Consider the following 72,089-nt stretch of genomic DNA (forward strand, 5'->3'; position numbering starts at 1 on the left):
TGCTGTCTAGCTGCAGTGTATGTGTGGGTGTGTGCATTTGTGTATAATCCTTCTGTGCCGTGTGTATATGTGCGTCTGTAATCTGGCTGTGTGTGCATGTGCGTAGGTGCAGTGTAGTTTAATCCTCCTCTGAATGTGGGCATCTGTGCACGGGAGGGTGTGTGCATGCATGTGCGACATGTGCACTGCATTTCAGTATGTGTAAACCACAGCAGTAGTGAGGTGAAATGAGGCCTCGATCATGGGATACTTGGCTTGATCTCTTAATTGGGGAGTTGGGGGCATAGTGAGAGGCAGGACTCTGTCGAACAAAGGGGACGGGAAAGGAGTCTGATTCACATAATCCCCTGCCCATCACTCCCAAAATCCCTTGGAGCTATAGCTAACCCAATGACTGGTGGGTGAAGTAGGGTGGGGTTGAGTGAGGGTACACCGGTTTAGTCGTTTACTCCACAAGTGTTTAGCGTTCTAGTGCTACAGAGTACCACACAGGCAAAGACTGAGCCACTGCCACGCAGCAGCCCCTGGACGGATATGCATGCCTATTTATAGCTAATCCTGTTTCTGTGAGGTCGTGCTCTCTACTGTCCCTGAGACGGAGCAATCGGAGTTAAGCGCCGCTGGCGTGCTGTCGTCGAGAGGGCTGGCAAAGGATGCAGCTAGGCAGCAGACCGGGCTCCATTCGTGTGTGTGACCGTTGATGGGCAGATAGACAGGGCTCTTCTGGATGTTTCTGACATGGCGGATTCCCTTCACCTCGGCACACGAGCCTTGCCCCACCGGCGGGCCCCCTCTTTGGCTCACCTGTAAGTTACTCCGCCTTATCATGAACTGTCATATCAAGCCAACATAAACAATCATGTGTGGGCTCTTGGGCGATTTCTTGGATCTCATTGGATTTGCAGATCATTTTATTAGAATGACTTGTTTTTCAGTAGAATTCTGAAATGCTTCACTTTTTGTTGGTCAAAATAAGACATTTGCTTTTTAGAGTTAGAATAGAATTTTAACAGCTTTACCAATTGTTTATTTATCCTTTTGTTGTATGTTATTTGCTCTGTCACGCTAACAACCCACACACATGCTCACACTGTGTCATAGCAACACATGAAACGTTATTAATATATTCTCTGTCAGAATGCATTTACGGGGGGATAGGTAGGTACCACCATAATAAGATTAGGCATCTATGTAGCTGGAAGCAACATGACATGGCTTAAAATGTTGCCATGTCACCAGCTGTTTGAATCGACGTGTTTCCGTGAACCTTAACACTGTTTTTTACGGAATTTAAAAACATTTCCATTTGATGACGTATCGACGTGGGAATTGTCTTTTTTTTTTTTTTTTTTTTTTTTTTACAAATGTATTGTAGTGAAGTCATCAAATAAAGAAGAGAGATACAGATAGAGGGGCATGCAGACAGAAAGGGCTCTAGTGAGAATTTAACCCCAAAGGGGGGGGGGTGTGATCGGAGGTCATTAGCGGTGCCATTAGACCCGACTCAGGACTATCATTTCAAATAGTCTTCAGGATTATGCCTGTTGTTGTATTGATGGCCTCATTAGACCCGACTCAGGACTATCATTTCAAATAGTCTTCAGGATTATGCCTGTTGTTGTATTGATGGCCTCATTAGACCCGACTCAGGACTATCATTTCAAATAGTCTTCAGGATTATGTTGTTGTAGTATTGATGGCCTCATTAGACCCGACTCAGGACTATCATTTCAAATAGTCTTCAGGATTATGTTGTTGTTGTATTGATGGCCTCATTAGACCCGACTCAGGACTATCATTTCAAATAGTCTTCAGGATTATGTTGTTGTTGTATTGATGGCCTCATTAGACCCGACTCAGGACTATCATTTCAAATAGTCTTCAGGATTATGTTGTTGTTGATTGATGGCCTCATTAGACCCGACTCAGGACTATCATTTCAAATAGTCTTCAGGATTATGTTGTTGTAGTATTGATGGCCTCATTAGACCCGACTCAGGACTATCATTTCAAATAGATAGAATACTACATTGAGTGGCTACTGCCAACACACTGTCAATGACACTGACTCTACTCCAGCCACTTTAATCATGGGAATTGATGGGAAATGATGTAAATATATCACTAGCCACTTTAAACAATGCTACCTTATATAATGTTACTTACCCTACATTGTTCATCTCATATGCATACGTTGATACTGTACTCTATATCATCGACTGCATCCTTATGTAATACATGTATCACTAGCCACTTTAACTATGCCACTTGGTTTACATACTTATCTCATATGTATATACTGTACTCGATATCATCTACTGTATCTTGCCTATGCTGCTCTGTACCATCACTCATTCATATATCCTTATGTACATATTCTTTATCCCCTTACACTGTGTATAAGACAGTAGTTTTTTTGGAATTGTTAGTTAGATTACTTGCTCGTTATTACTGCATTGTCGGAACTAGAAGCACAAGCATTTCGCTACACTCGCATTAACATCTGCTAACCATGTGTATGTGACAAATAAAATTTGATTTGATTTGATTTGATTTGAAATAGTCTTCAGGATTATGTTGTTGTAGTATTGATGGCCTCATTAGACCCGACTCAGGACTATCATTTCAAATAGTCTTCAGGATTATGTTGTTGTAGTATTGATGGCCGAGAAGGAAAGCTGTCCAAGTGAATTACTTCCCCAACTTTGACCTTTACAGCAGAAATCCATTGACTCATTTTCTCCTCTTGTCTTTGTTGTTATGGAGCGCTTTACTTCTTCATCCCTTTTCCCTTTGAAGTGTCATCGATTCATCATACTTTAATGCACACACACACACACACACACACACACACACACACACACACACACACACACACACACACACACAGACACACACACACACCGAGAGCACACACTACAAATGCACATCGCACACATTGCATCCAGGCACGCACATCGCACACACACAAACACACACACACCCGAGAGCACACACTACAATTGCACATCGCACACATTGCATCCAGGCACGCACATCGCACACACACAAACACACACACATTTGTGTTTCTCCAGCCTCCATTCAGCATTAAGACAACAGAAACATATAATTGACGAGAGAGTTGTTGTTTTTTTGTGCTTGCCTTTACAAGGTCTTTCAATCATTTTCATAGTAACTGAGATTCACAAAGACAAATGTGTAATGGGTGGAAGAGAAAAACATGCATGCTCATCAGCGGGGTCATGAGGCTACTTTCGTTCTGTTGAAATGCAACTAACATCCGCACATGTTTATGGCTGAATTCTTTCTGCGGGCAGTGTATGAATTCAAAGGCTCAGAACGCCAAAGACAGAGATCCTGGGGGAAGGTCCAAACTGATATAAAAGGTCCTGACCTTAAAGAGCAGAATGCTTCCAGACGAATATATCTTAAGGTCAATGCTCTGTATCCTGTGAGTCATTTTTATAGAAATATTATATTATATTTTATATTGTTCACATTATTGCCTAGATTCGACACACATTTTCTAATGACTTGCTCCCTGAAGTTGTAGTGTGTCCCGAAGTTGATGAATATAACTTAATCAGCTTCGGTCCGCGATTTGGCATCATTACACTTGCAGTGTCACTAGATGAAGTGGAAGGGGGTCTCATCCCGCAGGACTACATTGCAGACGGATGCCAGATAGGTATTTAACACATACGTTTACCACATCTTATCATATATCTGATGCCAAACTGCACAGTCGATGACGTGGCACACAACGATTGGTTGCATCTAGACGGGCAGGAACTAATCCATCACTGTATGTTACAGGTGACCCTGTGACGTTATGTTTGTTGTTGTATTGTGGCCCAATTAATCTAGGCTATTTAGGCTAGAATGTGCTCAAACCATTTGGTTATAACTCCGCGGCTCTAGTTTGTCTTGTAGTGAGATCTACATAATCAAAACCTTTCACCAAAAACAAACCTTTCACCGGACGAGGCGGTGACAGAGTATTTAGTGCAGCAATTTCCTTAATTAAATAGAAAGCGCTCACCTGTTTGTGCTTGAGGGCATAAAGTAGACCTCAGAATATAATCAAAATTGTCAAGAGAAGATTGTGTTCCATGGCCATTCGGTGTCAAACAGAAGTGAATAAAAACATCTGGTGGCCTGTGTTATCTATCCAGTGTACCTCCCTTGAGTAGGAAGTTCAGTCTAACTGTAAAGGTTTCAACCAAGGACGGGTACATTCCAGAACACGGTACATTCCAGAACACGGTACATTCCAGAACACGGTACATTCCCTGGTTGTGATTGTAAGATATTCATCCTAATTCAGTGCTTTTTAATTGTTCTCTAGTCTGCATTTTAACAGATGTAATTCACCACAGGCAAAGTAGAGCTGAATGGACAGTGGTAGTGAAAACGCTCGTGAAAAATATGGGGTGGCTGTGTCTTCACTTTTCCACAGTGTCTCCCCATCACAGTGTTAGTGGCTCTCTCGGGGAAGGCAAGCAGTGACTGTAGAGCGCACCGATGCCACAGATTGTCTAATTAGATTAAGGAAGAAGCTTTCCTGAGATAATCATTGAGCGAGCCTTTTTCCCTCTAATGAAGCCTGCGCCGGTCGAGCGTGTGCACTGAAGGTCAAACCTTGATTTTCAAAGGAAGAGTTGCAATTTGGACGTAACCCTGAGAAGGGTAACTATCTGGATACCCTCTGAGTAGTGCTGGTAGATGCTCCTAGGGGATTATGGGGATGTTTCTGGAGTTCTGTGAAAGACACTGCCTTCCCTAATCGGACCTGTGGTCTTACCGTCATATACCTCCTGTTGCTATGACGATAGGAAAAGGGTGGATTTCTAGTAAGTACACTCAATCTTTTGGTCAACGCAGAGGCAATCTCTAAAATCAATAGTGAGTGTCAGTATTAATTGTTGTACGGAAAATGTGTCATGTCTCTTTAATAATGCTCAAACTGGTTCCATCTGCCACCGTTGTAAGGCGTCGTCCAGTGTCACTTGTTAGCCGTGCTTTGCACGGTGTCATTCCTCTAAGGGGTTATACTTCTTATTGCTCCGTGTGGATACAAATAAGAGAGGCCTGATGTCTGGTGTTTGAGTCTGGGCCTGCTAGTCTGGTTTCCCTCCGGCACAGACACTGTCTGATCAGCTGTAAATTACAAGACTTTCTCGACCACCGAATCGACTCCAAGGATTGATGTTTTCAGGCGTCACAGTTTTCATTGCAAGGCACACCCCATCGTGCTGACAAGTAGTTGCACCCTGTGTGTTATTATTAGCCCCACTAGGCTTAGATGTGTCAGTAAGGATGAGCAGATAGGTCCTCAACATCATTGGGTCCTTTTTCCAGCGTTTCTCTCCAAATTTCAAGTACACAAAATCAAGTACACTTTGCCCAAAGCTGATCATTTCAGGGCCAACGTGTCAGTTTTTTTAATGTAACTGAACTAATTTGTGCCTTTCCGGTCTTAAATAGACTTCGCAGGGCCTTGTGTTTAAAGCCAGCTGTCACTTTGTGTACTGGCCAGTGGGCGTGAGTGTCAGACAGGCTCACCCCTAACAGAACTCTCACTTTGTGTACTGGCCAGTGGGCGTGAGTGTCAGACAGGCTCACCCCTAACAGAACTCTCACTTCAAGTTGATTGAGTCAAAAAAAATGATTGATTGATTGATTGACTGAGATGGGATGTCTAGAGCTATACCAGAGACCATCAAAATGTCCTCATCATTTCAGGAGAAGGGGAATTGATTTGATGGTCATGTCATCGTAGAATTCTGGGTGAATTCTTCCTCAAATAGCTTTTCTATACAGAGGCTGTGCAGAAGCTTGGCATAAACATTGCTTTAACAGACGTGTTTTTCAAATCTTAGATTCCATATGTGGCTGGGAGATCCTGTGTGGCTCAGTTGCTAGAGCATGGCACTTGCAAAGGCAGTGTTGTGGGTTTGATTCCCACGGGGGATCAGTATAAAACAAATATGAAAATGTCTGCACTCACTACTGTAAGTTGCTCTGGATAAGAGCATCTGCTAAATGACTGACATGAAAATGCAATGTAAAATGTTTACTGCAAATGTATTGATCAGTAGTATGTTGACGGGAGTATCAGTGTACCTAAATGATTTGGGGTTCAATGTTATTCTTTATTAATGTGACATTACTAGATAGCATTTCAGCCATATGCGGGATCAGGTTCCTCATGTCAACATGAATGACTTCAGAGATAAACGGAAAAACCTTTACTCAATTTTGTTTTTTTGTCTTTTCAGATGTAGCCTTGTGAGGACTTAAGCCAACATCAACAGCCAAGATGAGAGAGTGGGCTTACAGGAATCAAATTAAAATGGCTTTCTACATGTCCAAGTCTAAGGAGTCAAGCGACATACACCCCTGAGAAATAACAGCAGTTTATGGGAAATACCGTATTTTGCCTCTGAGGATTTTACTTGCCTTTTTGGGAAAGCCTCTCACCACCACCCTTGAGTGGTGCGCTGTAGAGGAGACATGGCCAGCAACTCATTCCGTGGGTCAAAGCGTGGTCGACATGCACAGGCCAATCATGATGTCGGAGACTTCAACTGCTCTCTCAAGGAGCTGCGGTCTCTCATGGAACTCAGGGGACCTGAGGGAATAGCTAGAATCCAGGAATGTTACGGAGATGTCGAAGGACTATGTACCAGACTAAGAACATCACCTATTCATGGTAAATATGCTGCTGGGCATCTTGCTTTGTATTTTTGTTCTTTTTTTCAGGTCTTGTGCTTCAGACACCAATTCTCCTATTACTCATTGGGGATAGGCTTAACTCCAATCAGCCTTTTGGGGGCCATATGCCTTTTGGGGGCCCTAAGTGAGATTTGGTTGGGCCCCCCTGCAGCGAATTGTTATCATTTACAAATTGAAAACCCCTAATTGAAGTAATGGACGTATTCAATTTATGAGTTGATTGCCAATTCATCTGGTGGCTAAAATTAAATTGACATCAACCCGACCCCCCCAAAAATGGTTACATTTTGAATAGAATATCAATACAAAATAGCATCTACAACTGCCATGCAGAATGATTCTAGATACTGCATTGATTCCATTGGAGTTGCTCCTCCTACGCCAATCTCAAGCCTTTTAGCACAATGTCTTGTTGAGTTTATTGAGGGGAACTGGTGTGGGCTACGGTTTGGGCTCTGAGTGGAAGGCACTCTGCAGGGCCCGGCTGTCACTTCTCTACACATGGGGATAACTCACACTTTTCACGCAGCACCGATGACAGCTGTGAGTCTCTCTGGGTAAGGTTCTAACAGATTTCCCCACCTGGTTTGTGCAACATTTGCCCATTTTATTATTTTCAACATTTTTCAAGCGCTTTCAAATTGGTCGTTGCTCATTGTTAGACATATTTTCAGGTCTTGCCATAGACTTTCAAGTAGATTCGCTGTCTTCTTGGTAAGAAACTCCAGTCTAGATTTGGCCTTGTGTTTGGCCTAGGTTATTGTCCTTCTGAAAGGTGAATTCATCTCCAAGTGTCTGGTGGAAAGCAGACTGAACCGGGTTCTCCTCTAGGATTTTGCCTGTGCTTAGCTGCATTCCGTTTTCTTTTTTATCCTGAAAGACCTTCCAGCCCTTAATGATTACAAGCATACCCATTACATGATGCAGCCACCACTATGCTTGAAAATATGGAGAGTTGTACTCAGTAATGTGTTGTATTGAATTTGCCCTAAACACAACACTTTGTATTCAGGACAAAAAGTGAATTGCTTTGCAGAATATATTTTTTTCTGCACAAGCTTCCTTCTTTTCACTCTGTCAATTAAGTTAGTATTGTGGAGTAACTACAATGTTGTTGATCCATCATCAGTTTCTCACAGCCATTAAACTGTTTTAAAATCACTATTGACCTCATGGTGAAATCCCTAAGTGGTTTCCTTCCTTTCCGGCAATTGAGTTAGGAAGGAAGCCTGTATCTTTGTAGTGACTGGGTGTATTGCTACACCATCCAAAGTGTAATTAATAACTTCACCATGATCAAAGGTATTATTTTTACCCACCTACCAATAGGTGCCCTTCTTTGTGAGGTATTGAAAACCTCCCTGGTCTTTGAGGTTGAATCTGTGCTTGATATTCAATGATCGACTGAGGGACCTTTCAGATAATTGTATGTGTGGGGTACAGAGATGAAGAAGTAATTTCGCTTTGACATTATGGGGTATTGTGTGTTAGCCAGTGACCAAAAATCTCAAATGCATCCATTTTAAATTCCGGTGCTAATACTTTCTGTTGCACATACAATTAATACATTAATTTGTAAACATGTATAAGCATTAAAAGCATTACAACTAAAATCCTTTTTTATCATTCAGAAATATGCATTGATACACATTTACTAGCAATTATAATGGCTTTTTCATGTATGTTTTTGCCAGTTGTAGGCTGTTGGGAAACAGGAACCAGCTTTACACAGACCAAGCCGTTTTATAAATCCCTATGTGGATGGAATGATGTTAGATGTTGTTTGGCTAACATGTTGGCCATGAACCTTTTCCCATGTCAATACTGCTATGCTTGGGATGATGCCCTGTTCTGCTCCAATCTATACCTGCATTTGTCAGTCAAGAGCACACATAGCGTACACAGGCCAAATTGTGACAAGCCTTTCAGTGCTGCTTCTCCATTGTCCTTCTGCATAATCCCGTTGGTGACCTTTTGGTGAACTCTTAGGGAATGGGATTTGAATGGGATTCTCAGATTACAAAAAACATTTCTAATCCTGCCGTATACATGATTCCCAATTTAAGACTGTAAAAGAAAAGGAGTACAGTTAAACATCCATGTGGCACACACACATACATTTTGCACTATAAAATGCAAATGGCAGGTGCTCGTATAAAGGCACCCACATACTAGGTTCGGTTTGCTCCTGGCAGAACTCGGCTAGGCGAAGGGAACGTCTGTGCCTCGCATTCTCCCTTAAATGAGAAAAGAGTGGCAATATAACCGTTTGTCTTTCTTGAGACGCCAACAAGTGCACCTCCTCAAAATAGTCCAAATGAATCGAAGATAACTCCAGAAATCTGTAATTCGGTGAAGAATCACGGCAGGGTTTTTTTCTCCCTGAGTTGGAATCTAACCTTAAAGCGTCAGAAGAAGCAGCATTGCTTAGAGGGATTTAGAGGGAATAAGCATACTAACCCAACTCAGGTCAGAGAAGGCCAATGCTGTGCTGCATGGAGTCACAAAAGCAGCCATTTGACCCCTACTACAGTGATAACAATGTCGTCATCAGCTCTCCAGGGGGAACGCAAGATAGGTCATGTCTCATGATATTAGTTCAAAGAGCTGCACCCTTACTCTTTGATTACAATTAAAGTTCAGTCTAATTTAGTTACATCTACCAGTCTCCTGGAGCATAAACAACAACATATAATATATACTCCTTTTCTCCTCAATTTCATGGTATCCAATTGGTAGTTACTTTGAATTGTTTTGTGCAGACCCGTTTTTGTGCGGCTCATATGATCAATTGTAGACCATCTCTCCTCACTCTATGAACTTTCCTGGTTTGTTACTCTTCATTCCTTGATTGACGTTTTGTGCAAACAGCAATGCTTGTCATCTGGAACCGCTAAATGTTACATGGCATGATTTTTTTTTCAATCCAGATGTTCCCCACAACAGAGAGCAACGTCTCTGTTTCGCACACCATCGTTGGTGGCTCTGACCATTTACTCTTTAGGTACGTTAAATACATACACACTCAGGGCAGAGTTGTGACTTCTATGTTCATGTGTAACTCACATGATCGCAAGGCTTTCTTCTCTTGTCTCTCTGATGTGTTGTTATCGTAGAGCCACTAGTCATCTCTGTTAGATGGAATGAGAATATACGAGGAACACACGTTGCTCGTGGTGGGACGCCTTTTGCCGGGTTGCCTGTCCACATAGCTCAGAGATTCATTTGGCTTGCTTTCTGAATTAGAGCTGCAGAGGCTGAGTCACATAATGGAAATGTAGCTGTTTGTTATTTATAACTTTGTCAATGATTAAATGTAAAGAGAAGTAAAGTGTCACACAGTGAGGAATTCATCGATGAAATCCTTTCAGCGAGAATACATGTCCAACAAAAAGGTTTTGGTGTGGTTTGGGGTGGGGTGGTTTGGGGTGGTTTGGTGTGGTTTGGGGTGGGGTGGTTTGGGGTGGTTTTGGTGTGGTTTGGGGTGGTTTTGGTGTGGTTTGGGGTGGGGTGGTTTGGGGTGGTTTGGTGTGGTTTGGTGTGGTTTGGGGTGGTTTTGGGGTGGTTTGGGGTGGTTTGGTGTGGTTTGGGGTGGTTTGGTGTCGTTTTGGTGTGGTTTGGGGTGGTTTGGTGTGGTTTGGGGTGGTTTGGTGTGGTTTGGGGTGGTTTGGTGGGGTGGTTTGGTGTGGTTTTAGTTTTGGTGTGGTTTTGGGGTGGTTTGGGGTGGTTTGGGGTGGTTTGGTGTGGTTTTGGTTTGGGGTGGTTTTGGGGTGGTTTGGGGTGGTTTGGGGTGGTTTGGGTGGTTTGGGTGGTTTGGGTGGTTTGGGGTGGTTTGGTGTGGTTTGGGGTGGTTTGGGGTGGTTTTGGTGTGGTTTGGGTGGGGTGGTTTGGGTGGTTTGGGGGGTTTGGGGTGGTTTGGTGTGGTTTTGGGTGGTTTTGGGGTGGTTTGGGGTGGTTTGGTGTGGTTTGGGGTGGTTTGGGTGGTTTTCTTATGACACATGCTATTTAACGGACTGTCGAGTCTGTTGACTGAGGGAAGATGAGGGCGTTTTGAAAGTCATTGATTCCCTGCTGTTGACCTCGAATGCCTGTGCTGACGACACTCGTGGCAACGCGGCACGGGCTATATTCACGGCCCTCTTTTGTCATGAACACAGCCTCATGCAGAGCCACCTCAAAGGTCTGAAGCGTCAAGTTCGAAAGCCTCCGAAAACAAGCCAAGCTTACCATTCTCGACAGGTTCTGTGTCTGTGAACGTAGAACAAATCTAAACACAGGTCTGCACAACATTGCTCTAAAAAGGGAGCTCAGCCAGGAGAGAGTCATGCATGCATTTGCTAATGTTTGAATTCTAGACAATGCAAATGCCTTAGTTATTCATTATCCCTTTCCCTCTTTTGTCTCTAGGTTTAGGAGGCCATGCCGACGACATTGCCAGGAGGAAAGAGGAGTTTGGACAAAACGTTATACCTCCAAAAAAGCCAAAAACATTTCTCCAGTTAGTGTGGGAAGCGTTGCAAGATGTGACACTAATCATCCTCGAAGTGGCAGCCATCATTTCATTAGGCCTTTCTTTTTATAGACCTCCAGATGCCGAAAGGGAAAGTAAGTATCTCCTCTCATTTGAAATGCCATGTATTCTAATTGATTCATCACCAGATCATGAATATTTACTCAGTCAAATACCAAATGATCAGATTGTTGCTACTTTGCACCTGTAAACTTCATGCATGCAGTCATACAATTTCCACGTGTCTGGTTCGTGCACTTCACTTTCTGACGATTGTTTATTGGACAGATACTTTGCAATTCATCGGAGGCCAAAACAAGTAGCCTAGATCTAATTTCAGATGTTTTGCTGCGTCTTCCCGAGGATGTTCACAAAGTTTTGTTTGATCTCATGTCTCTGACTTTATTGGCACAAAGAGATATCAATTGGTACAAAATGTGAGTAGCCTGCCCATTGAATAATCATACAGGGATTTAGTCTGATACTCTTGATACACTTCAATCAATCCCTAATCCCATTCTTCAAATGACTCTTTGGAGTCATAGTGGGTAGCCAGTTTTACTTCCTGCGATCAAGACAGTGATACTTCCTGTCTTATAATCATTGTAGGTTACTTTTGTAGGCTACTTTCTGTGGGACTCACTGTAGCTGTCCCTTTGGGTAATCACTAGATGGCCATGCTACCAACGACAACATTGCCAATGTCGTCAGAATGAATTAGCCATTTGTCCTCGATTTAGGGTTAAGGCCTAGGCTTAAAAACACAATTCTGGAGGGATTGCATTGTACTCCTGTTCTTTGTAGCATGTCCAGATAGTGACAACTGTCCCTCTTTTTTCAGATTGTGGAAAGGCAGCGGGAGGGGTGGAGGATGAGGGGGAGGCAGACGCGGGCTGGATTGAGGGTGCAGCCATCCTCCTGTCCGTCGTCTGTGTGGTCCTGGTGACAGCGTTCAATGACTGGAGCAAAGAGAAGCAGTTCCGCGGGCTACAGAGCCGCATCGAACAGGAGCAGAAGTTCACGGTGGTCCGCGGAGGCCAAGTCGTCCAGGTCCACGTGGCTGAGATCGTAGTCGGCGACGTTGCACAAGTGAAATACGGTATTGGTCCTGAAGAAAGAGTGACCTGCGTGTGTGTGTGTGTGTGTGTGTGTGTGTGTGTGTGTGTGTGTGTGTGTGTGTGTGTGTGTGTGTGTGTGTGTGTGTGTGTGTGTGTGTGTCCATGAGAGCTTGCCTTAAAACCAAAGAGCATCTACCATCCTACGTTTGATAGAACTTTCTACCCGTCTTTTTCCACTACTCTGAATCTGGGTTAAATGAGCTAACTCACCCAGCTGGGCTGTCTGATGTTCATGTATGGTGTGTACGTTTTCTCCCAGGTGACCTTCTTCCTGCTGATGGTGTGCTGATCCAGGGAAATGATTTGAAAATCGATGAAAGCTCTCTCACCGGTGAATCCGACCATGTCAAGAAGACTTTGGACAACGATCCAATGCTGCTGTCAGGTAATGATGATGAGCCTTCCTCTCTTCATATAACATGGCTGATGCAGATCCAGTTTGGATCAAGCTGGGAATCGCCCAGAGGCATCGCCCAGAGGCATCGCCCAGAGCCCAGAGGCATCGCCCAGAGCCCAGAGGCATCGCCCAGAGGCATCGCCCAGAGGCCCAGAGGCATCGCCCAGAGGCATCGCCCAGAGGCATCGCCCAGAGGCATCGCTTCGTTTGTTCTTTCCACTATGAATTAAGGTGGTGGTAGTGGTGTAAAAAGTACCCACTTGTCATACTATGAATTAAGGTGGTGGTAGTGGTGTAAAAAGTACCCACTTGTCATACTATGAATTAAGGTGGTGGTAGTGGTGGAAAAAGTACCCACTTGTCATACTATGAATTAAGGTGGTGGTAGTGGTGGAAAAAGTACCCACTTGTCATACTATGAATTAAGGTGGTGGTAGTGGTGGAAAAAGTACCCACTTGTCATACTTGAGTGAAAGTAAAAAAATACCTTAATAGAAAATGACTCAGGTAAAATACTACTTCAGTAAAAGTCTAAAGTATCAACAGTAAATTGAATTGCTAAAATATACTTAAGTATCAAAGTAAAAGTATGAATAATTTCAAATTCCTTATATTAAGCAAACCAGTCTGCACAATTTTCTTGTTTTTTAAATTACAGATAGCCAGGGGCACTCTCCAAAACTCCGACATAATTTACAAACAAAGCATTTGTGTTTAGTGATTCCGTCAGATCAGAGGCAATACGGATGACCAGAGATGTTCTCTTGATACGTGCGTGAATTGGACTATTTTCCTGCCCTGCTAAGCATTCAAAATGTAATGAGTACTTTTGGGTGTCATGGAAAATGTAAGGAGTAAAGAGTACATTATGTTCTTTAGGAATGTAGTGAAGTAAAAGTAAAATATGTCAAAATATAAATAGTGAAGTGAAGTACAGATTCCCCCCAAAACTACTTAAGTAAAAAATACTTTAAAGTACTATTGAAGTACTGTACACCACTGGGTCCCTTTTCTTTTCCATTGTGGTTTTCATTTGCTGTTTAGCCTAGCATCTTATCACTGTCAATCAATCTTCATAAGAGCGCCTTGGAGTTAACAACTACTTGAAACAGCATGATCTTGCTATTCCTGCATAAATACTGTTAGGCCATACTCATGTAATTAAATATTTAACGCTACCCTTCTTCACGTTTCACAAAAATATCATCACATTTTATTTGCTTGCTCCCCTCACAAAAACATCATCACATTTTATTCGCTTGCTCCCCTCACAAAAATATCATCACATTTTATTTGCTTGCTCCCCTCACAAAAATATCATCACATTTTATTTGCTTGCTCCCCTCACAAAAACATCATCACTTGCTCCCCTCACAAAAACATCATCACATTTTATTCGCTTGCTCCCCTCACAAAAAACATCATCACATTTTTTTATTTGCTTGCTCCCCTCACAAAAACATCATCACATTTTATTCGCTTGCTCCCCTCACAAAAATATCATCACATTTTATTTGCTTGCTCCCCTCACAAAAATATCATCACATTTTATTCGCTTGCTCCCCTCACAAAAACATCATCACATTTTATTTGCTTGCTCCCCTCACAAAAATTGAACCGTTAAACATTTAAATGCATTTGTATGGCCTAAAGAAATATCTTTTACTATGCCATTTTAGTTGGAGATATTATATTTGTCAGGTTCCTATGACCATGTCTCAATGGCTGTCCATGTTTGTCTCCTGCCAGGTACCCACGTCATGGAGGGTTCTGGGAAGATATTGATCACAGCAGTAGGTGTCAACTCCCAGACAGGCATCATTTTCACCCTGCTCGGAGCCGGCGAAGACGAAGACGACGATGAGGAGGAGAAAGCAGAGAAGGAAAGGAAAAAAAGGGAAAGGGAGGAGAAGAAGAAGGAGAAAGAGAGGAGAAAGAAAGAGAAGAAAGAAAAGAAGGACAAGAAGGACAAACTGGACAAGAAAAGTATGTGGAACTAGATTCAACTTTTATAGTCATCTGTTACACAACATTTGTAAAAACTCACCTCATCTCTATTGTATTTGGTTGAGACTCACCATCGTAGGAGTAAACATAGAATATAATTGTTTTGAAAAACCCTGTCCAACAATATGTGTTATGAGATATTCCATGATGCTATCCTATAGAGTCTACAGATGCTATTACGTTACATTTTGCCAGTGGCATGACATAAAGCTATTTGCCACCATAGCAGGTGTCAGACAAGGTTATTCAAATGAAATAAAATGTTATTTGTCACATGCTTTCGTAAACAACAGGTGTAGACTAACAGTGAAATGCTTACTTACGGGTCCTTCAATGCAGAGTTAAAGATAAAGATACAAAATACACAGGGAATAACGAATAACAATAACAAGTAAAAATAACAGGGCTATATACAGGGAGTAGAAAATAACAGGGCTATATACAGGAAGTAGAAAATAACAGGGCTATATACAGGAAGTAGAAAATAACATGGCTATATACAGGGAGTAGAAAATAACATGGCTATATACAGGAAGTAGAAAATAACATGGCTATATACAGGAAGTAGAAAATAACAGGGCTATATACAGGAAGTAGAAAATAACAGGGCTATATACAGGAAGTAGAAAATAACAGGGCTATATACAGGAAATAGAAAATAACAGGGCTATATACAGGAAGTAGAAAATAACATGGCTATATACAGGGAGTAGAAAATAACATGGCTATATACAGGAGTAGAAAATAACATGGCTATATACAGGAAGTAGAAAATAACATGGCTATATACAGGAAGTAGAAAATAACATGGCTATATACAGGAAGTAGAAAATAACATGGCTATATACAGGAAGTAGAAAATAACATGGCTATATACAGGAAGTAGAAAATAACATGGCTATATACAGGGAGTAGAAAATAACATGGCTATATACAGGAAGTAGAAAATAACAGGGCTATATACAGGAAGTAGAAAATAACAGGGCTATATACAGGAAGTAGAAAATAACAGGGCTATATACAGGAAGTAGAAAATAACAGGGCTATATACAGGAAGTAGAAAATAACATGGCTATATACAGGAAGTAGAAAATAACATGGCTATATACAGGGAGTAGAAAATAACATGGCTATATACAGGAAGTAGAAAATAACATGGCTATATACAGGAAGTAGAAAATAACATGGCTATATACAGGAAGTAGAAAATAACATGGCTATATACAGGAAGTAGAAAATAACATGGCTATATACAGGAAGTAGAAAATAACAGTGCTATATACAGGGAGTAGAAAATAACATGGTAGAAAATAACATGTCTATATACAGGGAGTAGACAATGACATGGCTATATACAGGAAGTAGAAAATAACAGGGCTATATACAGGAAGTAGAAAATAACATGGCTATATACAGGAAGTAGAAAATAACATGGCTATATACAGGGAGTAGAAAATAACATGGCTATAAAGGGAGAAAATAACATAACAGGGCTATATACAGGAAGTAGAAAATAACATGGCTATATACAGGAAGTAGAAAATAACATGGCTATATACAGGGAGTAGAAAATAACATGGCTATATACAGGGAGTAGAAAATAACAGGGCTATATACAGGGAGTACCAGTACCCAGTCGATGTGCCGGGGTACGAGGTAATTGAGATAACTATGTACATATACGTAGGTAGGGGTAAAGTGACTAGGCAACAGGATAGATAATAGACAATAACAGCAGCAATTGTGTTGTGTAAGTATGCATATGTTATGTGTGGGTGTATGTTGGGGTGTCAGTGTAAGTATGTACATTTAAGTGTGTGTGCTGAGCAATTAGTGCTTTTTGAGGTCGTTTTGGTTCAATATTTTTTATCATAATCACAGTTTTCTATTTCCATATTTTTTTTAAACATTAAATGCACACGTTTTTTTAACCGTTATTTAACTAGGCAAGTCAGTTAAGAACAAATTCTTATTTTCAATGACAGCCTAGGAACAGTGGATTAACTACCTATTCAGGGGCAGATTGATAGATTTGTATCTTATCAGCTCGGGATTTGAACTTGCAACCTTTCAGTTACTAGTCCAACGCTCTAACCACTAGGCTACCCTGCCGCCCCACTATGCATTATGTGGGTTGAAATCTGTAACAACATAGAATAAAACAATTAATAAAAGTCCCATAATGGTAGTGACTGCCCATTACTATCACGTTTCAGGTAAGACCTAAATGCAGACTGTGTTGAAGTAACAATGTTTATTACAGCAACAAGGGCAGACAAACAACAGGTCAAGACAAGTAGAGGTCGATAATCCAGAGTAGTGGGGCAAGGGTACCAGACGGCAGGCAGATTCAGGGTCAAGGTCAGGTCAGGCAGAGGTCGGTAATCCAGAGTAGAGGCAAAGGCACAGGACGGCAGGCAGACTCAGGGTCAGAGGCAGGCAGAGGGGTCAGGCAGGCGGGCTCAGAGTCAGGACAGGCAATGGTCAAAATCAGGAGGGAAAAAGAGACTGGGGAAAACCAGGAGCTGAGACAAAACGCTGGTTGGCTTGACAAACAATACAAACTGGTAACAGACAAACAGAGAACACAGGTATAGGTACCCAGGGGATAATGGGGAAGATAATGGGGAAGATGAGCGACACCTGGTGGGGGGTAGAGACAAGTACAAGGACAGGTGAAACAGATCAGGGCGTGACAATTACTGCTTACTAACAGTAATTTATTCACATTACTTTACTTTAATAAAATATTTCAGTTGTTGTGTATATTACATTTGTTTTATTTGGTGACTTTATTATTTAATTCCAAGTCAAGATCTCATCTCCATTGAGCTGCTGTTCTTGAAAGTAAATAAGGCATACTTTTATGAATGCTGAATACCAACTATCAATCACTTAGATCATGCATTTTCAGGTAGAGATACCTCGTGAAGGAACTGCTCTCTATCCCTCTCGATCGCGCATTCTTTTGGTTCTTCTCTCTCTCTTTCCATGTCTGCCCCCACACTAACCTAATTTAGCAGGTAATAAAGAAACACACAAAACGGACAAGTACGAATGCAATGGATTGTGGTCATTGTAGTTAATTAGCACGTTTTCTGCGCTAAACTAATTTATCTCTACAGAAACTGCGCACTGAGCAGTTGATGTTGGTCAATCAGTTGTTTAACTGAAATGTTCTTTTTTTATTTTTTATTTTTTCATCGCTCAGCACTAGTTAGTGCAAAAAGGATCAATGCAGATAGTCTGGGTAGCCATTTCATTAGCTATTTAGCAGTCTTGTTTGTCAGTCTTATGGCTTGGGGGTAGAAGCTGTTCGGGGTCCTGTTGGTTCCAGATTTGGTGCACTGGTACCGCTTGCTATGTGGTAGCAGTGAGAACAGTCTATAGCTCAGGTGGCTGTAGTCTGACATTGTTTGGGGCCTTCCTCTGACACCGCCTGGTATAGCGGTCGTGTATGAGAGGGAGCTCACCACCCTCTTGCAGTTACCATACCAAGCAGTGATGCAGCCAGTTAAGATGCTCTCAATGGTGTAGCTGTAGAACTTTGAGGATCTGAGGATCCATGCCAAATCTTTTCAGCGTCCTGAGGGGAAAGAGTGCCTTCTTCAAAACTATGTGGGTGTGTGTGGACCATGTTAATTCCTTAGTGGTGTGGACACTGAGGAACTTGAAGCTCTCAACCCACTCCACTACAGCCCTATTGATTTGGATGGGGAGCGTGCTCACCCCTCCGTTTCCTGTAGTCCACGATCAGCTCCTTTGTCTTGCTGACATTGAGGGAGTGGTTGTTGTCCTGGCGCCACACTGATCTCCTCCCTATAGGCTGCCTCATTGTTGTTAGTGATCAGTCATACCATCATCGTGTCGTCAGTAAACATGATGATGGTGTTTGTCAAACTTGCTGAGCTGTACTCAATGAAAAGCATTCTTACATAAGTATTCCTTTTGTCCAGGTGGGCGAGTGCAGTTGGAGTGCAATAGAGATTGCGTTATCTGTGGATCTGTTGGGGCGGTATGGAATTTGGAGTGGGTACAGGGTGTCTGGAATGATGGTGTTGATGTGCTACGGAGGACTGTTGCTTGGTTCAGTGTTGCTTGCCTTGGAGTCATCGAAGGCATTTAGCTCGTCAATTAGGCAGCGGTGGGCGTTTCGCGGCTGGGTTTCCCTTTTGTAATCTGTGACAGCTTGAAAGCCCTGCAACATTAGCTCTGTATTAACTGAAGGGGTCAAAGAATAATTCCTGAAAGTAGTCAAATGAAATTATGCTTTTTGTTCAACGATCTTGAGTTATATGGTGTGTCTGCCAGTGGCATGAGAGTGACATGCACATTCAACATTCCCACTCAGATGCTGTGCCAAATACAGGAAGTTCCCACCTTACACCACAATACACAGACAGAGTATCTGAGTTATATGGTGTGTCTGCCAGTGGCATGAGAGTGACATGCACATTCAACATTCCCACTCAGATGCTGTGCCAAATACAGGAAGTTCCCACCTCAACATTCCCACTCAGATGCTGTGCCAAATACAGGAAGTTCCCACCTTACACCACAATACACAGACAGAGTATCTGAGTTATATGGTGTGTCTGCCAGTGGCATGAGAGTGACATGCACATTCAACATTCCCACTCAGATGCTGTGCCAAATACAGGAAGTTCCCACCTTACACCACAATACACAGACAGAGTATCTGCAGCTGAATCTTGGTGCAGGTTAATTACGGCATGTGAGAGCGCTATAGAGGATGCTGACTTATAGACACAGTTGGTTAACATCTCAGTTAGTTAACTGACTGCAGATGAGTCAGTTGAGCTAAGGACGTTACCTCTCCTGCCATACCAGGGCTACAAAAAAAGTTACCACCTGTGAATGAACCAACCTGTTGCATAGCTGCTAATTGTGTTAGGGGAGTGTTTTGTTTATGTTTGTCGTCGCAGTATCATGGATCAGGGTGAGGACTGTATTAGGGAGTTAAGACAGAAATGTCCACTTCAGTGTCTAAGGGCCAGCCGTCAAGGGAACTCACATCCAAGGGAACATATTAGAACTAAAAGTGTTTTGCCACTCTGCAATAGTGAGATGCTCTTTGCTGATGTGTAAATGGACAAATGATTAACTGCGGTCGTTTATTTTTTTTCCACAGATAAAAGAGATGAGAAAAACAAGAAAGGTAAGTTTGTCAATGAGTGCGTTTAAATCCACAATAATAATTTGATATTAAACAGATTATGACAGTAGGCAGATATATTATAGTCATGTAAATGCCTTACTTTGCTGATCTTAGATCGGCCAAAGGTCAAAATCGCAATAATGATACGCCGATTTAAAACACCTGGTTTTCCAAGTTATCTTTCAAATTATTATGACATGAAAACAGCTTAATTGGCGTTCCAGCGGTGTGTTTGATCTGAAAAAACACATGCTTTGCGATTTTTAAATAAAGTTTTTGAAAACATGCTTTGCAAAAATAACGATAGACATATTAGACATATTAGACATATTAGACATATTAGACATATTAGACATATTAGACATATTTGTACGTGTGGGGTACAGAGATGGGGTAGTCATTCAAAAATCATGTTGAACACTATTGTTGCACACAGAGTGAGTCCATGCAACTTATTGTGTGACTTGTCAGGCACATTTGTACTCCTGAACGTATTTAGGCTTGCCATAACAAAGGGGATGAATACTTATTGACTCAAGACATTTCAGCTTTTCATGTTTATTTCATTGGTAAATATTTCTAAAAACATAATTCCACTTTGACATTATAAAGGTTTCGTGTGGAGGCCAGTGACAAAAAAAATCTTAAATTGAATCCATTATAAAGGACAAAATGTAGAAAAAGTCAAGGGTTGTGAATACATTCTGAAAGCCCTGTACCTCACTAAGTCCTCAAACTAGATTCTGAAAGCCCTGTACCTCACTAAGTCCTCAAACTAGATTCTGAAAGCCCTGTACCTCACTAAGTCCTCAAACTAGATTTTGTACCTCACTAAGTCCTCAAACTAGATTCTGAAAGGTACCTCACTAAGTCCTTAGATTCTGAAAGTACCTCACTAAGTCCTCAAACTAGATTCTGAAAGCCCTACCTCACTAAGTCCTCATAGAAATGGACCTTGCTCAAAGTTCGTTGGCATAGAAATGGACCTTGCTTAAAGGTGAGCCACTTTCGTGGTATTGGTTATCCCAAGTCGAACTCAGAGTTGACCAAACTAAATTCAGAGTATAGGGCTCCGGTTTGTGCATAAGGTGTGTATAGTCTGAGTGTGGCCCTGTGTGTCCCTGACGCCATATGGTCATGTGTGTGTTCCTGTGGTCCGAGCAGCAGGTGCTCTTGACTCCGTTCATGGTGATTAGGACCAAGGAGATTACAGCTCTTAAGCTCAGCAGCTGATTTTTCCCCGTGCCTTTCTTCCCTTAGCTAACAACCTTTATGTACTGTTTTTGGATCAACACACTTACAGACACACATACTGTACACACTTACAGACACACATACTGTACACACTTACAGACACACATACTGTACACACTTACAGACACACATACTGTACACACTTACAGACACACATACTGTACACACTTACAGACACACATACTGTACACACTTTACACGCACACATACTGTACACACTTACAGACACACATACTGTACACACTTACAGACACACATACTGTACACACTTACAGACACACATACTGTACACACTTACAGACACACATACTGTACACACTTTACACGCACACATACTGTACACACTTACAGACACACATACTGTACACACTTTACACGCACACATACTGTACACACTTACAGACACACATACTGTACACACTTACAGACACACATACTGTACACACTTACAGACACACACACACACACTCACTCACACATTTGCCTGGATGAACAATGTCCCTTTACTTCACTTACAAAAGTTTTGAGTATATAGGGTTCTGGTGCGTGTGTGTTTGTGCTATTACAGAACATGGGCATGTTTTGGGATGACGGTGGAAGAATTTGTTTGTAAAGAATCTCAGCCTTGAAGGAGCAATAATCCCCAGGCTCGGATTAAGGACTGTGAACCAAACACCATAGCGTCTGGCGGTGTATCACACAGAACAGCGCCCCCTATCTGTTTCCAAGCAGTAGCAGTGCCATCTCACGATAAACCCTTACACACCAATGTACTATTTTTCCCATTGCATGCTTTTTTTATTGGGCTGCTTCAAAAATCCTTGTTTAAATGTCTTTGGACTCGTCCTCTCCTCTCCCTCAGGTAAGTCTCAGGATGGTGCAGGCGTGGAGATGCAGGCCCTCAACAGTGACGATGAAGGAGAGGAGAAGAAGAAAGCCCACCCGAAGAAGGAGAAGTCTGTGCTCCAGGGGAAATTGACCAAATTAGCGGTGCAGATCGGCAAAGCGGGTAAGACCATCACAAGGGAATTCTGAATGTTGAAAAGATTTCCGCAGCAGCTTGTCCCAGCTTGTCATTATTGCAAATATTTGATTATCTCATTGTGTACAGTGCACTACTATCTTTTCCTCTGTCCAGGCCTGTTCATGTCAGGGTTGACAGTCATCATCCTGATAACTCTGTTTATGGTGGACACCTTCTGGATCCAGGGCCTACCATGGATCGCGGACTGCACGCCCATCTACATTCAGTTCTGCGTCAAGTTCTTCATCATTGGTGTTACCGTGCTTGTGGTGGCCGTCCCCGAAGGCCTCCCCCTGGCCGTCACCATCTCACTTGCGTATTCTGTCAAAGTAGGTATCACTACTTTGTCATTACAATATTACTATAGTATATTAATATATATATATATATATATATTACAGACAGGAGCAATTAGGAAAGTCATTGCCAGATCCCAAATCATAGCCTCCTCTCTTCCTCAGAAAATGATGAAAGACAACAACCTGGTGAGGCACCTGGATGCCTGTGAAACCATGGGCAACGCCACAGCCATCTGCTCTGACAAAACGGGGACGTTAACCATGAACAGGATGACCGTGGTCCAGGCTTATCTGGGAGACAGGCACTACAGGGTGGTTCCTGAGTCTGACCTCATCCCAGGCAAAGTCTTGGACCTGCTCATTACGGGCATCGGAGTCAACTGTGCTTACACTTCCAAGATCATGGTTAGTGAACATACTTCACTTGAGACTCCGAGGTTTTCACCTCTGTCAAACAGAACACAAAGAGATGTGCAATACAGCTCTTTTCATAGCAATCGTTCATTGACATCTGAGCAAATACGTTGAGTGCCAGGTCAGGGATTTCAAGCCAGGGACAAATCCTCTTGAAATCTGAGAACTCAGACTTTCATTTAAATCATGCATTGATATAATGGGACATTTTCGTACAAAGTGTAAGTTATGTTAGTTGATTTGAAGTTTGGAACTGACCTTAACGTGTAAATGGTTTGTCTCAGTCTCCTGAGAAGGAGGGCGGGCTGCCACGCCAGGTGGGCAACAAGACCGAATGTGCCTTGCTGGGCTTTGTCTTGGAACTGAGACGTGACTATATGACCATCCGCAACGAGATCCCAGAGGAGAAGCTCTTCAAGGTCTACACCTTCAACTCAGTCAGGAAGTCCATGAGCACAGTGCTGAAGAACGCAGACGGGAGCTACAGGATGTTCAGCAAAGGAGCCTCCGAGATTCTCCTAAAGAAGTATTGCTGGCACTTTCCGTTTCTTGCTTTCCTGCAAATGAACTCTGTGAACTCTCCCAGTATTATTTGTCCCGAAACCTAATACAGATTTCCTCTTTGACTCATCGCAGGTGTTGTAAGATCATGACAGCAAGTGGGGAGGCTAAGGTCTTCAAGCCCAGGGACAGAGACTATGTGGTGAAGAATGTGATCGAGCCCATGGCCTCCGAGGGCCTGAGGACCATATGCCTGGCCTACAGGGACTTCCCCCCGGTCGACGGCGAGCCTGACTGGGAAAACGAAACTGACATCCTCACCGGCCTCACCTGTTTGTGTGTGGTGGGCATCGAGGACCCTGTGCGGCCAGAGGTAAAAGGGCAAGCGGGATATGCCCAATCAAGGTCCTTGTTGCAAAAGTCCAATTAATTCAAGGAGGTAGATGTTTGTGGTGGTATAACCCTCAACAATGTACATGTATAATTCCCCTGAAGGGGAGAGCAGGTCTTTCTGAGTGTGTCTTGGGGTGTTAGATTATAAACAAAACACACATTTCCATAATCGGAAAAATAAAGTATTTTTCTTCCACCCTAGGTTCCTGACGCCATTAAGAGGTGTCAGCGCGCTGGCATCACGGTGCGCATGGTCACAGGGGACAACATCGACACGGCTCGAGCCATTGCCAGTAAGTGTGGCATAGTGCACCCCGGAGATGACTTCCTCTGTATAGACGGCAAAGAGTTCAACCGACGGATAAGAAACCAACTGGGAGAGGTAATATTCCTCTCTTTCTCTCACAAAATGAATCTGTTTCTGTGAAAAAAAATGGTGATGATCGAGTGACCCAAAAAACAATCTACTTCCAGATTGAGCAAGAACGCATTGATAAGATTTGGCCTAAACTCCGTGTGCTTGCAAGATCCTCACCCACTGACAAACATACTTTAGTAAAAGGTATGTTTGGGGGGTATTTTTTCATTTATCATTACAGATACATTTTTAGGTCTTACATATTATTATTATCTATCTAGATGATGCTTGCCTCTGTTCACAGGTATAATGGATAGCACTGTACTAGAACCAAGACAAGTTGTTGCTGTAACAGGAGATGGCACTAATGACGGCCCTGCCTTGAAGAAAGCGGATGTTGGATTTGCCATGGTATGGTGTTTTTATACTTCAAGATCTGGCGTATGTTATACCCCATCAATATTTCATGAGTATGTTGTCTCTCTGATTTGACCGGACGGGTACTTTTGTTCCTGCGACTAATGCGCTGTGACATGCTGTGCCCACAGGGCATTGCGGGCACGGACGTAGCCAAAGAGGCCTCAGACATCATCCTGACAGACGACAACTTCAGCAGCATCGTCAAGGCGGTGATGTGGGGGCGGAACGTCTACGACAGCATCTCCAAGTTCCTCCAGTTCCAGTTGACAGTCAACGTGGTGGCCGTCATCGTGGCCTTCACAGGAGCCTGCATCACACAGGTGAGACACTGTATTGCTGTCATGTCCATTCTTCCCATCTTGGGCGTTTTTCTAATCAACTCTACAAGTTACAATGGTCTTTGAAAAGTGGGGGGCTATACATAAACCAAACTACATCTCCCCCCAGGACTCTCCTCTCAAAGCTGTCCAGATGCTGTGGGTGAACCTGATCATGGACACCTTTGCCTCCCTGGCCCTGGCCACTGAGCCCCCCACCGAGTCTCTGCTGCTGAGGAAACCGTATGGCCGGAACAAGCCCCTCATCTCCCGCACCATGATGAAGAACATCCTGGGCCATGCTGTCTACCAGCTTACTGTCATCTTCACCCTGCTCTTCACCGGTGAGTAGTGTTGCAAAGGGAGGGTATATTACTGGAAACTTTCAAAGTGGCCCTTTTGGGTAATTCAGATTACCACAGGTGTCTGTAATTATGTCTGGCCCTATCTGTGGCCTAATATATAAAATAATACAATTAATGAAAACATTATCCTAAGAATAAATAGTGAATACAATTGGTGTTTAAAATGAATCCTTCAGCAAGCCTGTTCCTGGAGAGCTACCGTCCTGTAGGTTTTCACTCCAACCGTAATTTTGCACACCTGATTCTAATAATTAGCTGGTTGATAAGGTGAATCAGGTTAGTTACAGCTGGGGTTTGAACGAAAACCTACAGAAGAGCAGCTCTCCATGAACAAGGTTGGAAAGACCTGGGCTATAGGCTAGTCCTGGAGCAAGAGTTCTTGGCCTAGGCCTAATAAATAAGTAAAATATTCGGAAGAAGCCTTTGACTCTCCTCCTGAACTGCCACTTTAGGCCTACACAGCACCGCCATTGGTTAGGCAGCACACAAAAATGTTTTTGATCAGCAAGAACAGAGCAGGCCCGGGCTTAGGGAGTAATGGGCGTAATGCAGCCTAGTTGTATTTGTACCATCCCAGCAGCTATCTTAGAAATATAACTTTGCTCTGTGCCTCTCAGAGGATGCACTTCGTAGCCTATAGCCTATTGATATTGCCCGCCCAGCAGAGAATCAGAGATAAGGGGCAGCATCAAGCACACAAAGATAAACAGCTCAAACACTGAGAAATATTGAGATTTCATCAATGACAAATTACATGACCCTCCCCTGGACTAGATAAAAAATAATAATAATTGAATTTCCTTGATTGAAATTCAAAAAGCATGACCCTCCCCCATTTTCCTCCAGGTAACCTTTCTCTAAATTTCGATCCATCTCTAGACAGTGGTGTAAAGTACTTAATTAAATATGGTGGACTCACTAAACACAAATGCTTTGTTTGAAAATTATGTGTGTGAGTAGGCCCCTGGCTATCCGTTAAAACATTTTTTTAAAATATTGTGCTGTCTGGTTTGCAGCTAAGCTCAGCAAAAAAAGTAACGTCCCTTTTTCAGGACCCTGTCTTTCAAAGATAATTAGGTAAAACACAAATAACTCCATAGATCTTCATTGTAAAGGATTTAAACACTGTTTCCCATGCTTGTTCAATGAACCATAAACAATGTATCAACATGCATCTGTGGAACGGTCATTAAGACACCAACAGCTTACAGACGGTAGGCAATTAAGGTCAGAGTTATGAAAACTTAGGACACTAAAGAGACCTTTCTACTGACTCTGGAAGACACCAAAATAAAGATGCCCAGGGTCCCTGCTCATCTGCGTGAACGTGCCTTATGCATGCTGAAAGGAGGCATGAGGACTGCAGATGTGGCCAGGGCAATAAATTGCAATGTCCGTACTTTGAGACGCCTAAGACAGCACTACAGGGAGACAGGGCGGACAGCTGATTGTACATGCAGTGGCAGACCACGTTGTAACAACACCTGCACAGGATCGGTACATCCGAACATCACACCTGTGCGGGACAGGTACTGGATGGCAACAACAACTGCCCAAGTTACACCAGGAACGCACAATCCCTCCTTCAGTGCTGAGACTGTCTGCAATAGGCTGAGAGAGGCTGGACTGAGGGCTTGTAAGCCTATTGTAAGGCAGGTCCTCAATAGACATCACCAGCAACAACATCGCCTTTGGGCACACACCCACTGTCGCTAGACCAGACAGGACTGGCAAAAAGTGCTCTTCACTGACGATTGAAGGAATGAGCTTTACACCGAGGCCTGTACTCTGGAGTGGGATCGATTTGGAGGTGGAGGGTCCGTCATGGTCTGGGGTGGTGTGTCACAGCATCATCGGACTGAGCTTGTTGTCATTGCAGGCAATCTCAACGCTGTGCGTTACAGGGAAGACATCCTCCTCCCTCATGTGGTACCCTTCCTGCAGGTGCATCCTGACATGACCCTCCAGCATGACAATGCCACCAGCCATACTGTTCGTCTGTGTGTGATTTCCTGCAAGACAGGAATGTCACTGTTCTGCCGTCACCAGCGAAGAGCCCAGATCTCAATCCCATTGAGCACGTCTGGGACCTGTTGGATCGGAGGGTGAGGGCTAGAGCCATTCCCCCAAGAAATGTCCGGGAACTTGCAGGTGCCAAGGTGGAAGAGTGGAGTAACATCTCAGAGCAAGAACTGGCACATCTGGTGCAGTCCATGAGGAGGAGATGCACTGCAGTACTTAATGCAGCTGGTGGCCACACCAGATACTGACTGTTACTTTTGATTTTGACCCCCCTTTTTTCAGGGACACATTATTCAATTTCTGTTAGTCACATGTCTGAGGAACTTGTTCAGTTTATGTCTCAGTTGTTGAATCTTATGTTCATACAAATATTTACACATGTTAAGTTTGCTGAAAATAAACGCAGTTGACAGTGAGTGGACGTTTCTTTTTTTGCTGAGTTTATAAGGAATTTATACTTTTACTTTTGATACTGAAGTACATTTTAGCAATTCCATTTACTTTTGATACTTAAGTATATTTAAAACCAAATACTTTTAGACTTTTACTCAAGTAGTATTTTACTGGGTGACTCACTTTTAAAAATTTACTGTACTTTTTCCCCCACTGCCCATTTGATATAAAAAGTGTATACTATATATGTATAAATTACCATAGTTACCATAGATTTCCATAGATTGCCAAAGATTCTGGTAACTTTGGTAAATTACCAGTAGCTTTGCAACCCTACCAGGTGAGTATCGCATGGGTTCAAATTAGTTAGTCGTGCCAATTGGACATCTAACTTTGTCCTTTATGAAGATATGAAAGCAAATGTATTGATCTCATAATGACTTGATCCGTATTGCTTGTCTCCAGTGGGCCTTGTTATTATGTACCTGTATGTTGCCACCACAGGAGAGCAGATTTTCGACATTGACAGTGGGAGGTATGCGCCTCTCCATGCCCCTCCCTCGGAACATTACACCATTGTTTTCAACACCTTCGTCATGATGCAGCTCTTCAATGAAATCAACGCTCGCAAGATCCACGGCGAGCGCAACGTCTTTGACGGCATCTTCAAAAACATGATCTTCTGCTCCATTGTGTTCGGAACGTTCGTCATCCAGGTGAGCTAGCCTTCGGATCCATACAGGACATCCACACAGAGGAGATGTCATATTGGACAGAAAATAACATTGCTCTCGAATCACCCTGTGTGTTGTTGTCCAGATCGTGATCGTTCAGTTTGGAGGGAAACCTTTCAGCTGTGTGGGCCTCAGCATCGACCAGTGGCTCTGGTGTGTGTTCTTGGGCTTTGGATGTCTTCTATGGGGCCAGGTGAGGTTCTCACAGGTTTCGAATGTCTTCCAATGATCTCCTTGGCTGTTATGAAGCTTTGGAACAAATGTTTTGTCACAAATTAGTGACAGCATTTGAGTTCCTGTCTGTTCATTTCTAGGTGGTCACCACTGTCCCCACCAGTCGGCTGAAGTTCCTGAAGTCTGCAGGTCATGGTACGCAGCAGGAGGAGATCCCTGAGGATGAGCTGGAGGAGATGGAGGACCTGGACGAGATCGACCATGGTGAGATGGAGATGAGAAGGGGGCAGGTGCTCTGGTGCAGAGGCCTAGGCAGGATCCAGACTCAGGTTTGTTTGATCAACTCTAAGTTACATCTCAGCTTACAATCATCCCTCAGCTTTACACCAAACCAAGGATTCAAACTCAGGATTGTGCTTTAACTTTCGATGGGGACTCAATACTAAAATGTTGACTGTCTTCATCCCCAAACCATCCAGATCCGTGTAGTGAATGCCTTCCAAGACACGTTGTCCCCCTACGAAGGCCTGGAGACCCCTGAGTCCCGCAACTCGATCCACAACTTCATGACCACCCCGGAGTTCCGGATAGAAGACTCGGAGCCGCAGATCCCCCTCATCGACGACACAGAGGGGGAGGACGATGCTCCCACCAAGCGCAACGCTGCACAGACCCTGCCCCCACCCTCGACGCTGGCAACCCTTCCGTCCACGCCCAACCAGAACAACAATGCTGTGGACAGGATCATCCCCTTATACAAAGAGAGCCCAAAGACTGGCGGGATCCACCAGAGCGCTGCGCTGCCGCCGCGCCCTGGGAGCCCGCTGCACAGCCTGGAGACCTCCCTCTGAGCTGGGCTCGAATACCAGTAATTACCCACTCACCTCAGCCCACTTAACAATACCAAGACGTGGGGAGAGAGGGCTTCTGGAAGCCTCATGGGTTTCTGTTTTTACTTATATGTTTGGTTCCTAAAGCATTTTTGGGTCTTGTATCGAGGAGAGGTGCACATTTTGCATGGAAGAATTATAGACCGTTTTTTTTTTTCAAATTAAATGAACAGGGAGACTGGTATGCATTGCTGTACATCAGCAGTACTTCTAAAGAATTCATGCATTGGCTATTTATATTTTTATGATTTCATTCATGTTGTGAAAGCAACCCTGTTTACACGTTTGTGAAACTTTGACTGTCCGTGAAAAACCAATGTTATAATATGTACAAAGTGGGGCTGCATACTGCAAAATGAAAAAATAAATAATGTATTTTAGATATTGCTGTCTTTTAGGAGAAAATTAAGGTTTCTGTTGAAACTGAACTAACATGCCTGCAGGTACTATTTGGTGTGTTTTTGTCTAGGTACATAGAAATATCTAGCGAAGTAATAAGAAATTGGTTTTAAATGTTTATAAGAAGACAGGAAAATAACTGGGAAAATGTCCTCAAATATCCATGTTCACACTTCCACACTGTAAATATTAAAAGACATGCTCCGGTACTTTGGCGACTAAGAAATAGTTTTTTAAACCTCCAGCTTTGGGCTGGATGTGTCAATATGTAGTACATGCCTGCATAATCTATGAGCATAATTACTGTCTTATCTCAATTAGCCAAGAAATCCTTATTTTGAAAGTGGTTGTTTCCTTGAAGTTTTGCACCGCAATTTTCCCAACTTTCCCCCCCACGTGGGTCACCCCCATAGCAATTCAAGTTCTAGCCAATGAGCTTCAACATTTGAGTGACAGCTAGCAGGAAGCCTGCCCAGTGTTATCCAATGAAGTTGCAGGGCAGGCCCAACAGCTCAGTGGACACGAGAGAGAGAGAGAGGGAGAGAGAGAAATGACATGGTGCACATTTCCACACACATGTGACGTAGTAAGCAATCTTCAGGGACCACTTTCGGCTCGTGAGTGCTGCTACTTTCAGAACTACTGGCTAAAAAGTATACAAAAGTACCGGAGAATCTCTTTAACGTTGTTCCAAAACTCAATTTCATGACTGCTGGAAAGTGGTGGAGCTCCTATTTGTGTCCTTAGTGCTTCCAATCTAGACCACTGATCATAAGCACTGACCACTGATCCATTGAAAGGCTCATTATGAATCCAGAATAAGACCCATACGTTACACAAAAAGAGAGGAGAAACCCGTTGCTGTTTCAGATGTTTCCCTAGAGAACATTTTGGAAAGCGAGTAGATTGTTATTTTTAGGATTTTGAAATCAAGAGAAAGTTGTTGTTTGATCAAAAATAACCTAATTCAATTTATTGAATGGTTTTAAGGACCTGAGTGTTATTTCACAAAATAGTATCAATGGGTTCGTCCAGCTAACTGAAATAACTTGATTCTCCGTATAGGAAACAGAAAATACTCAAGACACAAAAGATTTTCGACTCTCAGCACAGAGTACTTTATTGCACTAAACCTCCTTTAGGGAGACTTACATTTTGTAAAATATAGCCTAGCTTTGTATCTTCTTAGAGAGAGCTAAGTAGCTTTCATCTGTCACAAAAGTCAAGGTATCATCAGTTGGGAGAGGATTGAAAATGATTCAAAATGTTTTGCAAGCCTAAAGTCAAAATACCCTCATACTGTCATTGGAAATAGCCTATATGTTTACCAAGTGCTAAAAAAAAACAGGAATGCTAGAACAAAAAAAAGAGGTCCTGAGCAGTGGAGAACTGTATTTCAAAAAATCGTTTTGTTACATTATGGTCTAAGAATGATTAACTTCGTTACACTTTTTTTTATGCAACTTTTCACAGTGCAGGACCAATTTTATGTTTGTGGAATCCATGTCAAGGTCACAGTTAATTTGACTACATATTTACTTTGGATTTCTTCCTTGTGTTGCAATTACAAACTGCATCTGAAGATGGGTATAAATCCAAAGAAAGTGCTTAGGTGGTAAAAATGGGAGAATGTTTCCGTAGTGTTGTGTTTCTCTGTAGTTTCATTCCACAAATGGGAATGAATGCTTATCAATCTCTTTATGGATTATACATTTTTATATCTCAATATTTGGTTAAAAAAAATTAAAATAAAAGTACTTAATGTCTGTTTAATTTGAGCAGTGTAAATGTAAATGGTTCTTGTGGTTGATATTTATTTTTGAAACTTATTGAGTACTGTGTATGGTTTTTGAAAATAAAGGATTCATATTTAGCTTACCTAAAAATGGTATTGAATCTGTTCTCTATTTTCTCAACTGTCAGTCATTGTTGCAACAAACTCAATGGATTGAAAAATGCTGTTGAATTTGGTCATCAGTGTCATAAGAAATGTAGGTGCAGCAAGACATGTCACTGAAAAAACCCACACCACATGTCTGCCTACTGGTATGTGGTCCTCCCAGTTGTTTGCAATGCCAGCTTAACAATACCCTATTATTTAAAAACAAAACATGAGTTAAAGTACAAAAATATATATTTTTTAATGTAGTCTAAATAAAGTTGAATGCTGTAAATCAAAAAACTCTTATAATACAATGGAATCTTTATCGGTCCATATACACATTGTAACGGTTCTCTTCTTCCTCTTCCTCTGAAGAAGAGGTGTAGCAGGGATCGGACCAAGACGCAGCGTAGTTATAATTCATGGTTCTTTTAATAACGAAACTATACATGAAATAGACTACAAAACAAGAAACATGAAATCCCGAAACAGTCCCGTGTGGTACAAACACTGACACAGGAGACAACCACCCACAAAACCCAACACAAAACAGGCTACCTAAATATGGTTCCCAATCAGAGACAATGACTAACACCTGCCTCTGATTGAGAACCATATCAGGCCAAACATAGAAATAGACAAACCAGACACACAACATAGAATGCCCACCCAGCTCACGTCCTGACCAACACTAAAACAAGGAAAACACACAAGAACACACCCCCCCGCCAAGGTGCGGACTCCGACCGCACAACCTAAACCTATAGGGGAGGGTCTGGGTGGACATCTGTCTGTGGTGGCGGCTCTGGCGCTGGACGTGGACCCCACTCCATAATTGTCTTAGTCCACCTCCTTAGCGTCCCTTGAGTGGCGACCCTCGCCGCTGACCTTGGCCTAGGAACCCTAACAACGGGCCCCACTGGACTGAGGGGCAGCTCCGGACTGGGGTAGGTCAGGACTGAGGGGTATCTCGGGACTGAGGGGTAGCTCGGGACTGAAGGGAAGCTCGGGACTGAGGGGAAGCTCGGGACTGAGGGGAAGCTCAGGACTGAGGGGGAGCTCAGGACTGAGAGGAAGTTCAGGACTGAGAGGAAGCTCAGGACTGAGAGGAAGCTCAGGCAGGTTGATGGCTCTGGCAGATCCTGGCTGGCTGGTGGTTCTGGCAGATCCTGGCTGACTGGTGGTTCTGGCAGATCCTGGCTGACTGGCAGTTCTGGCAGATCCTGGCTGACTGGTGGTTCTGGCAGATCCTGGCTGACTGGCAGCTCTGGCAGATACTGGCTGACTGGCGGCTCCTTGCAGACTGGCGGATCCTGGCTGAATGGCGGATCCTGGCTGACTGGCGGATCTGACGGATCCTGGCAGACTGGCGGCTCTGGCGGATCCTGGCTGACTGGCGGCACTGGTGGCTCCTGGCAGACTGCGGCACTGGCAGCTCCTTGCAGACTGGCGGCACTGGCGGCTCCTTGCAGACTGGCGGCACTGGCGGCGCTGGGCAGACGGGTGGCTCAGGCGGCGCTGGGCAGACTGGTGACTCTGATGGCGCTGGGCAGACGGGAAGCTCCGGCAACGCTGAAGAGGAAGGCTCTGGCAGCGCTGGACTGAGGAGCTCTGGCGCCTCTGGAATGAGGGGCTCTGGCGCCTCTGGACTGAGGGGTGGGAGCTTTGGCAGCGCTGGAGAGGAGAAAGGCTCTAGCAGCGCTGGACAGGCGAGATGCACTATAGGCCTGATGCGTGGTGCCGGCACTGGTGGTACTGGGCCGAGGACACGCACCTCAGGGCGAGTGCGGGGAGGAGAAACAGGGAGTACTGGGCTCTGGACACGCATAGGAAGCTTGGTGCGGGGGGCTGCCACTGGAGGGCTGGTGCATGTAGGTGGCACTGGATAGACCGGACCGTGCAGGTGCACTGGAGCTCCTGAGCACTGAGCCTGCCCAACCTTACCTGGCTCGATGCCCACTCTAGCCCGGCCGATCCGAGGAGCTGTTATGTACTGCACCGGGCTATGCACCCGCACTGGAGACACCATGCGCTCCACAGCATAACACGGTGCCTGCCCGGTCTCTCTCGCTCTCCGGTAAGCACAGGAAGTTGGCGCAGGTCTCCTACCTGGCTTCGCCATACTCCCTGTGTGCCCCCCCCAAGAAATTTTGGGGGCTGACTCTCGGGCTTCCTACCGCGCCACCGTGCTCGCTTCGCCAACCTCATTCTCCTGTAACCTTCCTCGCACTGCTCCATCGAATCCCAGGCGGGTTCCGGCACTCTCCCTGGGTCGACCGCCCACCTGTCTATCTCTTCCCAAGTTGTGTAGTCCAGATTCTGCTCCCATGTCCCGAAATCCTGACATCGCTGCCTCTCCTGCTCCTCGTAATGCCGCCTCTCTGTTTTCGCTGCCTCCAGCTCTGCTTTGGGGCGGCGATATTCCCCAGCCTGTGCCCAGGGTCCCTCGCCGTTCAATATCCGTAACCAAGTGCATGAGTCTTGTGATGCTGGCTGTTTGTCACCACGCCGCTTGGTCCTGTTGTGGTGGGTGGTTCTGTAACGGTTCTCTTCTTCCTCTTCCTCTGAAGAAGAGGTGTAGCAGGGATCGGACCAAGACGCAGCGTAGTTATAACGTAGTTATAATTCATGGTTCTTTTAATAACGAAACTATACAAGAAATAGACTACAAAACAAGAAACATGAAAACCCGAAACAGTCCCGTGTGGTACAAACACTGACACAGGAGACAACCACCCACAAAACCCAACACAAAACAGGCTACCTAAATATCAGACAATGACTAATCAGAGACAATGACTAACACCTGCCTCTGATTGAGAACCATATCAGGCCAAACATAGAAATAGACAAACCAGACACACAACATAGAATGCCCACCCAGCTCACGTCCTGACCAACATTAAAACAAGGAAAACACACAAGAATGATGGTCAGAACGTGACACACATACAAAATACATTGGTTCATTTTTGGTGTCACAGTACCACACAACTATACACAACAGGCTAGAGCAGCACGGTCAGAGCAGCGCCCCTGGAGCATGTTAAGTGCCTTGCTCAAGGGATGATCGGCAGTTACTGGCACGGGTGATTGATGCCATCTTAATTGGGGAGGACTGGCTTGTGGTAGAGTGGAATAAGTGGAATGGTATCAAATACAAAGCATTCAGAAAGTATTCAGACCTCAAATTTTTCCACATTTTGTTACGTTACAGCCATATTCTAAAATGGATTTCATCTTTTTTTCTTCTCATCAATCTATACACAATACCCCATAATGACAAAGTAAAAACAGGTTTTTAGATTTTTTTTTCAAATGTATAAAAAAATGTTTTTTGAATATATAATATTTACATAAGTATTCAGACCATTTACTCAGTACTTTGTTGAAGTACCTTTGGCAGCGATTACAGTCTCAAGTCTTCTTGGGTCTGACGTTACAAGCTTGGCATACCTGTATTTGGGGAGATTCTTCCATTCTTCTCTGCAGATCCATTCAAGCTCTGTCAGGTTGGATGGGGAGCATCACAGCTTTTTTCAGGTCTCTCCAGAGATGTTCGATCGGGTTCAAGTCTGAGCTCTGGCTGGACCGCTCAAGGACATTTAGAGACTTGTCTTGAAGCCACTCCTGCGTTGTCTTGGCTGTGTGCTTAGGGTCATTCTCCTGTTGGAAGGTGAACCTTTGCCCCAGTCTGAGGTCCTGAGCGCTCTGGAGCAGGTTTTCATCAAGGTTCTCTCTGTACTTTGCCCCATTCATCTTTCCCTCAAACCTGACTGGTCTCCCAGCCCCTGCCAGGTTTCCTCCAGGCGTGACGCTTGGCATTCAGGCCAAAGAGTTCAATCTTGGTTTCATCAGTGTCACGACTTCTGCCGAAGTCGGTTCCTCTCCTTGTTCTGGCGGTGTTCAGCTGTCGACGTCACCGGTCTTCTAGCCATCGCCGATCCATTTCTCTTCTATTTGTTTTGTCTTGTTTTCACACTCACCTGGTTTCAATTCCCTAATTACATGTTGTATATGTTCCCTCTGTTTCCCCATGTCCTGTCGGGAATTGTTTATTGTAAGTACTCGTGCTATGTGTTACTGGTGCGCTATGGGTTTTGTACCCATGTGTTTGTTGTTTTGTATGTTGTTCGTTTTATATATTAAACTGCTCCGGCTATTCACCAAGTCGTGCTCTCCTGCGTTTGACTTCCCTGCCACCAGTTACACACCCCTTACAATCAAACCAGAGAATCTTGTTTCTCATTGTGTTAGAGTCCTTTAGGTGCCTTTTGGCAAACTCCAAGCAGGCTGTCATGTGCCTTTTAAATGAGGGGTGGCTTCCAACTGGTCACTCTACCATCTACCATTGGTAGAGTGCTGCAGAGATGGTGGTCCTTCTGGAAGGTTCTCCCATTTCCACAGGGGAACTCTAGAGCTCTGTCAGAGTGATCATCGGGTTCTTGGTCACCTCCCTGACCAAGGCCCTTCTCTCCCGATTGCTTAGTTTTGCCGGGCGGGTCATGGTGGTTTGGCCGAGTCTTGGTGGTTCCAAACTTGGTGGTTCCAAACAATGATGGATGCCACTGTGTTCTTGGGGACCTTCAATGCTGGGTACGTTTTTTTGTACACTTCCCCAGATCTGTGCCTGGACACAATCCTGTCTCGGAGCTCTACAGACAATTCCTTCAACCTCATGGCTTGGTTTTTGATCTGACATGGACTGTCAACTGTGGGACCTTATATAGACAGGTGTGTGCCTTTCCAAATCATGTCCAATCAATTTAATTTGCCACAAGTAGACTCCAATCAAGTTGTAGAAACAAGTTGTAGAAACATTTCAAGGATGATCAATGAAAACAGGATGCACGTGAGCTCCATTTTGAGTCTCAGAGCAAAAGGTCTGAATACTTATGTAAATAAGGTAAATAAGGTATTTCAGTTTTTAATTTTTGATAAATTTGCAAACATTTCTAAAAACCTGTTTTCGCTTTGTTATTATTGGGCATTGTGTGTAGATTGATGAAGACATTTTATTATTTGTAGTCTGGCCCAGGAGTGGGAAGGTGAACGGAAAGGCTCTGGAGCAACGAACCACCCTTGCTGTCTCTGCCTGGTCGATTCCCCTCTTTCCACTGGGATTCTCTGCCTCTAACCCTATTACAGGGGCTGAGTCACTGGCTTGCTGGGGCTCTCTCATACCATCCCTGGGAGGGGTGCGTCACCTGAGTGGGTTGAGTCACTGATGTGGTCATCCTGTCTGGGTTGGCCCCCCCCCCCCTTGGGTTGTGCCGTGGCGGAGATCTTTGTGGGCTATACTCAGCCTTGTCTCAGCCTTGTCTCAGGATGGTAAGTTGGTGGTTGAAGATATCCCTCTAGTGGTGTGGGGGCTGTGCTTTGGCAAAGTGGGTGGGGTAATATCCTTCCTGTTTGGCCCTGTCCGGGGGTGTCCTCGGATGGGGCCACAGTGTCTCCTGACCCCTCCTGTCTCAGCCTCCGGTATTTATGCTGCAGTAGTTTATGTGTCGGGGGGCTAGGGTCAGTTTGTTATATCTGGAGTACTTCTCCTGTCCTATTCGGTGTCCTGTGTGAATTTAAGTGTGCTCTCTCTAATTCTCTCTTTCTCTCTTTCTTTCTCTTTCTCGGAGGACCTGAGCCCTAGGACCATGCCTCAGGACTACCTGACATGATGACTCCTTGCTGTCCCCAGTCCACCTGGCTGTGCTGCTGCTCCAGTTTCAACTGTTCTGCCTTATTATTATTGGACCATGCTGGTCATTTATGAACATTTGAACATCTTGGCCATGTTCTGTTATAATCTCCACCCGGCACAGCCAGAAGAGGACTGGCCACCCCACATAGCCTGGTTCCTCTCTAGGTTTCTTCCTAGGTTTTGGCCTTTCTAGGGAGTTTTTGTACTGGCTTAAGCAGGGGGACACGTCTGGCACTGCAGGATTTGAGTCCCTGGCGGCGTAGTGTGTTACTGACGGTAGGCTTTGTTACTTTGGTCCCAGCTCTCTGCAGGTCATTCACTAGGTCCCCCTGTGTGGTTCTGGAAATTTTGCTCACCGTTCTTGTGATCATTTTGACCCCACGGGGTGAGATCTTGCGTGGAGCCCCAGATCGAGGGAGATTATCAGTGGTCTTGTATGTCTTTAATTTCCTAATAATTGCTCCCACAGTTGATTTCTTCAAACCAAGCTGCTTACCTATTGCAGATTCAGTCTTCCCAGCCTGGGGCAGGTCTACAATTTTGTTTCTGGTGTCCTTTGACAGCTCTTTGGTCTTGGCCATAGTGGAGTTTGGAGTGTGACTGTTTGAGGTTGTGGACAGTGGTCTTTTATACTGATAACAAGTTCAAACAGGTGCCATTAATACAGGTAACGAGTGGAGGACAGATGAGCCTCTTAAAGAAGAAGTTACAGGTCTGTGAGAGCCAGAAATCTTGCTTGTTTGTAGGTGCCCAAATACTTATTTTCCACCATAATTTGCAAATAAATTCATTAAAAATCCTACAATGTGATTTTCTGGATTTTTTTTCTCATTTTGTCTGTCATAGTTGAAGTGTACCTATGATGAAAATTACAGGCCTCTCTCATCTTTTTAAGTTGGAGAACTTGCACAATTGGAGGCTGACTAAATACTTTTTTGCCCCACTGTACATTTTAAGGACACAGTATATTTTACAATCTTTTGTTTGACATAACCTGGCAGTCGTATGGGGGTCCTCCCATTTTTTGGGTGGCATCTAAAGCACATTTGCTGCATTTCTACTAATCTAATATGACCCATGGCCCTTCTAGCCATCTCTATTTAAAACAACAAAAAGTAAGCAAAAAGGCCCACAGTCATCAAGCTAGGTAAGAGATGATTAAATATGTTTAAGTGATTGATAAGACTGAACTAGATCCATGACAATACAATAATCCATATTGTGTGGCACCTTTAACTAATAGCCTAACAAATGAACAACTGAAAAGTAGGGAATTAGCTTGGGAAACTGACAGATCAATACCGTTACACTGACATACTGACTAATACACAGTGGCATGCCATCAAAGCCACACAACACAACACTAAGCAATACATCACAACAAGAAGGTGGCGCAGTGTTCCTTCATGGGCAAATTTGGTCATCAAACTTTGTCATCAAAGTCTGGCATTCACTGGATTTGTGGTGCTTTTAAAGACAACTGGAAACTCTGAAACAAACGTCAGTGATTTTCAGGTCGTAGCTCTAGAGGTTCCCTGAGTTCCTGACTTACAATTCCGAGTTGGATGACCATTCAAAACGTATTTTGAGCGTGACAGAAATCATGCTGGATTGACAGCACGGTCAATGTTAATTATTTTAAGCTTGGAAAAGAGACCCTTAAACCCAGAATTGGGACTGCACACCCACTCCACTGAATACCAGGCTAGTGATTGCTTTGTAATGCTTGCAGTTAGCCACTGATTCCTTCCAAACTTCCAACTTGAATTTGCAATTTCCAACTTGTTGTGTAATGTTTAGGTCCAATGGCCAATGAGCACTGATACGTTTTATCTATAATTTCTCTTCATTATTTCTCTTCATTTGACAAGGATTAAACAGGATTTGCAAGTAGCAAGTAGACTCTCAACTACAATTTGCTTACAATTCAAATAACTAAAAGTACCCTACCACTCAGGGGCTCAACTTTCACTGGGGACATTTCCCCCCACATTCAAAAATTGCATTTTTGTACCCCCCACCCCCCCCCCATTCAGGAATTGAAGAACAGCTCAAATAAGGAAAGCGAAACAACAGTCCATTATTGCTTTAAGACATGAGGTAGGCCATCAATGTAAATAAGAATTTGTTCATAGCTGACTTGCCTAGTTAAATAAAGGTTTAATTTTTTTGTTAAATAGGTCAGTCAATTCGGAAAATTTCAAGAACTTTGAAAGTTTCTTCAAGTGCAGTCACAAAATCCATTGAGCGTTATGATGAAACTGGCTCTCATGAGGACCGCCAACTCTAATGAGGATACGCTCATTAGAGTTACCAGCCTCAGAAATTGCCGCCCAAATAAATGATTGTTTGGATAGATACTTTTTTTTGTACCTTTATTTTACTAGGCAAGTCAGTTAAGAACAAATTCTTATTTACAACGACTGCCTAGGTACAGTGGGTTAACTGCCTGTTCAGGGGCAGAACGACAGATTTGTACCTTGTCAGCTCGGGGGTTTGAACTTGCAACCTTCCGGTTACTAGCCCAACGCTCTAACCACTAGGCCACATGATTCTAGATACTTCCTATAGTTAAGTTTGTCCACTAGGTGACAGCATTTAATGAAGTTGAAATTTTCTGAGGATTTTGTGGGGATTTTGATACAATGAGGACAGGCTTAAATGTTCATGTAATTGGCAAACCTAAGTCTGAGTCGCCCCAAAAACAATAGACTTGCGCAAATAAGAGGTTTTTGGGAGAATCACTTCATGGTACATTGTGGTCAGCTGCTGAGATTTTGGGAATCTGCATTTGACTGACAAACCATCCCCGGGGAGAAGGGTTGCTATCTGAGGAAGGGCAGTGAAAGAGCGAGACCACTTTGAACTATTTCATGTGCACGCTGTACTGCACTCCGTACTGCACTCCGCAACATTTGAACTAATCATGGAACGGGACAGGACAGCGAGCACCCGGGAAAAACTTCAGTGGACTTTATAGGTGTTCTTGACCGATTTTTTTTGGATGCCATGCGTTTTAAACCATGGAATTACAAATGATTTGGCTATGGATATGTTTTCTATCACACATTCCAGTGTTTGCATTTTTTGATGTACACGTTTCTGATCATTTTCAGCCTGGAGTAGTGCTCGGAAATGTCTCTCTTGGACGGGGTTGGATCTATCAAATAGACAGGACTTTAACTCCTAAATACGTGAGGCACATTTTCAATATTGAAAGACAACATGGAATTGTATATTTCTCAGGAAAAGTGAATTGTGCGAAGTTGCCGAAGAACCCAGCGCCGCTTTACATTCAGATCCAATCAATTACCTCGGAAAACTTTATTTTAATTAACTTCAATACTTTTGTGCATGGGCAAAATTGTTTAATTAAATATAGGAGTAAGAGCGCCGAAGGTAAGCCCGAGATTTACATGAACGTTCTCTCAAAAGTGGCGACTTCGCCATGCGTCTCTACCAGTATTTTGCTTTTGCACATTTATGAACATTTACCACTATTTACTCGACAACCTCACTCGTATCGTTTATCATGTACGGGAGGGAACTGGAAAGCCGTGTTTGATAACGGGAGTTTTTCTCCAAACTGTCTGCAATACAATCAGAGGAACGAGTTGGATTTACTCTGCAGGGTGCAAAATCTATGGAATTACACCACTGTCCGTGTAAAATTGCGATTTAATTCTCTACGTAGTCATGCCATGTTTACAGACAGGGATTTGGGGAGACTGGATTCATTGACCAAACGCAAAAAGAGAAATGTGAATACCGCTCCCCAGTTTCAACTGCCCAACTATCAGGTGTCTGTCCCGGAGAACGAACCCGCGGGAACTCGCGTAATTACGCTCAAAGCACTGGATACCGACGATGGAGATGCTGGTGAGGTTGAATATGATATGGAAGCGTTGTTCGATAGCAGATCCAATAATTATTTCCAAATCAACTTGCAGACCGGCAGCATCACAACTTTGCAGCCTTTGGACAGGGAGGTCAAGGACACACATGTATTCAAAGTTATTGCTACAGACTATGGCATCCCTAAGAGGTCGGCCACTGCTTACCTCACTGTCACTATTAGTGACACTAATGATCATGGGCCTGTGTTTGAGCAGACAGAGTACAGGGTCAGCATTAGAGAGAACGTGGAGGTAGGCTTTGAAGTGTTGACTATAAGGGCCACAGATGGGGATGCCCCATCAAATGCCAACATGATCTATAAGATTGTGAATGAGGAAGAAGATAATGCTGGTTTTGAAATCGACCCTAGAAATGGACTAGTCAAGATTAGGGTTCGGCCTGACAGAGAAACCTTGACCCAGTATCTGCTGATAGTGGAGGCCAATGACCAGGGTAAAGACCCAGGCCCCCGCAGTGCCACGGCTACAGTGTATATCTCTGTGGAGGATGAGAACGATAACTACCCCCAGTTCAGTGAGAAAAGGTATGTAGTCCAGGTCCTTGAGAGCGTGGCAGTGAACACCAAAGTGGCCCAGGTGAAGGCCACAGACAAAGACGAGGGCAACAATGCAAAAGTCCACTACAGCATCGTCAGTGGCAACGTGAAGGGCCAGTTCTACATCCATTCCCCTACAGGTGACATTGAAATAATCAACCCCCTAGATTATGAGATCATCAGGGAATACAATCTGAGAATAAAGGCACAGGATGGGGGAAGACCACCTCTGATTAATGGCACAGGGATGGTTGTAGTGCAAGTTGTGGATGTCAATGATAACGCCCCCATGTTTGTTAGCACACCCTTTCAAGCCACAGTATTGGAAAATGTGGCTATTGGTTATTCTGTGATTCATATTCAGGCTATTGATGCAGACTCCGGTGACAACTCTCATTTGGAGTACAGACTAACAGACATGGCTCCAGGCTTTCCCTTCACCATTAACAACAGCACAGGGTGGATTACAGTCAGTGTAGAGCTGGACAGGGAGACCACTGACTTTTACACTTTTGGCGTAGAAGCAGTGGATCATGGGGTTCCTGCCATGTCTTCCTCGGCCAGTGTCAGTGTGACGGTGCTTGACGTGAATGACAATGTCCCCACTTTCACTCAGAGAATGTATAGCCTTAAAATTAATGAGGATGCTGTGGTGGGTACCAGTGTACTAGCACTCTCTGCCATAGATCGGGATGCCAACAGTGTGGTAACATACCAGATCTCCAGCGGCAATACGCGGAACAGGTTCGCCATCACCAGTCAGACTGCTGGGGGAGTTATCACCCTGGCACTGCTGCTGGACTACAAACAGGAGCGCCAGTATGTCCTGACGGTGACCGCCTCAGATGGCACACGCTACGACACAGCGCAGGTCTTTATCAACGTCACCGATGCCAACACCCACCGGCCCGTGTTCCAGAGTGCCAACTACCAGGTGATGATCAGCGAGGACCAACCGGTGGGCTCCACCGTAGTGGTAATCAGTGCCACAGATGAGGACACAGGAGAGAACGCCCGCATCAGCTACGTCATGGAGGATAACGTGCCACAGTTCAAGATCAACCCTGACACAGGTGGCATAACCACGCAGATAGAAATCGACTATGAGGATCAGGCCTCCTACACACTGGCTATCATTGCCTGCGACAATGGCATCCCTCAGAAATCTGACACCACATATGTGGAGATCATCATCCTGGATGCTAACGATAATGTGCCACAGTTCCTCAGGGACATATACCAGGGGACCGTGTTTGAGGACGCAGCTGTGTACACCAGCGTCCTCCAGATTTCTGCCTCTGACAGGGACTCCGGGTCTAATGGGAGGCTTAGTTACACCTTTCAGGGTGGGGATGATGGAGAGGGGGACTTCATCATTGAGCCGTACTCTGGCATCATTAGAACAGCCAGGAAACTGGACAGGGAGAATGTGCCTGTGTACAACCTGAAGGCCTTTGCTGTGGATAAGGGGGTTCCGCCTCTTAAGGCAGCCGTGGACGTCCATGTGTCCATCCTGGACATCAACGACAATGCTCCTGTGTTTGAAAAGGACGAACTGTACGTCTGTGTAGTGGAGAACAGTCCTGTGGGTTCTGTCGTAGCCCGCATCACCGCTACAGATCCCGACGAGGGAACAAATGCGCAGATCCTGTTCCAAATAGTGGAAGGAAACGTCCCAGAGGTCTTCCAATTAGACATCTTCAATGGGGATCTTATCGCCCTTACTGATTTAGACTACGAGTCGAAGATGGAGTACACAATCGTCGTCCAGGCAACCTCTGCACCGTTAGTCAGCCGCGCCATCGTGCACATCCGCCTGCTGGATGTCAATGACAATTCCCCTGTCCTACGTGACTTTGAGATCATCTTCAACAACTACATCACCAACAGGTCCAACAGCTTTCCGGCTGGGGTGATCGGGAAGGTTCCAGCCCAGGACCCAGATGTGTCAGATAAACTCCACTACAGTTTTGTGGAAGGCAACGAGCTGAGTCTACTGATCCTGAGCCAGGACACAGGGGACTTGAGGCTGAGCAGAGACCTGGACAACAACCGGCCCCTTGAGGCCACCATGAAGATATCAGTCACAGGTAATGAAACTGTGTTAATTTGAATGCAATAGCCTTTTATATGCACCTCCATATGCATGGCAGATATTTTTATATTTAGTTTGTCCTTTCCACCTCCTCTCTTCATTCTTCTATGCGTTTGATGTGGTAGCTGTTGTCTTGCAATGAGACCTCTACTAATTGTGCTAGTTGTAAATCAGTTTTATTGCTGGTACTTGCCTCTGCTTAGAAAAGGGAGTCTGTTGCATGTTTATTACGGTAAGACTGGTGTTTGCGCCTAAATCACCACATTGCCCATTACTGGCTGGCTGTCTACTAAAAGATCCACAAAATGTTATCCAACAGCATTGTTGCCATGACAACTACCCCCCTTTGTTCCCTTTGGTGTGATTTGCACCCCTATTCTTTGTAACCCCTCTGTCCAAAAGAAGGAGTCACGGCAGCATACTCGAGATGAGACCAGGCTTAGCTGGATTCTGTCTGTCTTCTCGTTCAACTTTGAACCATATGACTTGACTTGAGGTTTTCACCATCAGTGCTCTGTGCTGTGCTTGTAGCAGAAATACAACGGCATTGCATGAAGTTGTCCAAAGACCATCCTCAGGCACTGTGCTCTTTGATCTCATGCTATTTCATATCTTGTGACAGTAGTTACCATGTTATTTTTTGCGTGTCTTCTAGAGAAATGGTTTCCTGAAGCAGTTGACACTAGTTTTTGTTATTCATTTGTTAATTTATTGTCAATTTTGGCAACTTGTTTATTGTTTTCCCAGAGAGCCCCATGCTATTTATTACTTGAGCGTGTTGTATTGGTACATTTGCAATCTGAAGAACTAAGATGGGACTCTTTCAAAGTTGAGGCACTTGTTACCAGTAGCAGTGCATGTGTAAAATCACTGGGGAAGCCAAGCCTATGTGTTGTGATAATTTGCTGTTTGCTCTTTAACCTGTTAATTCATATGCCTTGCGACCTTTTATAAACAGTATAGGCCTAAAGGCCGAGTTACCACCAGTCGCAAAGTAAACAGGAGCTGCCTCCACTATTCCAGCCCCATTTCAACTTCCACATTTTAAATTCATCAAATCACCTCTGCTTGGTCTAATACAGTAACAACTAAAAGATACCAACAACTATTTAGTCATATCAACACAAGCTAAATATGATGTGGCTGTCCGTGGTTCTGATTTCCGTGTGTGTGTGTGTGTGTGTGTGTGTGTGTGTGTGTGTGTGTGTGTGTGTGTGTGTGTGTGTGTGTGTGTGTGTGCGCGTTTGTGCAAGAAGAAAAACATGTTGATTCACTCTACTTGTGGAGAAACGGCAATGACATCCTCCTCTCTTTCATGTTGACGAAACGGTCTATCACTCTATCATATAATACCAGCTTTTATTTTTTGTTGTCCTAGGCTACCTGGATAAAATTCTTACTCGCTAGCCAAACTTCCATTCATGGGCAACGTTAGCTAGTTAACATTAGCCTTCTACATCTGGCTACATATTGAACGTCCATCCTCTCAGGCCAGGGGCACAGTAATGCATGAATTAATGGTTGGATCAGAATCGTCGTTATAGTATTTGGCCAGTACGGAGAATTAAGAATAACCACAAGTCCAAATCCCTATCTCCATCCATGGCTAATTTAGGAAAGGGCCCATTTTAGCTAGATGGCTAACCACTAGAGGACAACAGCACAACAAGATGCAACAACTTCAGTTTTCTGTCAATTACTTATGCTCTCAATGGGATTTGATAGGAGTGATGCCAAATCCAAGCTGGCTTCCCTTGACACTTTTTTTTCATGAGCCAGGACCAATCACAGTTGAGCTCTCTCAGTTTAGGTCAATGCTGATTGGATTTTTAAAATACTTTTTTTGTCAAGGGAGGCCAGATGCTCGCCGTCTTCCCTCGCCTTTAATGCTACTGGCGGTAACAATGTCATACTCATTTGGACCATACAGCATCAGATAGATGGCCTACACGTAGAGAGATATAGGGGCGGTGTTTGGCTCACTCTGATGCTTTCTCCTGTGAGATACATTCAGCTTCTTGTGAATTGAAGGAAAATTCTGAGAGATAGAAGATAAATAATTGTATGTTTTCATATATAATTAAAAAAAAAAAAAATTGGTGTAGCCTGGATTCCCTTGGCTTCCATGAATATGTAATGGATGTGAAACGCTAGCTTAGTTAGCGGTGGTGCGCGCTAAATAGTGTTTCAATCGGTGACATCACTTGCTCTGAGACCTTGAAGTAGTGGGCCACATCTCTGTTTGGGGCTTTTGTAGAGTGATGGGTAGCGATGCTTCGTGGGTGACTGTTGTTGATGTGTGCAGAGGGTCCCTGGTTCGCGCCCGGGTATGGGCGAGGGGACGATCTAAAGTTATACTGTTACAAATACACATGACTGCTTGTACTCCAATTCTGTTTTAAAAAGCAAACCTAAAAGTTAATTCAACTATTTTATGATAAAGACAGGCGTTGAAGCACATTAGAGTGACTACCCCTAAAAACCATTGAATGGGGTTCTGCTGTTTCATCGCCCCCAACGTGTTTAAAGCATCACAGACGTTTTAGACTGAAAAGCCCTATACGGACTGACCATGCAATGCATGCTTCCAGCAGGATGCACAGCCAACTGGTTTGCATGCCCTGCCGAAGGACTAGGTGGTTGGAGTTTGTTGGTGAGTATACCGGTAGCTAGGTCATAGACTGCTGGTTATGTATCAGGTTATGTATATTTTGATCATCGTTATCGCTAGAATAGTAGATGCTAGTTACCCTAACTAGCTAGCTGGCTGGCTAACATTAGCCTACCTCAATACAACTTAGTCTAAGAAACACGAGAACATTTCAGAAGTACGCAAATCATTTATAGGAAAAACTTTTTTCATAATTGGGATGTCGCCAGATTAACTGTAGATGCAGTATAACTTTAGCCAGGTAACTAAGATTGAGGGGACCACCATATTTTAGTTAGCTAACGTTAGCATTGCTAGCTATTTTTTACTCACATTGCTAGGAACAGTAATTGCTATCTCTCTAAAGTCAATTGACAACATCATAATATGTGACTCGTTTCAGGAAACTCTAGCCATGATTGGCTGAGATAATGGATGGGCTGGACATGCAGAGCGATGAGTTCTGATTTTTCTGCCATGTAGCACGCTTCTGTCTATAACATGAGCTGGTCAGCATGTGTAGGTATTCCTTTATAACGCTGCTTTTTTGAAAGATATTACGTAGTAGAACTGCAAAAGTGTTGCTCTCCACTTTCTGGAGGGCCAAATTTTGAAATCAGTGGAATGCCCGGTGGAATTAGAGTATGATAGCTAAGGAGATGGAGAAAATGCTGGCGTTTGATGGCAAATATGCAAAGGGATCGAAAAGAGAACACACGGCTGTTGTATAAAACACCTATCTCCGGATTACATCTTCAAACTAAGGGCAACCATGGGATCCGTGACAGAGAGGGAGAAGCGTCCATCCATGTATACGGGTAAGAGAGTCTAGCTAGCTACATTTTCAGATATTATACATTTCTAATTTAGTCAGAAAGTCGTTTTCATTTCACGTTAAAGCATACTTTTAGCTAGCTAGCTAACGTTAGCTGGCTGACTCGTCAACTAACGTTACGTTTATGATCTGGGTAGTAATATTATTCATATTTGAGCCATTTGCATTACTAGTTATAGCCTAATGTTAACTAGATAGCTAACATGTAACTTGGTTGGTTAGCTACCTGCAGATTCATGCGGGGTAGTAACGTTATGAGTTCGGATAATTGTTGAGCTAGCTAGCTATGTGTCTAAACAAAAGACTCCACTACACCTTCTGTATCCTGTGCTTTTGACAAATAAACTTTGATTTCATTTGATATAGTGTGTGTTTACCAGAGACGATAATGTGAAGAACATGCACTAAAGTCAAATTAGGATATAATGTTAGGCCAACGAGACAGAGTCCAAGTTCTAAAATTCTCCAGTAGAATGCCCTGCTTTTATTTCATCACACTCACAACCGTGAGCTATTTTCTGTAATTGGCTCACCATTATCTTTTTAATAATGATCTAGTTGTGAGTTTATTTTCCAGTAATAATGAAGACAAATGAGGTAAAGTGAATTTGTTGTCAGCTATATTATGATATTATACACTGGCTAGCCAGCTAACGTAACATTAGCTTGCTAACAAGCTAGAAACTAATCAAAATATTGTTTAGAAAGTTGCTTTTAGTTGCCTGGTTTACTAGATTTACATATAATTTCATTTTTAAACAGGTGGTTTGATTGGTGTTAAAATACACTAGTTATGCTATTTTGGACTACCAGGCTGCTGATGTCATGCAGCCTGTCATTTTTGTGTTTAAACTTTTTCATAACGACAATGACAAGTTTGATGTCAGACGACAATAGGATGTTCATGATATCACTGCAACAACTGTCATAGATAGACATAGTATAAACCACCTTTTAGTCTTGAAATCGCCTCATGTGAATATTTAAAGAGATGGGTGGGGCTAAGGCTTAAGAAGGTGTGAACGATGCTGAATGGGTGTAGAAAAATGAAAGCTCTCTAGGTTTCTAGGTTTACCAAAACATTCAAGCGAAATTTTCTTAAACGTGAGGTTACAAGTTTATCCATTTTCAAAGCAGAAATACTTTCCCATTGTTCCTCAACTGTAGTGTATGATATGCCATTTTCTAGCTCGGAGTTTCTACTTTTATCCAATGTAAAAAACACAATTTCAAGTTTTGCTACATAAGATCAAGCCGGCCGGTCACATATGGCAAAGTTGTTTCCTACTAATTATTTGCCAACTTTAGCATGTCAACATATTTCCATGCCACTCTAAATTAGTGTCATTTAGACAACAGTCACATTAGCCTCTGAAGTTCAACCCATGTTTAGGGCACACATAAATATTGGATGCAACTATGGTGGTACCATCTAACTTATGTATGTACTAACTAGCAGTAACAAACCAACCCAGGGCCATAGCAAAACATATGACAGTTGGTTGCATACTGTAACGGTGTCACCGGCCTTAATCTAATCTGGGTACCAGACTGATCCCCTGGTCATGAACAGATGCCGGGACCTTCCAGAAGGAGCGAAGGTGGGTATCATATAGTGCTGAGCGATTAGTGCTTTTTGAGGTCATTTCGGTTTGATTATTTAAAAAAATGCTTTATCATGAACTGTTGACATGAAATGCACTATGAATTATGTGGGTTGAAAGCTGTAACAACACAGAATAAAACAATGAATTAAAGTCCCATGACGGTAGTGACTGCCCACTACTGCTTATCACTTATTAACCATCCTTTATTCATATTGCACATTACTTAAATATTTGTTTAATTTGATGACTTTATTATTTCATTCCAAGTCATCATATCATCTCTATAGAGCTGCTCCCTATGCCATCTGACAAAATCACAATTTTAGTAGCTCTTCAAAGTAAATAAGGCATATTTCTATGACTGCTGAAAACCAACTATCAATCACTTGGATCATGTATTTCAGGTAGACATACTTTGCGAATACAACTGCTTTCTATCCCTCTTGATTGCACATTCTCTGTTCTGTCAATTTCTGTGGGTCTCAGTGCTCCACACAGACCAGTCAAGTAAGGTGGGCACGCAATGGATTATCGTCATTGTAGTTAATTACCACGTTTTCTGCGCTAAACTATGTAGAATATTGGCCTGTTGAAAACTACAACTCCGTTGTTGCCAGAGTTTCCCTCGATTGCTATGAAAAGGACACGCCATCATGAAGGCTCTGATAGTAACCCGAGTTACTGCCCTGATGACACAGCTTCATCAACAACGACAGGTAATGTGTGTTATGTGAAAAGTACTATTAGCTTGATAAACTAGTAGGCTAATTCCCCAGCCAAACAAATACAGCTAGTTTTCATTTTGGTTGTGAAGTGCATGAGCAAAAAGCTTTGTCCTTTCTTTAGAACAAAATGCAATTTACCACTTGGCAGTCTATTATATCACCCTGTCACAGGCTCTCTCAGTCAACACCACCTCATAAGATTGCCTGCTGCAGTTGTTCGAGAGCTATCTAGTTTGCAGCCAAAAATGTAGCATTGAAAAGTCCAACAAGTGGGCTGTCATCAGCATCATGCAGACATGACCTCGCTGTGAGCATTCCTATCCGGCCAGCAACATTCACCTGTCATCAGCATCATGCAGACATGACCTCGCTGTGAGCATTCCTATCCGGCCAGCAACATTCACCTGTCATCAGCATCATGCAGACATGACCTCGCTGTGAGCATTCCTATGAATGTTGGCAAGTATCCGGCCAGCAACATTCACCTGTCAGCAGCAACAGCTTTCACAGGCTCATCATTTGTACAAATGCAGCAGGTAACCCACTTCATTACATTGATACGTTTGATAACCCAATTGTGAAACATAATTTATTGAAACTGACATTATTTGTTGCTTATTTTCTACTTAGATGCATATAATGTCCAGAGCATAACCTAGTGGAACCAACTTGATTGCTGTGTTCACCATTCTATTTCACTTTACATTTTATGATAACTGAAGTGAAATAGAAAGGTGTGTGTGTGTGTGTGTGTGTGTGTGTGTGTGACCGAACAGTATCTTTGCTGAGGGGCCATGGACTGATCTATGCTGCCATGCCCATCGATGGGATGCTGGCGAAGACCTCACCCCAGCCTCACATCTTGCCTGCTCACCAACGGGCGTCGATATGGAGAACAAACTTCAACGTAGTATATATTTGTGTGTCAGATATCACCTATCCCTAACTCACGTAGGTAATAGAACAGTGACTGATACTGTGTGTGTTCACAGATGCATGAGATGCAGATCTGGCGCTCAACACATCCACAATAAGGTGATCACTAATAATACAATACAGCACAAATGTCTAGTAATAGCAACACCCTTTTCATTCCATGTGCCACTGAACTCTGACTCAATTCTGCCTATTTCTACAGATGGACTGGAGATGCTTTTGCCAGACAGGCAGCCTCAGGCGTTTGATCGGGAGACCATCATTGGGTAGGTTTGATCTGACCTGTTCGAACTTCAACATATTACCTGTTTGTATGTCAGATGTCACCTATCCGAACTGCCATTGGTAATAGAACAGTGACTATGTGTGTATGTGTTCCCAGAAACATGTATGGAGCCAGCACATGGAGACTTGCAAGGTGATGTGATGAAGTCCAGACTGACAGACGGGCTTGTTACTGATGTCTCTGAATGAAAAGAGATTTGGTATAAAAGTTTTACTAGACACAACTTTTACTTGTATTGTCTTTTTTAAAGTTTTTTATTGAATTGAATGGCATCAGTCAATATGGGGAGGTAGAAACCCTGTGTATTCTGCAACAGGATCAGGGAACTCCTGTTGTATACGTGACGCCACACAGGAAGGTTTGACCACTCTTGACATGTTTGCCAAGGTAGCCCCATTACCACTAGACCGTATCCATATCGGCTGGGAATGACAATGAAAGAGGAAAGATTGTTATATTGGTAGAACACTGCTTCTATGGTATTATGGAAAAGGTTGTTTATTCTACATGGGCCTGTTTCTACATTTGAAAGTTATTAAAACCCTGTAAAAACAACACATTTCCCTGCACCTATTTGGTGTATGTGACAATAAAACAAGGGCACACCCAAGAAACACCCACATCAAACCACACCCCTCAGCCAACTCACATTTGGCTTCCGTAATGGCTGCCAGTATTTCTTGAGGAGTATGCCAGAAAAAAAAGAGGCGAAATCAGCGGGTGCAGTTCCTCTTTAAAACCAGCATAAACAAGTAATAGCAACGTAGAGAAAATCTGTGAACTCTTTTCAGCTAACCAGACATTTCTTTGAGGCCTACATTGTAGGCATGCTCCCTACACACTCTGGCTTACATCTTGGTTATGAAACAATGATTGATTAGGGCTATGTTACAGGAAGAAATGTGCGTAATTTATGATTCTCATATGCACTCCAGTCTAAGATCAGAGCATGCTGCAACTCGCCCACTCTTGGGTTAATTTGAGTGTCTGGACAGAGTATCAGCACTCACACACACACACACACACACACACACACACACACACACACACACACACACACACACACACACACACACACACACACACACACACACACACACACACACACACACACACACACACACACACACACACACACACACACACACACACACACACACACACACACACACATACACACACACACACACACACACACACACACACACACACACACACACACACACACACACACACATACACACACACACACACACACACACACATACACACACACACACACACACACATACACACACACACACACACACACACACACACACACACACACACACACACACGCGTGCCTTTCTTTTTCTTTCTCACAAACATACATAATCACCATCTTTCCCTTTCATCAGAGATCTCTTTCTCCATTAGTGCAAGTCCTGCTACTACTATATAGAAACAACTAATTCTGTCCTCTTTTTGCTCATGTACTCTGTTCTCTTCCAAAAATGTGGGCTTAGTTATCTTCAATCTGTGGGCATTGCTTCTCTAACCATGAGAATTGGATTAGCCGTCCATGCCTAGCCTAGAATACTTGGCAGGTCTTAGTGTCTGGGTTCACTGGACCTCTCTCTATTAGACCCAATGCCCCCCCCCCACCCCCAATTCAATTTGGGGAAATGACCAACAGCATGCTCTGCTGCTTAGGACATGGTCCTAATGCAAATCAATGGCCTTCATTTCTAAAAGTGGGTTTGACAGCGATGTGGCAGACAAATGTATTTTTCCAGAGTTTGTTTTGCAGACTGAGACAAACCTCACGCAACCTCATGTTGACTTTTAAGCTAATTGGTGCTTATGTTTTGTCCTGTGATGTGATTTGGGAGCGATTGTAGCACCCTAAGCCAGGGAAACATCAAGGGTTCTTGCAGTGGCTCTGAGTACTCATTAAAAAAAATGTGGTTATTGAACTGTTTTCAGCTTGCTGTGGAGTTTGATAACATAGCCTTGTGGATGCATGATGCCCACTCAGCCAGCAAGTAGGGACTTAAACTCAGACTGGGTTGTGCTAATTTTGTCCACTCTACAAAAGGTGTTATTGGACGTTAGAATGTTACCTCAGGTGAAATCTTGAGAAGGTCGCTGTCAGCTACACATTTATCCTCTGACTTCACACTGAGTGGCAAAGGAAATGTGCCATAGAGAATGAACAATCATGACTGTGTCACTGTTGAAACATTTGTTTACAGTGGAGATATTTTTTGACAATCCCTGAAGTGAGCCAATGACGAAAAGCAGGTAATTGCATATTTGCACAATTTGTCATGCGCTCGCTGTAATGTGAACAATGGTGGTGTACATGTACTAGCCAACAAAAAGCATGTCTGTTTGGAATGTACAGATGTCGCCACAGAGGTTACCTCATTTTGTGGGTGTCATTATGCTGTATATCATTCTATATTGGAATTTGTTTAATGTGATGTTGGCTGCCCAGCTCTTCGGTCATGTTGTATTCTCACTGGGATCATTAGCCTAAGTAGAGAACAGTGTCTCCATGTCTTGTTTTGTATGCATATCCTGCCTGCAAACCACATTTCCGGGTCACCTAAATCCAAACAGTGTAATTATTATTCTACATTTAAAGTGAAAACTAAAACAACTAAACTCAGATATAAATGTAGAAAACATAATGGACCTGTACACTGAGTGTACAAAATATGTGCTCTATGATCCCTTATTGATGTCACTTGTTAAATCCATTCCAAACCGGTGTAGATGAAGGGGAGGAGACGGGTTAAAGAAGGATTTTTAATCCTTGAGACAACTGAGACATGGATTGTGTGTGTGTGCCATTCAGAAGGTGAATGGGCAAGACAAAATATTTAAGTGCCTTTGAAAGGAGTATGGTAGTTGGTGATAGGCACACCAGTTTGAATCAAAAACTTCAACGCTGCTGGGTTTTTCACGCTCAACAGTTTCCCGTGTGTATCAAGAATGGTCCACCACCTAAAGGATATTCAGCCAACTTGACAACTGTGGGATGCATTGGAGTCAACATGGGCCAACATCCCTGTGGAACGCTTTTGACACCTTGTAGAGTCCATGTCCCGACGAATTGAGGCTGTTCTGAGGTGCAAAAGGGATGCAACTCAATATTATTAAGGTGTTCTTAATGTTTTGGACACTCAGTGTATATTTCTTAATAATATAATCTTTAAGAACTAACAATCACCAAAATAAAAGCTAGACTGGGAGAATTGAAATTCCAAAAACAATGAATTAAGTAGTTTTCATACATTTGTATTACACAGGATACAAGTAGAGACTCATGGTAGCTCATACACTGCAGATGAGGAACAATGGGAAAGTGATTCTGCTTTGAAAGTTAATACACTTGTAACCCCACTTTTGAGAAAATGTGACTTGAATGTTTTGGAGAGCTCTTCTTTGTCTACACCCATTGAGCTTTGTTCTTAATTAAGCCTTAGCCCCTTTAAAGATTCACATGAGGCCATGTGCTAAACAACCAAAGATTAGAAAACTAAATGCTGGTTTATACTACATCTATCTAAAAATAGCATAACTGGTGTATTTTAACACCAACCAACCCATCGGTTTAAAAATGAATTTAGGGCCTCCCGTGTGGTGCAGCGGTCACTACAGATCCTGGTTCGATTCCAGGCTGTGTCGCAGCGATGGGACGATGGGACAAGACTGTAACTACCAATTTTATACCATTAAATTTGGGAGAAAAAGAGGGTAACAAAAATCGAATAAATAATGTCAATCTAGCAAACCAGGCAACTAAAAGCAACGTTCTAAACAATGTTTTGGTTAGTTTCTAGCTTGTTAGCTAACGTTAAGTTAGATGGCTAGCCAGTTCAAATAATGACATGCAAAGTTTTGAAACATATAATATCTGAAAATGTAACTAGCTAGATTGACACTCTTACTGTCACGTGGGCTCCCTCTCCGGCCGCTCGTTATGGCGTACACCTGTCGCCATCGTTACGCGCATTATGACACTCACCTGGACTCCATCACCTCCTTGATTACCTTCCCTATATATGTCACACCCTTTAGTTCCTTCCCCAGGCGTTATTGTTTCTGTTTCATGTCTGTGTGCTGTTCAAGTGTCTTGTTTTGTATTATGTTTCGTTTATTTATTAAAACACTGACTCCATGAACTTGCTTCCCGACTCTCAGTGCACATCTTTAAACTACAGTCATGGCCAAAAGTTTTGAGAATGACACAAATATGAATTTTTCACAAAGTCTGCTGCCTCAGTTTGTATGATGGCAATTTGCATATACTCCAGAATGTTATGAAGAGTGATCAGATGAATTGCAATTAATTGCAAAGTCCCTCTTTGCCATGCAAATTAACTGAACCCCCCAAAAACATTTCCACTGCATTTCAGCCCTGCCACAAAAGGACCAGCTGACATCATGTCAGTGTTTCTCTCGTTAACACAGGTGTGAGTGTTGATGAGGACAAGGCTGGAGATCACTCTGTCATGCTGATTGAGTTCGAATAACAGACTGGAAGCTTCAATAGAAGGGTGGTGCTTGGAATCATTGTTCTTCCTCTGTTAACCATGTTTACCTGCAAGGAAACACGTGCCGTCATCATTGCTTTGCACAAAAGGGCTTCACAGGCAAGGATATTGCTGCCAGTAAGATTGCACCTAAATCAACCATTTTCCGGATCATCCAGAACTTCAAAGAGAGCGGTTCAATTGTTGTGAAGAAGGCTTCAGGGCGCCCAAGAAAGTCCAGCAAGCGCCAGGACCATCTTATAAAGTTGATTCAGCTGCGGGATCGGGGCACCACCAGTACAGAGCTTGCTCAGGAATGGCAGCAGGCAGGTGTGAGTGCATCTGCACGCACAGTGAGGCAAAGACTTTTGGAGGATGGCCTGGTGTCAAGAAGGGCAGCAAAGAAGCCACTTCTCTCCAGGAAAAACATCAGGGACAGACTGATGTTCTGCAAGAGGTACAGGGATTGGACTGCTGAGGACTGGGGTAAAGTCATTTTCTCTGATGAATCCCCTTTCCGCTTGTTTGGGGCATCCGGGAAAAAACTTGTCCGAAGAAGACGAGGTGAGCGCTACCATCAGTACTGTGTAACACCAACAGTAAAGCATCCTGAGACCTTTCATGTGTGGGGTTGCTTCTCAGACAAGGGAGTGGGCTCACTCACAATTTTGCCTAAGAACACAGCTATGAATAAAGAATGGTACCAACACATCCTCCGAGAGCAACTTCACCCAACCATCCAGGAACAGTTTGGTGACAAACAATGCCTTTTACAGCATGATGGAGCACCTTGCCATAAGGCAAAAGTGATAACTAATTGGGTCGGGGAACAAAACATTGATATTTTGGGTCCATGGCCAGGAAACTCCCCAGACCTTAATCCCATTGAGAACTTGTGGTCAATCCTCAAGAGGCGGGTGGACAAACAAAATCCCACAAATTCTGACAAACTCCAAGCATTGATTATGCAAGAATGGTCTGCCATCAGTCAGGATGTGGCCCAGAAGTTAATTGACAGAATGCCAGGGCGGATTGCAGATGTCTTGAAAAAAAAGGGTCAACACTGCAAATATTGACTCTTTGCATCAACTTCATGTACATGTCAATAAAAGCCTTTGACACTTTTGAAATGCTTGTAATTGTACGTCCGTATTCCATAGTAACATCTGACAAAAATATCTAAAGACACTGAAGCAGCAAATGTTGTGGAAATTAATGTGTGTCATTCTCAAAGCTTTTGGCCACGACTGTACATTGATAAACGCTTCTCCCTCTCTGTCACTGATGGCATGCTGCATGGTTGCACTTAGTTTAAAGATGTAATCCAGAGGCAGGCGTTCTCTTTTTGACTCCCTCCGTGTAATGTTTGCAATCAAACGCCAGAATTTTCTCCAGCTCCTTAGCTATCATACTCCGCTTCCACTGGGCATTTCAACTTCTTTGTTGCAGTTCTTCGTGATATCTTTAAAAAAAATCTGCATTAGAAAGGATTACCTATACATACTGAGCAGCTCATGTTAAAGACAGAAGCATGCTACATGGCAGAACAATCTGAACTCATCTCTCGGCATGTCCAGCCCATCCAATCCATCAGCCAATCATGCGTAGCGGGACAGTTCCAGTCTTTTTCTCTGGCTTAACCAACTAGGCTCATAATTTAACAATTGTATTTGTATTTACAGATGGCATACACGTTTATTATTAAGACACATGAAAGTTCATGTTCCAGAAGCCAAAAAAACACATTTTGATAAAACATTTATGATGATGTAAATTTGCCTCTCCTGTAAAATAGTGACGAGTGACATAGGCCTAGTTTCCTGAAACTACTCACAAATGTGTAGAATTGCAAGAAATTGGCTTAAAAATTCCCCCCCAAAATTATACAATGCCAAGATGAGAGAGTCTCAAATGTAGCTGCGCCAACGACTGGCGGCTGCTACGTCAACCACCTAAGACCCTTTTTGATCCAGAAAAAAAACCTGGGACTGTAGGCCTATATCATCAAGCATAGACTACATTACACATCTACAAGCACAACATATACATGACATATTGGCTTAAGCTTAATGAGTGTGTGAATAAGAGACTCAGTCACATACTCAGAACTAACTGGACTTGTTTAATGTGAAATATATTGTATTCAGAGCATTCAGATTTCAAAGCTTGCTTGTTGTAGCTATAATGACATTTGTTTATGATTCATTTTAGATGTGTAATGTATGACATATGATATACATAGTTACCGATTAAAGATACATGTGAAATCCTGATGGCGCCGGAGAAGATAGATGCCGTTTTATGGGCTCCTAACCAATTGTGCTATTGGGTGTGATGTTTTTGCGTTATTTGTCACTTGTAACGTACATAATATTTCTGCCGCAGTCTCTTATGACTGAAAAGAGCTTCAGTGATTACTCACCTCGTACTGGACGAATAGTTTTTATTTCGAGTCGGACCCTCAAGGATTTACTTCAGACAAGAAACAAATCCCAGTCATTTGCATAAAGAAGAGATGGAGATATCGGGGGCATAGGTCGGGGTGTAAGGATCCGACTGCGAGCGAGTAATCCCCCTCTACCAAATCACATTTATTTATATAGCCCTTCTTACATCAGCTGATATCTCAAAGTGCTGTACAGAAACCCAGCCTAAAACCCCAAACAGGAAGCATTGCAGGTGTAGAAGCACAGTGGCTAGGAAAAACTCCCTATAAAGGCCAAAAGGAAGAAACCTAGAGAGGAACCAGGCTATGAGGGGTGGCCAGTCCTCTTCTGACTGTGCCGGGTGGAGATTATAACAGAACATGGCCAAGATGTTCAAATGTTCATAAATGCCCAGCATGGTCAAATAATAATAATCACAGTAGTTGTCGATCATTAAGAGTATCTCTACCGCTCCTGCTGTCTCTAGAGAGTTGAAAACAGCACGTCCGGTGAACAGGTCAGGGTTCCATAGCCGCAGGCAGAACAGTTGAAACTGGAGCAGCAGTACGGCCAGGTGGACTGGGGACAGCAAGGAGTTAACATGCCAGGTAGCCATGAGGCATGGTCCTAGGGCTCAGGTCCTCCGAGAGAGAGAAAGAAAGAGAGAATTAGAGAGAGCATACTTAAATTCACACAGGACACCGGATAAGACAGGAGAAGTACTCCAGATATAACAGACTGACCCTAGCCCCCCGACACATAAGCTACTGCAGCATAAATACTGGAGGCTGAGACAGGAGGGGTCAGGAGACACTGTGGCCCCATACCATCAGCCAACGTGCAATCATTGGATAACAAAATGGATGAGCTCTGATCAAAACTATCCTACCAACTGGACATTAAAATCTGTAATATCTTGTGTTTCACCGAAATCTAATATTAAGGAAGTCTCAAGGTTTTGCTCACCCGAGTTAAAGGATCTCATGAGAAGCTGGAGACCACACTATTTACCAAGAGAATTTTCATCTATATTTTTCATAGCTGTCTATCTACCATCCCAAACCGATGCTGGCACTAAGACCGCACTCATCGAGCTGTATAAGGCCATAAGCAAACAAGAAAATGCTCATCCAAGGGTGGCACTCCTAGTGGCCGAGGGCTTTAATGAAGGGAAACTTAAATCCGTTTTACCAAATTTTCCCCAGGTAAATGTGCAACCAGAGGAAAAAAAACTTTATACCACCTTTAATCCACACACAGACACATACAAACCTCTCCCTCGTCCTCCATTTGTCCAATCTGACCATAACTCTATCCTGTTGATTCCCGCTTACAAGAAAAACTAAAGCAGGAAGTACCAGTGACTCGCTCAATAAGGAAGTGGTCAGATGATGCAGATACGAAGCTACAGGACTGTTTTGCTAGCACAGACTGGAATATATTCCCGGGATTCTTCCGATGGCATTGCGTATGGCATTGGAGTATACCACCTCAGTCACTGGCTTCATCGAGAAGTTAATCGATGACGTCGTCCCCACAGTGACCGTACGTACATACTCCAACCAGAAGCCATGGATTACAGGCAACATCCACACTGAGCTAAAAATGGTAGAGCTTCCGCTTTCAAGGAGCGGGACTCTAACTGGGACGCTTATGAGAAATCCCGCTATGCCTTCCGACGAACCAAAAAACAAGCAAAGCGTCAATACAGGACTAAGATTGAATAATACACTACACTGGCTCCGAAGCTCGTCGGATGGGGCAGGGCTTGCAAACTATTATTGACTACAAAGGTCAAGTTTCCAGTGAAACAAGCCTACCAGATGAGCTAAATAACTTCTAAGCTCGCAACACTGAAGCATCATCAGCTGTTCCAGATGAATGTGTGATCCCGCTCTCCGTAGCCGATGTGAGTAAGACCTTTAAACAGGTCAACATTCACAAGGCCGTAGGGCCAGATGGATTACCAGGACGTGTACTCCAAGAATGCGCTGACCAACTGGGCAAGTGTCTTCACTGACATTTTCAACCTGTCCATGAATAAGTCTGTAATACCAACATGTTTCAAGCAGACCACCATAGTCCCTCTGCCCAAGAACACCATGGTAACCTGCTTAAATGACTACCGACCCGTTTCACTGACGTCTGTAGCCATGAAGTGCTTTGAAAGGCTAGTCATGGCTCACATTAACACCATTAGCCCAGAAACCTTAGTCCCACACCAATTTGCATACCGCCCCAACAGATCCACAGATGATGCAATCTCTATTGCACTTCACACTGCCCTTTCCTACCTGGACAAAAGGAACACCTATGTGAGAATGCTATTCATTGACTACAGCTCAGCATTCAACACCCTATTGCACCCAAAGCTCATCACTAAGCTATGGACAAAGGAGATGATTGTGGACTATAGAAAATGGAGGACCGAGCACGCCCCCATGCTCATAGACGGGGCTGTAGTGGAGCAGGTTGAGAGCTTCAAATTCCTTGGTGTCCACATCACCAACAAACTATCATGGTCCAAACACACCAAGACAGTCATGAAGAGGGCACGACAATGCCTATTCCTCCTCAGGAGACTGAAAAGATTTGGCATGGGTCCTCAGATACTCAAAAAGCTCCACAACGGCACCATCGGCTGCATCAAAACCAAACCAAATCAAATGTTATTTGTCACTTGCGCCGAATGCAACAAGTGTAGTGCGTACGGCCCAGTACATTAGTCCAGGCCAAGCTTCCTGCCATCCAGGACCTCTATACCAGACGGTGTAAGTGGAAGGCCCTAAAAATTGTAATAGACTCCAGCCAGTCATAGATTGTTTTCTCTGCTACCGCACGGAACGCGGTCCTGGAGTGCCAAGTCTAGGTCCAAAAGACTTCTTAGCAGCTTCTACCCCCAAGCCATAAGACTCCTGAACAGCTAATCAAATGTCTACCTGGACTATTTTCATTGTCCCCACCCCCATTTTAACGCTGCTGCTACTCTCTGTTTACTACCCATGCATAGTCACTTCACCTCTACCTACATGTACATATTACCTCAATTACCTAAACTAACCGGTGCCCCCGCACATTGACTCTGTACTGTACCCCCTGTATATAGCCTCACTGCTGTTATTTTATTGTTGCACCTTAATTATTAGTTATTTTCTATTTGTCATATTTATTTTAAAAATATATGTTTTTTTTCTTCATTTTTTAACTTCAGTTTATTTTCGTAAACACTTTTTTTCTTAAACTGCATCGTTGGTTAAGGGCTTGTATTCGGCACATGTGACAAATATTTGTATTTTATTTGAATGCCAAAACATTCAGTCACATATTTTCCATTCATGCTTACTAAATTTACGGCCACCTGGATGAGTTGTGTCACAAACATGCTCAGTGCTCCCGTGTGGAGCAGCAGTCTAAGGCATCTCAGCGCAAGAGGCATCACTACAATCCCTGGTTCGAAACAAGGCTGTGTCACATCTGGCTGTGACCAGGGTAGGCCGTCATTGTAAATAAGAATTTGTTCTTAACCGACTTGCCTAGTTAAATAAAAGCTTGTGGTTTTGGTGTGTTCTCCCTTAACTTTGTTAGTCCCAAAATGCCCTCTCAGTTAAGCATGGGGAGAGAGTGGCGTGGAGGGAATTCGCTATAATCAGATCTGCATTCCAATGGGGAGCCAAATAGTTCAATGTTTAGCTTGATGTTATTGAACTATTCTGTCATTTTATAAAATAAGAGTGGGGTGTTGGATTGACAAAGCTTTTGGGACCATACTGTTTCAACCTAAGTTTAGTTCATGTCAATTGAATTGCAGAAGGATATATTTATATTGCACCTTTATTAAATGAAATATTACATATGATTTAGAATATGCATGGAGGTATAAATATTTTCCTTACAATGTTCAACTTGTAAGCTATTCCCGGGTTGGAGTGATTTTACATGATAATGGTGATGGCCAATGTAAGAGGCCGATGTGTCACTTCCTAACCACAAAAACTGTCATGATAATCCTCCAAAGCTTCCGCTAAGCCCACTAAATATTCTCAGATCACTCTCTCGTTACAATTACAATTTCCAAAGTTTTCTTTGAGGCATTCCCATTCCCTCGGGAAAAGGCCTACTTTATTTGAGCAAGTTTTAGTCAAATCCTAGACTTTTATTGTAGTGAATGGTACTACGGGATAGCATCACACACTACAGCATGCCAGACTTAGCACATAGGAAGGATGACATCATCGTGACTTCAAGTGCCTCAAGTGTTGACAGTTGGTGATTGGGGGAGAATCTTTGTTGCATTTCCTTGATTCGTTGCATCCTCTAATTTTAGGACGTGACTCACCTTATATTTATGGAGCTTTCTATGGCGAAACAACTTACAGACAACCTTTTTTTAACTGTAGTTAATGACCCTTTTTAAACTATCTGGAATACCCCTGTGCAAGTATTGGTTAACCTGGCCGTCCCGCCTAAAGAAACTGTGGGGGAGGTTTCTATCTCCCACTAGACCCAAAGTGGTTCACCCTTGGAGAAAGGGGCAAAGGGGGAATTTGGAGGCTGTGAGGCTTTGGCAATTCATAGGGTGTCACTATAGCAACCCGGAAGCATTCTCACTCCTTGGGACATTCTTAAGGAGGGGTGGGGGATCTAAAACGGGTCGCTTTTTTGGGAGTTACAGAGAGGGGGACTTCTCAGACCCTTTAGAAGCAGGGCATTGGGAGCTATTGTCCTTATGCAGATTTCTGTCATGCTCACACAAAGCAGTTTGTGGCACAGCAACTCGGAGGAAAGACAATCGCTGAAAGAAGGGATTTGTTTTTTTTCTCTTTGTGTCTGGGGCTCAGTCAGACCAGGATCAGACAGTGGGCCTGTCAAAACAGGTGTTTTATCTAACTACCTCACATTTGCTCGTATAGGCTAATTCACACTTGGCTTCAAAGTAAAAGTTCCACTTTTTCGTGTGAGATGCTGAACAGCATTGATTTTGGGGTTTGCAGTTCTATTTTGTTTTTGGATGGATGGAGTTGGATGCTTTTTCAGATAGCTGCCAATTTGACAGTTACTAGACTGTGCTGACAGGAACATTCTGTATTTGTTTTCACAGTTCATCACAAAACTGCCATTTATTGACACCATTGATTCAGAATGTATTTTATAGGCATTGGTTTCCGCTTTCAGTTGAGTTGCACCTATTGCTCCCCTTTTCCTCAGCTACCCATTTACCGAAGAGGGGCTTTATTTTCAAATCGAAAAAGGATTCTGCGGGATACAAAAAGGAATTGTTGAAATCTGAGACGTAAAGCATGAGTACTATGAAGGTATTTCCTATGAGATTACACAAATACACTGTGGCCAGTAGGGCATCACCCACTGCTGGAACTAAGCTCTAATCTCTGAATTCCTCAAACATCATTGTGGGAAACAATTACAAAACATTTCAATTAAACATTTTGGTTGAGCATTTCTGACATTCCACAGTAAATGACTGAATGTTATTTTACCTCAGAGATAGACAAGAGAAAAACAAAAATGCTGATGGTTAACACCCACTGACCTCTCAGCGTTTTCTGTTCAAGTTCAATTCCCTTCCAGTTGTGGAAATCCCCATGCATTTAATTCAACTTTTGGCCATTCGTCATAACCATATGCCAAGTTATACAGTGTACATGCTAACCTAGTCATTTGTAGTCTGTCTGGATTCTTGACATTTGGCTAAAAGTTAAACTGAAATTGGAGGACTGATGCACTGATGCAAATTTGAAATCCTTTCTCATTGATGCAAATTGAAATCGCATGTGGCTGTTTGCAAGTCTGGATTAATGCTGGGGTTTACATGGGCTCAACGCCCTGGGCCCAAGCCAATAGGGGGCCAGAGGCAGAGATAAAACATTTTGTAAGTAAAAAGATAGTATTTTCAGCTGTTTGAAGCTGGTGTACAAAACCGAAAGTTGAAGATGCAAAAACGAAACTTAACAACGGGAAGCCTAGAAATAGCGCACAGAGAACCGATTTAGACTTGATTTCAATGAGAATAACATATCTATAACTCACATTTTATGTGAATTTGGTCAGGTTGCCCAAAAAGTTACATATTGCAGCTTTAAGTTTTATCACAAGCACATACAAGTAACTGCTAAAAGAAAAGAAAACACCAACATAAAGAGTCTTAATAGGGTGTTGGGTCACCACGAGCCATCAGAACAGATCCAATACGCCAATGAGTGGACCTAAACCATGCCAGGAAAATGCACCCCACACCATAACATATACAGGGCCTTCAGAAAGTATTCATACCCCTTGACTTATTCCACATTATGTTGAGGTACATACAGTCTGAATTCAAAATGGATTATATCTACACACAATACCCCATAATGACGGATCATTTTTTTTAGACATCTTTGCTAATTTAATAAAAATGAAAATCAGAAATATCTCATTTACATAAGTATTCACACCCCTGAGTCAATACATGTTGGAATCACCTTTGGCAAACATAGTTGTTTTTCTTTTTGGGTAAGTTTCTAAGAACTTTTCACAGCTGGATTGTACAGTATTTGCGCATTATTATTATTTAAATTCTTCAAGCTCTGACAGCCATTTTCAAGTCTTGCCATAGATTTTCAAGCTGAATTAAGTCAAAACTGTAACTGTAAGGCCACTCAGGAACATTTAGTGTCATCTTGGTAAGCAACTCCAGTATGTATTTGGCCTTGTGTTTTAGGTTATTCTCCTGCTGAAACTGGATTTTGCCTGTGCTTAGCTCTATTCTGTTTCTTTTTATCCCAAAAAATTCCCTTTCCATGACAAGCATTCCCATAACATGATGCAGCCACCACCATGCTTAAAAAGCGTGGTACTCAGTGATATGTTGTGTTGGATTTTCCCCAAACATAACGCTTTGTATTACTTTCTTTGCCATATTTTTTGCAGTTTTACTTTAGTGCCTTGTTGCAAACAGGATGCATGTTTTTGAATATTTTTTATTCTGTACAGTCTTCCTTCTTTTCACTCTGTCATTTAGGTTAGTGTTGTGGAGTGACTAGAATGTAGTTGATCCATCCTATCACAGCCATTAAACTCTAACTGTTTTGAAGTCACCATTGGCCTCATGGTGAAATCCCTGAGCAGTTTCCTTCCTCTGCGTCAACTGAGTTACAGTAGGAAGGACACATGTATCTCTGTTGTGACTGAGTGTATTGATACACCATCCAAAGTGTAATTAATAACTTTTAGCTCAAAGGGATATTCAATGTCTGTGTATTTACCTATCTAGGTGCCCTTCTTTGCGAGGCATTGGAAAACCTCCCTGGTCTTTGTGGTTGGATCTGTGTTTGAATTTCACTGGTTGTCTGAGGGACCTTACAGATAATTGTATGATGAGGTTGTCATTCAAAAAAAAATAGTCAATATTGCACACAGACTGAGTACATGCAACTTATTTTGTGACTTGTTAAGCACATTTTTACTCCTGAATGTATTTAGGCTTATCAGAGGGGTTGAATACTTATTTACTCAAGACATTTCAGCTTTTTTATTTTTTATTGCTACAAACATAATTCCACTTTGACACTAAGGGGTAATGTGTGTAGGCTGTAACACAACAACATGTGGAAAAAGTCAAGGGGTGTGAATCATTTCTGAAGGCACTGTACATTGTATCCGTCATTTACTCAAGTGTTTCCTGTATTTTGAGAGTTACCGGTATGCATACAGTCCAGAAGGCCACAATTTGGCAAGCATGCTAGACAAATGTAGAGAACAATTTGTTGCGTTGTAGCCGTAGACATGTAATCTGAAGGGATTGAAACCTCGTAATGTGGCAATTTGACTGTTAAATTCATGGGTACACTAGCAATGGCTCCCAGTCCGTTTTTGAAAGGAAACGGCCATCTATGGATTATATTTCTATTGTTTGTTGAGGCTGTCATTTTGCCTTTCGCAAATTTCTAAATACAGTCACGGGAAAAACGTACAGTTTGGAAAGCAAATGTAGTTTATCTAGGCTATTGCCACAACGAGCGCATCGGCCATCGCCGGTGAGTAGCCTATTCGCTCCATCTTCATCATTGGGTGAGTCAGTGTGCCACTGGGAAGTTTATTTAGTAGCCTACTGTAGCCAATTCATATGTTTCCTCTAGAGGTCGACTGATTAATCGGAATGGCCGATTAATTAGGACCGATCTCAAGTTTTCATAACAATTGGTAATTTTCATTTTTGGACATCGATCATGGCCGATTACATTGCACACCACGAGGAGACTGCATGGCAGGCTGACTACCTGTTATGCAGTGCAACAAGGAGCCAAGGTAAGGTGCTAGCTAGCATTACATTTATCTTATAAAAAAACAATCTTAACATAATCACTAGTTAACTACACATGGTTGATGATATTACTAGTTTATCTAGCTTGTCCTGCGTTGCATATAATCTATGCGGTGCCTGTTACTTTATGATTGAATCGCAGCCTACTTCGCCAAACGGGTGATTTAACAAGCTCATTCGCGAAAAAAAGCACGGTCGTTGCACCAATGTAACCATAAACAACGGCGTTCTTAAAATCAATACACAAGTATATATTTTTAAATATTTAGTTAATATTGCCTGCTAACATCAAAGTGCTGTACAGAAACCCAGCCTAAAACCCCAAACAGCAAGCATTGCAGGTGTAGAAGCACGGTGGCTAGGAAAAACTCCCTAGAAAGGCCAAAACCTAGGAAGAAACCTAGAGAGGAACCAGGCTATGTGGGGTGGCCAGTCCTCTTCTGGCTGTGCCGGGTGGAGATTATAACATAACATGGCCAAGATGTTCAAATGTTCATAAATGAGGCAGAACAGTTGAAACTGGAGCAGCAGCACGGCCAGGTGGACTGGGGACTGGGGACAGCAAGGAGTCATCATGTCAGGTAGTCCTGAGGCATGGTCCTAGGGCTCAGGTCCTCCGAGAGAGAGAAAGAAAGAGAGAAAGAGAGAATTAGAGAGAGCACACTTAAATTCACACAGGACACCGAATAGGACAGGAGTACTCCAGATATAACAAACTGACCCTAGCCCCCCGACACATAAACTACTGCAGCATAAACACTGGAGGCTGAGACAGGAGGGGTCAGGAGACACTGTGGCCCCATCCGAGGACACCTCCGGACAGGGCCAAACAGGAAGGATATAACCCCACCCACTTTGCCAAAGCACAGCCCCCACACCACTAGAGGGATATCTTCAACCACCAACTTACCATCCTGAGACAAGGCCGAGTATAGCCCACAAAGATCTCACCACGGCACAACCCAAGGGGGGCGCCAACCCAGACAGGAAGATCACATCAGTGACTCAACCCACTCAAGTGACGCACCCCTCCCAGGGACGGTATGAAAGAGCCCCAGTAAGCCAGTGACTCAGCCCCTGTAATAGGGTTAGAGGCAGAGAATCCCAGTGGAAAGAGGGGAACTGGCCAGGCAGAGACAGCAAGGGCGGTTCGTTGCTCCAGAGCCTTTCCGTTCACCTCAGAGCCTTTCCGTTCACCTTCCCACTCCTGGGCCAGACTACACTCAATCATATGACCCACTGAAGAGATGAGTCTTCAGTAAAGACTTAAAGGTTGAGACCGAGTTTGCGTCTCTTACATGGGTAGGCAGACCATTCCATAAAAATGGAGCTCTATAGGAGAAAGCTCTGCCTCCTGCTGTTTGCTTAGAAATTCTAGGGACAATTAGGAGGCCTGCGTCTTGTGACCGTAGCATACGTGTAGGTATGTACGGTAGGACCAAATCAGAGAGATAGGTAGGAGCCTGCCCATGTAATGCTTTGTAGGTTAGCAGTAAAACCTTGAAATCAGCCCTTGCCTTGACAGGAAGCCAGTGTAGAGAGGCTAGCACTGGAGTAATATGATAATAAATGTTGGTTCTAGTCAGGATTCTAGCAGCCGTATTTAGCACTAACTGAAGTTTATTTAGTGCTTTATCCGGGTAGCCGGAAAGTAGAGCATTGCCGTAGTCTAACCTAGAAGTGACAAAAACATGAATTTCTTTTAACTAGGGAAATTGTGTCACTTCTCTTGCGTTCTGTGCAACAGAGTCAGGGTATACGCAGCAGTTTGGGCCGTCTGGCTCATTGCGAACTGTGTGAAGACCATTTCTTCCTAACAAAGACAGCCAACTTCGCCAAACGAACGCAGAGTCAGGGTATATGCAGCAGTTTGGGCCGCCTGGCTCGTTGCGAACTAAGTTGCCTGAATTTTACTTTAATTATGACATAACATTGAAGGTTGTGCTTCCTGTATATAGCTCTATTCTTGTGTATTTTATTTGATTCCTCGTGTTACTATTATTATTTTTTTACTCTGCGTTGTTGGGAAGGTCTCGTTAACAAGCATTTCATGAAGTCTACACCAGTGGTATTCTGTGCATGTGACAAATAAGATTTGATTTGGTTGAGGAGCTGAATCAGGTTACTTACTGCTGGGGGTTGCAGTGGAAATGTACAGGAGGGTAGCTCGGTACGGATAGAGTTGGAGAGCCACGATCCAGGATAAATTAAAACTATGCTAATGAGTTTATCCCAGTAATCATAAGGTCCAATACTGTTTTCTATCTCTACCCCTATCCTATTGGTTATCCCATATAGGCCTATTGGTTTTATTCTGCAGCAGCATCTACTTATGACAATGTTGAACAGACACGCCCATAAACTAAAATACCATGGTTAGTAGAGAGCCACCCCATGCTGTTCTCTCCTGGTGTTTTATACCTTTGCCATGATCAAATCCTTTGGCGTTCCCCACCAACGTTGTTTAGAGCCAGAAGCAGATGAGTAGAGAAAGGCTTTGGCACGCTATGTGGTGCTCAGTCTTTTCCCCTCACTCCACCCATCTTTCTCTCCTCTCAGTCATCTCTCTTTTGTTTCTTTCTCCCTCCTCTCCTTTTAACGTACGGCTCCCTAACCCTTTTCCTGGAGAGTTACCCTTCTGTAGGTTTTTACACCAACCCCAGTTGTAACTAACCTGATTCAACTTATCAACCAGCTAATTATTGGAATCAGGTGCGCTAGATTGGGGTTGGAGCAAAAACCTTCCAGGACGGTAGCTCTCCAGGAACAGGAGAGCCCTGCTTTAATGTGTAGCCTTCAATTTTGACCTATTACCTTCTTATTTCCCCACCCTCCTTCTTTTCCCACTCTTTTCTCTCAGATTTGAATGAAAAGCAGTCGACTTGGACAGGTTGACTTCCAATGTGAGCTTCACCCATTCCTGAGTGCTTATCATGAGCTCCTTTCACAGGGCTTTACGGCACAATATGGGCACTTTTACTGCTACAGGCTTCATTAATTAACCTAGCGGTGCCTCTCACTGCTTTTATGGCATTCTTCTGGGGTTTTGTTGGGGCGGGTATGACTGTGTAAAGTCAGTATTGAGACAATAGAACTCAGCCCAAACATGTAAGGGAAAATAATGGCGTAACCACCAGTAGTGTGTCAGCAAATGAACGGAGCTACCCTAAGTTAGCCATATTCAATCAAAGCTGATAGTCCTGTTTCCAGGACACGGCTAAATGCATGTTAGAGCTCTGGCGAAAGCCATGGGGGCTGAAGGGTTGGCACAAAATAAGAACATACTTTATAAGTTCCGTTAAGTTTATAAGACCGCTGAACCAGGGTCTGTAGTGACGCCTCTAGCACTGAGATCCAGTATCTTTAGACCGCTGAACCAGGGTCTGTAGTGACGCCTCTAGCACTGAGATCCAGTGTCTTTAGACCGCTGAACCAGGGTCTGTAGTGACGCCTCTAGCACTGAGATCCAGTGCCTTTAGACCACTGCGCCACTCGGGAGCAAATTGACAGATTTTGATGGGGATTTTTTTATTATGTTACTTAGATTGACGCACCGGTGCATCAATCGACTATAGGGGGTTAATTACGGCATTTGATAACTACCAATTAGCTTTTTCAGCGTTTTATTTGAGAGAATGGTCTTGTTATCGAGGAGATTACGTGCTGATACTCTCATGCCAAGGCAAACAGGACACCCTGGTGTGTGTCTGTCGAGCACTGATATGCCTGTCGCTAGAGTTGGCAAACACAGCCATAGAGGTGCTCTTTCTGATCGGCTGCCAAGCGGAGCCGCTCTCAGAATTCATGACTTGGATTTATTTTGTCAGACTGAGATTTAAATGCACTATTTGTTACCAAAACGCAGCCTGTGTAAACGTTTAAACAGAGCCTGCACCACTGTTTAACTTAAATCATCGTGAACTATAAACACAACAGAGGTTTGAAGGCACTCTGTGTGACTGAAGACAAATAGGGTGGTACACAACCAACAACTTGCTAATGGCAAGAAAGGGGCTGCATTCCAAACACGTAAAAGACACACCCTCTCCCCTCAGCCCTCAAATTAAGGGGACACTTGGGCGAGGGAAGAATGATTCAATTTTAAATGGACCGCCCTTGCCCGCAATTTTGCCACTCGTTCGTCCCACGGTTATGTCAGTCAATTATGATTGCATTTCATATCTTGGCTAGAAGACAATGCATCCGCAGACATTAAATGCTAGCCGTCCGGCGATATCAGGTATATACAAAAATTACAATATATAAGTGTGATGTCAGGGAAAGTTGTATGCGCAAGTTAATTTTCCAAAAGATAAACAAACAAAAACATCATTAATTTTACAATTAGGTTTGTGCCGTCATGTGCAGTAGTAGCACAATTTCTAACTTATTTATATGCGATTTTACTTACACTTCTATGTTGACTTCTCCATATTGATGTTGGTTTTGAGTTTTGGCTGAATTTTCTTTGCGGATGTACAGTCATCTTGAATTGAATTACGGGGCGTTTCAGGCCCCAGAGTGAACAGAATTGCAAAACTCGATCACAAATGAGTGCTGAGGGGCTTACGTTGACAACTTCCCTTGCTTGGCTAATTGTTTGGACCGACGGCAAAGATTCCCCCAAGGGCATAAGGCGAGAGTAAGTGGAAGAAGCGTTTCCCAGATGTGAAGCTACTTAATGTACACAGACACATTCATTGTAATTATGTGGTGCATATCAAGGCCATAAGCACTAGAAATCTCTCTTTTGTCTACAATCCTTTCTGTGCGTCTTGGCATCCTGCTGTCTTTGTATAACCAGCTGCTACTTGAGACCTTTCTCGCTCTTTGTGCGTGTGTGTGTGTGTGTGTGTGTGTGTGTGTGTGTGTGTGTGTGTGTGTGTGTGTGTGTGTGTGTGTGTGTGTGTGTGTGTGTGTGTGTGTGTGTGTGCGTGTGAGTGCGTGTGTGTGTGTGTACATATTTTATACTTGCATGTATGTGCATATCAATTATGTGTGAATATATTAATGAGAAAGCGTGTGTGCGTGAGGAGGAGTGGGAGGCTGTTGTGTCTTCCCCTGTGTGTCTGGCTGAGTTGACAGTATGTGAGAGGACAGTGTAACAGAGTGTAAACCTTGTCCTCTTTGTTTGGTAATTATAGCACACTGCATTCACATGATAGAGGGGCCAAATGGGTAGAGCCATCAGGGGAGAGAGAAAAGAGCATACCAGACAAAGGAAAGAATTGTCTTGACCCTCTTCAACCCACTGGTTTTAGGAATAGTCCTTTATCTCTTAACAATAGGACTATGGTATATCTAGACATACCATCTGTCTGTCAGATACTCTGACAAAGAACACTACACCATGTCATTTATTCATGCACTGTATTGTTAAAGTGCCACAGCAGTGGACTTGACAGTGCTTCCACCTACTTTTCTATTTCCTAAATCCCTAAACTCTCTGTATTAGAGTGAGACAGTGTATTCAGTATTAAGCGCCAGTCGAACACTGTTTGTCAGGATATTGCAGTTTAATAAGGGCGATGTCCTCGCCCTCGTGGACATCTAATTAGCATAATAAAAGATGGCTTCGGGACAAGTCTCTGAATGTCCTTGAGTGGCCCAGGCAGAGCATGGACTTGAACCCGATCGAACGTCTCTGAATGTCCTTGAGTGGCCCAGGCAGAGCCTGGACTCGAACCCGATCGAACGTCTCTGAATGTCCTTGAGTGGCCCAGGCAGAGCATGGAATCGAACCC

The 72,089-nt window shown here is 43.3% G+C and overlaps 2 protein-coding genes and 1 long non-coding RNA gene across 5 annotated transcripts in view; all 3 read left to right on the forward strand.

Annotated features, from left to right (window-relative positions):
- The first annotated feature begins 314 nt into the window (after window positions 1-314).
- On the forward strand, window positions 315-31,787 carry LOC112218228 (plasma membrane calcium-transporting ATPase 1-like). Of its 2 annotated transcripts, none has more exons than XM_042301229.1 (21): window positions 315-806; window positions 6,285-6,718; window positions 11,149-11,346; window positions 12,093-12,350; window positions 12,629-12,754; window positions 14,516-14,752; window positions 19,926-19,952; window positions 22,069-22,215; window positions 22,345-22,559; window positions 22,692-22,934; window positions 23,228-23,469; window positions 23,580-23,817; window positions 24,040-24,219; window positions 24,312-24,399; window positions 24,500-24,606; window positions 24,744-24,935; window positions 25,063-25,276; window positions 28,217-28,428; window positions 28,532-28,639; window positions 28,761-28,949; window positions 29,100-31,787. In XM_042301229.1, the coding sequence occupies exons 2-21, from the start codon at window positions 6,520-6,522 to the stop codon at window positions 29,469-29,471; spliced, it is 3,792 nt and encodes a 1,263-aa protein (XP_042157163.1). In that variant the 5' UTR covers window positions 315-806; window positions 6,285-6,519; the 3' UTR covers window positions 29,472-31,787. The 2 variants fall into 2 exon arrangements, with proteins under 2 accessions (XP_042157163.1, XP_042157164.1); XM_042301230.1 differs by lacking the exon at window positions 315-806 and adding an exon at window positions 4,615-4,856.
- Window positions 31,788-40,185: 8,398 nt separating this feature from the next.
- The window catches only part of LOC112219184 (cadherin EGF LAG seven-pass G-type receptor 1-like), a 79,337-nt gene continuing 47,433 nt past the window's right edge, over window positions 40,186-72,089 (forward strand). Inside the window, exon 1 of one of the 2 annotated variants that reach the window (XM_042301233.1) lies at window positions 40,186-44,029. In XM_042301233.1, coding sequence (XP_042157167.1) covers window positions 40,510-44,029 — 3,520 coding nt within the window. In that variant the 5' untranslated portion in view covers window positions 40,186-40,509. The remainder of the gene's footprint in view (window positions 44,030-72,089) is intronic. The other variant, XM_042301231.1, reaches the window with a different exon arrangement.
- Window positions 47,955-52,097, forward strand: LOC112218231. The gene is made up of 3 exons (XR_002948602.2): window positions 47,955-50,886; window positions 50,990-51,053; window positions 51,170-52,097. It is a non-coding gene; the product is annotated as an uncharacterized LOC112218231 (long non-coding RNA).

This window comes from Oncorhynchus tshawytscha, linkage group LG19, assembly GCF_018296145.1.
Source record: "Oncorhynchus tshawytscha isolate Ot180627B linkage group LG19, Otsh_v2.0, whole genome shotgun sequence".
Lineage (NCBI taxonomy): Eukaryota > Metazoa > Chordata > Actinopteri > Salmoniformes > Salmonidae > Oncorhynchus > Oncorhynchus tshawytscha.

Bases quoted from the DNA above. Each gene is read 5' to 3' on its own strand.
- LOC112218228 (XM_042301229.1), top strand. From the start codon at position 6,520: ATGGCCAGCAACTCATTCCGTGGGTCAAAGCGTGGTCGACATGCACAG. The intron at 11,347-12,092 runs GTAAGTATCTCC...CTCTTTTTTCAG, and splicing joins TCCAGATGCCGAAAGGGAAA to ATTGTGGAAAGGCAGCGGGA. The intron at 28,640-28,760 runs GTGAGGTTCTCA...GTTCATTTCTAG, and splicing joins GATGTCTTCTATGGGGCCAG to GTGGTCACCACTGTCCCCAC.